Raw genomic sequence first — 60,948 nt, forward strand, 5'->3', positions numbered from 1 at the left:
CTGTTGTTATGCAGGAGGGCAGGGATGGACCCGATCTTTTTGGGTTGCTGTTAGAAGACACAGAGAACAGCTGGGGGCGACACGTAGCCTATATCTTCCTCTCCTCGGTTCTATAAGCGCCAGACGCTCGCAGTGCTGCCATCCTACCGATATGATGAAATTCCCAGCTCTAACCCCCTATTGGCCTCTCCTCCGTTTCCTCGTCCCGCTTGCTATCACCAATATAGCCATTGACCTAGGAGAACAGGCAAGTAAATCTACCTTTCTATTAGACTAATAGAAGAATACACATTAGACTAGAAGAATAAACAATAGCATATGCTGTCTAAATTAATTGTATAGCCTAAATTAATATAGGGTGCACTGACGCGCCTTGAAACAAGATATTGCGCACCGTTTTGATTTCAATATTTAAGTCACTTCTCGTCTTTTCATAATTACCTACTCTAGAGTTCTATCAATTCTACTCCAAGACCTAACAACATCTCGTGCGCGCTCAAAGTATGACGCTGTTCAGCAAGACCCTATTGGGGTAACGGTGGGTATAGACTACCACAAACAACGCACCACCTGCGCGTCAATCAGCTTGCCAGTAGCAGTTGTGTCAGCGCGCGTTCAGTAATTGATAATGCTAAACTGAGAGGATGACAGTTTTCAGCCACATGTCACACTGCCTTTTAACTTACGACACTCATTAGTTGATAGCCAACACCCTAATGACAGACCACTATAATTGCCACAGGCTACTGGCAATAAACAGATCTTGAGTCTTACTGTATTAGAACAAGTTTGTTAGGAATTTCCAGTTTCCTCAGTTTTGGGACGTTGCCATTAAACCTCATGTAGGCTATGTATGCAAGTTGTTATTATTATGTAAACTGAATGTTTTCATCAGAGAACCACTTCATTTTAATTAACCTGCAATGTAAGCATGTGGTATTTTTGCCCTTTTACCTGTTTTCATCCTCTAGCCCCCCTCCCAACACCCTCCTCAAGTGGCTGCTGTCACTACTCAGGCCGCCATTATAAATAAGAATCTGTTCTTAATTGACTTGCCCTTTGAAATAAAGGTTAAATGTAAGCAGGGGTGTAGTGGTAAATACAGAGTTTGGGTAAACTCTGTCCAGTGCAGAGTGTACCCACCACATTTCCCCTCATTGATTAACACAGTTCATCAGAAAATAGGTGAGTAAACTCTCAGCCTTATTTTCAAGAGGTGGGTGAACTGAGTTTCCTTGGGTTTACTCTCCACTATACACCTGAATGTAAGTTAGCGAAATGAATAACAGGCTATTGCATGTGTAAATCCTTTGACTTTCAAACATTAAAAGACAAAAAGACAAAAACAATACAATTTTCAGAAGAGTTGAGGAACAGTGGATTCATATAGGCCTATTGAGAGCAAAGGTATGAGGTCATTTGCTGTAACACACTAAAAAGACAAACTGTTGAGATTGAATCTAATCTTTCTCTCTTAACTTTCAGCAGCACTCTTTAATTTCAGCAATTTCTACAGTTGCAACAGCAGTCCTGTCATCTGTTTGTATATTGCATCACCTGTTTGTATATTGCAACCGGCAGGTTTAGCAGTTTCCAATTTAGTATGTTCAGTCAACAATAGATATCCTTGAACATCATATACCGTAGGTTTTTTTTGTGTGAAAATGTACATAATCCTTTAGAGAGAGACACTTAATTTGTATGTGGGGGTCGGGGGGCTCAGCTTTCTGCCCAGTGCCCAACTACTCATGCTTGGTTGAGACACGGTGGAAATAGATTTATGGTTACACAATAGTCCACGGTAGTGGGGGGGCTATTTTGTTTTGGGGATGATTTATGTTGCAGCAACAGAAAGGTGAGCAGAACAGGGAAGCCTCTGTAGGATTGAGGGGGTCTCAGTTGTGAGACTCTATTGGAGCTATTCAATAGCACCTCAACTCTAGTTTTAGTCCAGTCTGGTTTACTTCAGAAGACTGAATACTTTATGGTCGTGTGTACCTTATGGAAAATTTGGTTTATTTTGTTCTGAATTGAGTGACAGTTCTATTTGTAACAAAATGACATGTTCTCAGTCGCCTTATCAAGTTTAAATACACACTGAAAAAAGATGACTTCACTTATTGACTGATTGTGAGCAGAATTGTGGCTAGATTAGCAGACTTGGCTTGAAAACAAGAAGAACATTTTGCGACAAGAGTCAGCGATAGAAAAAAGCTAAAAACAGTTGTATGGGCATTTTTACTTTGGGTGCTACTAGACATCCTGTATGATAATAATGACACTCAATGTCGCTGTTGTGAGTGAAATTAAGAAAACCTACAGCACCAGTGATGAGGTAAATTTAATAAGATGCCTGGGTCATTTTAAGCCCCTGTGGTAACTGGAGCTGGTGGAGAACCTACTCACTTTGTAATTAATTCTAGTCTGAAGATAAGGGTCTTGTTCTGGGATACCTGCTATGAAAAGCATGAATTGTAGAGACAGGTAAGTTTAGAACCTTTAAAACAAAACTCTCTTTGTCTTGGCTAGATTGCTACCCATGAAAACTGCAGCAATGTGGAGCAATGCATCACAACCTCTGATATAACACCCGATCTCTCTCTTTAATACGCTCCTTTGCACACCTGTGTTAGGCTGAGAGCTGATATTAACTTTGACAATTGATAGCACTGCATTTATAATTCAGAGTAATACTATGTACAAATGCAGCTATTTGCATCCATTGCTGTCATGAAAGTTTAGTACCAGTCGATGAATGGTGTGTAATGTTTTGCACCCGGAAAAAGTCAAATATTTCTGTCAAATTTATGTCAAATTCACAGTTCAGCATTGTTTTTTGTTTTCTGTGGGTAAAGGTAAACTGCATCAACTGCATTGGTAAGCCATCAGCAAGCAAGCATAAGAATAGAAAACCTGTTAAGTTTCTCATCCCACCCTACTCCTTCCTCTTTCTTATGTACAGGCTCTGAACAGGGGTATCACAGCGGTCAAGGACGATGCAGTAGAAATGCTGGCCAGCTATGGGCTGGCCTACTCCCTGATGAAGTTCTTCACAGGTCCCATGAGCGACTTTAAGAACGTGGGCCTGGTATTTGTCAACAGCAAACGCGACCGCTCCAAAGCGGTCCTATGTATGGTTGCAGCTGGGACGATAGCCATCATCTTTCACATTCTTATTGGTGAGCTTATCTTTTTTTCTTCTCTCACATCAATCTATTTTGTTGTTTTCTCATTTCTTTGTTTGAACTGAGGAGAAGGTATTTCATGGGCGACTCTGCTATCTGAGACTATACGCGATAAGACGATTAAAATATACTGCTCACTATTGAATCATTCATCAGTTAGTCTGACTCACCAGATGTAGGTTTTGGGGATAAGCCTTGTCATCAGTTTATTACTGCCCAATTAGTGGCAGCAGAAGATTTTCCTGACCCAATCAGATTCAATCCAGACTATGTGAAACAACAACAACCAAGCAACCACTCCACCCATGACAAGTGTGATTGTTATAAAGAAATAAAGCGTTTTTTTCCCTGCCTATCCCCAAATCATAATGAGTCCAGCCAGACCTTTCTCCAGTGCTGGCTGTAGAAAGGCTGTGTAAACTAAGTGTGGAGATAGGTCTGGCTATGCGAGACTACTCATCATTGGACACCTACAGTACCAACAGTGGATAGGGAAAGTAATTCTGCTGGCTACAAGTTCTGCTGGCTACTTAGACTGAATGCATGGCTTTCCAGAACCAGAACCAGCAGCATAAAAGAACTGAACATCACTGACTGGGAACTTCAATCTGTTCTGGGGGTGCAAACATCTTTTCAAAGCAGATGGTCTCCACCCAAACAGGCCCGGTGTAAAACTGTTAACAGACAGTTTTCTCTTTGCCCATCACCACCCATCTGCCCCCCACCCTGATGCACTCCAGTCTGGCACACTGCAGACCAAACCCTCACAGGTCAGACCGCACACAGCCCTGGGATCTATCCAGGCCTCGCAATGCCTATTTCGCACAGGGCCTCGCATGTCTCCTAGACGGCCCTGGATCTACCTCATTCCTCCAGGCTATCGTCTCTACTCTGTCCTAGACCCAAGGCATCCTCCCCCTCCATGTCACTGAATCGAGGCCACCGTCCCCCCTCCACTTTTCCAGATGATCGTCCCCCCTATCCCTCTTCCCTACCTCCCCCCATTTTGAGTTTACTTTTAAAATGGAGCAACTGGTAAATACTGGCACTAAACTCACCCACCGAATATCATGCCATGACACAAGCCCCACCGTCACAACGTTACCCCCCTCTTCATTCCCCCAGGCCCCGCCCCCGTAACGAGGCCACACCCCCTTCCCAGGACTCGCCACTACACCTCCACCCGACTCCGACCATCCTCCTCATCCTCCACTGCTATTCACTGTGCCAAGCGCAGTGTGTTTCTCTCTGACCTTCACCACCCACCACCCCAGTGCTGATATCAAAACCGGCAATGATAACCGAGATCCTGAGGACTACAGCTGTAGATATGGTACCCAGAAATGTCATTATCAGCTGGATCCAAGGAGAAATATGCTGGCTTGCTTTCTGAAGTAAGAAAGCCTACACTAGTGTCTGTCACCTTCTCCATTCCTGTTATTCCTGTCTAGTAGTAGAATCAACAAAGTGAATTCCACTCACACTGCAAATTTGATAATTATTACTGTCAACCACAATCGGCCTTGGGGCCTGTCTCTAACACTAACACTGTAAAACTAGCCCTGCTTAATTTTAGATCTCTGGCTAACAGATGTTTTATTACTCATAAACTTGATTTTTAACTTTTTTAACTGACACATGGTTAGGAAACAATGCAACCATTCTTAGGAGACAGCTTCTTCTAACTTTAACTTTATGGATATTTGTAGATCTGGGAAAATATGGTGGAGGGGTCGCTGTTTCATTCAATAATGTATTTCAGGGCGAAAAAAATCATATGGTGATTTTCCATCTTTTGAACATCTTTCTGCTGTATTGAAATGTTCCCTGACCTCTCTCAATGAGACGATCTCCTGGAAAATGTGACTACTGTATTAGCTATATATGATGAATGAAACATATTACAGAGCACATATGCATAGCATAATTACTACATTATATATGTTGTAGTGTGGGTTGCACAGTTGTATCCATGTTATGGGTCCTAGAATGCAAAACATTGCATGCCTACTTGTTGGGCTGCCTGATTACACTACTGTGGCAAAATCTTTCCTCAAGTGATTTCTTCCACAAATAACAATAAATAGGTTGTGTGGTGATGGTGTCTGAAATGTTCTGACCTTATATTGTGTTCCATTCCCATAAGCCTACACAGAGCTGGGCTACTACATCATCAACAAGCTCCATCATGTGGATGACTCTGTGGGAAACAAGACCAGGAAGGCTTTCTTCTACCTGGCCGCGTTCCCCCTGCTTGACGCCATGGTGAGTGGCCGCTATCAGCTTCCAGATATCCGCAGCTGGTGGGCAATCTTTTTTAGCCTTTTGAGGGAGAGGTGGTTCTCCGTTTGATGCATCATCTTTTCAATTACGAGGTGCCTGTTGAAATTAAAGTTGCAGTGTTCAGTTGCAGTTGCAGATTTCCGTGAGATTGTAAATATTGAAATATTGCTGTTTTGCTTTGAAAAATTGAGAGGGATAAGTGATTGAGCCCCTCTGTGAAAATTGTGCCTTTTAGACTGCTGTTTCGCTGTGCTACAGCGATTATAAGAATTAAGATCTTTGTGTCAGGTCGACACCAGAGCATTAAAAAAAGCTTGGCGGCATGGCCACAACTGGTTCAAAGCGCGTGCGCATGCTAAGATCCAATCAGCAACACAGCCATTCTTCTGTGGCTTCGTAGTGCTCACACCCGCAAACTGTGAAAGCAGACTAAATTTAACCTGGCAGATTGAATTTTCTCTTCATTTTTGCTTGTGCAGAAGTTACATACTGCAGCTTTAACAATTTTGTCGTATCTGTATGATATTAGTATCACTTTCCTGCTTCAGAGTAGCCACCTGTCTTTGAACGGGGTGGAGGCTAAGGGCCCATGTCCACTAGGCTTCTTTTTCTGGCAGTAAAGCGCTGGCCGAGTGCTGGGAATTGTATATGATACACTTAAATATCCTATTATGGACTACAGGGATAGCTAACACATCATAAATAAACTAAACACAACTAGCAAACCTGCTTTAAAAACTAATTTAAACTTAACTGAAATTGAAAACAAAAAGTTAAAATTAGGCTATATAAAAAAAATAATGAAAAAAGCTAAACTATTATAACCTTGATGCAAACACATTTACAGCAACTCAAACTTTTTTGTAAATCAGTCATTTACTGTATACCCATTTGAATTAGGACTGCTTTTCCATATATATTTTTAATCAAAATGTATAAATTGACATGTGTATTTATTTGGCCTCTAGTTCATACTTGTCATGATGAATTTGACATTAAGTACTGACTAGTAAAAGATAAAACAGTTCGTTTTGATTTTATTAAACTATGTATCTAACTTGTGACTTAACTGATCAATTCATACATCTGTGAGTATCGGTACAAGTCTGAGTCTGTGATTATGACAACTTTCAGGCCTGGACACATGCCGGCATTCTTCTGAAGCACAAATACAGCCTTCTAGTTGGCTGTGCCTCCATATCTGATGTCATTACACAGGTAATTAATTAATGAATTAACTCATCAGTGGGGCAATGAGAGCAAAATAAGAATGAGTCAAACTATTGGAAAAGAGACAAAGTAAGTATCTAGTACTACATTACAAAGCATGCTTAGATTTTATCCTTGTGGACCCATCAGAGCAAAATTGACCGTACTGTTGTCTCTGCCTGTTCATTAATGTAAACAACTCCAGCACTTCATGACATCACAGTTTATGATTTTCACTCCATAATGGAGATTGTAGAAATTATACTTCCATGTAATGACATATGAATTGGAACTCTTATTATAATATGTTTGTAGTACTGTTGTTCACTCTCCCTCCCTCTAGATTGTGTTCGTAGCCATCTTGCTCCACAGTAATTTGGAGTGTCTGGAGCCTTTGTTGATCCCCATCCTTTCCCTCTACATGGGCGCCGTGGTGCGCGTCACCATCGTAGGCCTGGGCTACTACCGTAACATACATCCCAACATCCCAGAGTCCAGTGGGCCTGAAGTGGGGGTAGGTCATCAAAAGGTCACATTGTGGCGAGGTGATGATTTGTCCTGTGCATTCAATTACAGTGGGTGAGCAACCCCACAGATGATATTTACTGCTGATTTTAAGGCAATATAATTGTTCGATAGTTAGGCCAGGGATATACAAACGATAAGACCATAGTGCTCACTAGTGATAAAAAGCTGTCTTTTATTATCAGTCAGTGATGCAGTTAATAAATGCCAGAACGTGGTTGGCTTTACCACCCAGAGACAGAAATTATGCTCACTCACGACCCTTCCATGGTCTCCCACACACCCACTCTGTCACGCAGGGGGACGCCACCATCAAGAAGATGCTGTGTTTCTGGTGGCCCCTGGCCCTGATCCTGGCCATGCAGAGGATCAGCAGGCCCATAGTCAACCTTTTTGTGTCCCGTGACCTGAAGAGCAGCTCTGCAGCAACAGAGGCAAGTGACCACCCCCCCCCCCCCTACGCAGTGTACACAGTCAACATGTTATAATAACATTTGCTAAATCAGATATGAATGATACAGCATGCATGTGTGCAGCCAGCATAGAGACAGAGCCACATAGAGACACACACACTAACATGTACAAGGGCTGGGTATTGGCAAGGACCTCACGATATGATTTGTATCACGATAAATGGGTCACAATACGATACATATCACGATACATTGCGATACGATACAATACATATAGTGATACATTGCGATAATTTAGTGACATTTTTAAAATACAGCTGAAAATACAACTCCATCCCCCGCTCCCTAGAGGTACTGACATTTTAAATTCATGAATTATTCATGAACATGAATAATGTATCTGACTTAATTCTATCCTTAATTCTCTGTATATACTGTATATCTATATCTATTCCCTGCCTTGTTCTATACATTTTCCTTGCACCCAAATAAAGGTTTTAAAAAATTGTCAGTCTCACGTCTGCTAGTCAGTCAGTATTCCATAACCACCCATAACCTTTTCATCAATTAAATAAACAAAGAATGTTTGAGGGTACATCGAAGTATATAGTCATATCTATCTACAAAGCTAATATTAATCTAGTGCATATTAAGCATTGAATGTATTACAAGGATGGGTAAGAGCATGTAACCAGGTAGGCAACATCTAAACAACTATTTGTATACTCTACTGATAGTCATGTCTCTCTATGAAGTATTTAGCCCATGTCTATTGCTCTGTAAATGTTCTTAGCCAAATAGACAAACATTTTCCAGGAGCTTGCTCGATTTTAATTACTACATTATATATGTAGTATCTTCCACGGGTGAAACTGTTTTTTTGCTTCCCTCTGGAATATGTAGGGTTGAGACCTATGCCCACTGCCTCTGTGTATGAAATTCGCTATAAATATAAAGCTTGATTTGATTTGAACAGCAATTAGCAAGGTATGCTATTTTAATTGCCTCTCATCACTCATATCATAACTGACAATATTGTGAGTGATTGAAAATGTTACCTATATTCCAGAGGCAAAGTCCATGTCAACAGCTGTCAACATATTGTATGGGTAAATAAATATGTTCATCATACACAGAGTAGACTAGTTGTATTTCCGATAAAACTAGGCCAATCACAAAGTCTGCCTGCCATGTTCCCATGAGTGCACAGTCACAAGTCTGTGAATGATAGTTATTTCCATTTAAAGCTTTGTGACCCATAACTAACAGGAGTTAATCTCGTTTACCACTTCATCTTATTTGTCTCTATCAGTTAATCACTCTCTTTTTGTAATTTAATGTGCAGAAATAGAGGACTCTGAAAAAAGTTTGTTGCTTTTTTAAAAATGTTATATATATATATTATTTAAATACAATAGATTTGTGTGTGTATGTGTGTGAGAGAGAGAGAGAGAGAGAGAGAGAAAGAGAAAGAAAGAATGTGTGTATGTACAGTATGTGCATTTGCACTGAAAGTGCTCTAATCTAAATCTAGTCTTTTAAACATTGATATAGCTACAACTCCTCACTTTTGGCTGCATAGTATGGTCCCTGTCATAAGTTGTCAAGAAGTAGTCAAATGGTTGATAGTAATCCTCAGTATGTGGGTCCTTGTTTTTGGCAGGCAGTAGCAGTTCTGACTGCAACCTACCCGGTGGGTCACATGCCTTACGGCTGGCTAACAGAGCTGCGTGCCATGTACCCTGCCTTTGACAAGGTAAGACCAGGTCCATTGCTCTGCACATACACACACCAAGACTCAAACAGGCATTGACTACTCGACATAACATTGACTACTTACAAAAGGAGTGCTACTGTGAATCCCCCCCCCACACACACACACACCCTCAAATATATTGGATTGTTGCTGCATCGGGTGGCCGGATTCACAATCAAAACCCAGACTAGCGGACAAAAAAACACAGCAGAATCGTAATGTAATTTAACATGGGTACCGATGTCAGTTTGAATGGCCATAGAAGATTAAAAGAAATGTATTACTTTTCTTTTAGCAATTTCTTTCCTTTTGATATTTTCTATATTGGTGGGGATTCTATTTGAGACTACATCCAGCACTAAATCTCACAGTACAATTATGAATTTCCATTCAGTACTCTACACTCTACCTACAATCACACTTAGACATAGGATGATAATAATGCATCTCATTTCTATAGCACTTTTCATAAACCCAGAGTGCATGTTTACCCCTGTAACAAATGTTCTCTGGCCATCCAGAACAACCCCAGTACCAAACTTGCCAACAGTGGTACAACAGTCACCAAGTCCCACATCAAGAAGTTCACCTTCATCTGCTTTGCACTTTCTATAACGGTACATGCAATGACATATGTAACTTTTGTAGCTGAAGTAAATTTTGCAGCCTAGATGTTTATGTTGACCTGTATACAGCAGTGGGTTTATGGTCAATCCTCCAACATGTTGACAATTTCAATGCCAAAACTGTAGACGTTCGCAATGACATTTAACTTATAATCAAGACGATGTTCTGTCTGGTGTTGCGACATGAAAATCATTAAACTTTGACCCGGGAAGCCATATAGTCGACTCGAAAATACTCAAACCCTAATCTTAATTCCAAAATGTGATTATTTTTCTGGTTGTTCATTGCTACATCCAAGCTTTGCTGAACTGGTAAACAGAGTTTAACTGTGTTTATTTTTGGTTGTCCAGCTTTGTTTCCTAGTGTTCTGGTCCCCACACATCCCAGAGAGTATCTTAGTAGACGTCATTGGTGTGGACCATGCTTTTGCTGAACTCTGTGTAACTCCGCTTCTGATCTTCTCCTTCTTTCCACTGCCAGGTAAGACTTGTAGGTAAGACAGTGTTTTCACGTATAGTTATCTTTAAAAGAACTGTACTCTTTAAGTGAACCAAAAAGTGAACCAACAGAAAGGGAACCAAGTTCACAATGTCTCTTATGTTGAAAGAGGGCTCTGATCTTTTTCTGGTCCACATCAGTTCTAATGGAGTCTCAGTCCACTTTCCATTCATACTATTGTTCTTTTCTATAACCTGGCCTCTCCTGGTGTGATGTTTTGAAATGTGTAGCCAAGGCTACACCTCAACTGCAGGATGCCTATTGCATTACATCAGCTCATACCTGCTGATAATATGTTGGCTATTTTTGAAAATCAAAACAGCATTCCAGAGACTTTAACTTTAGTGGTCCCTTACAAGGACATTATAGTACATCACATACCAATAAACTGAACATGCATTCTATATCGGTACACACAATACCCACAAAATGAAGATACAGCAGAATTGAGTCAATCAGATGTACTTGTGCAGTGTCAAACTACTGTACATACCCAGTGCTTTTTCTTTTCTATCACAATGACACCAGTGATCATCCGGGCTCACCTGACAGGCTGGCTGATGACATTGAAGAAGACCTTTGTCCTCGTGCCCAGCTCAGTTCTACGCATTATTGTCCTCATCACCAGCCTCATTGTATTACCTTACATGGGGTAAGTCCACCTTCAACATATGTCCTCACAATGGGGTAAATAAATCAATGTTTGCGGACTACCTTATGAGATTAACTTTAATAATCCATACTTGATAGCGTGTAATGGGGTAAATGCAGATTATATTGCATACTTCCTTACATTGGTTAATTGCACATTTTATCGCATACTCCCCTACATGGTGAAAGTACAAATTTATGATGTATACAGTCCCTTATATGGGGTGAGGGAGTGGATCTTTTATTTTTCACTAGTGTCCACAGTATCCACTTCACATAAATGAAATCTGTTTCTTGACCATTGAGTTTAGCAGTAATTGCAGAATTCACTTTCTAATGTACACGTTTTAGTCACACATCAGAGCCATGGTGCCGAACCTCGCACATTCTTACCATACCTTTGATAAGCAAGGGGGGTGTCGAAAAGACCTGCTTTCCTGCTCTCATAAAGCCTATGAGGTACACTCTTTTCCTACACCAATCTGTGACTTTGCATTGTTGATGAGGTTATCTCATGGCATTTATCAGGAGACATCATTAACGTGATCCAGGTGGTATTTTATAGATACACACACACACACATACACTCACATCCTACTCTGTGTATCGGTTGGCTGACCATGTGAGGTGTGTTGTTCAGGGTGCATGGAGCCAGTCTGGGTGTGGGGTCCCTCCTTGCTGGGTTTCTTGGAGAGTCAACAATGGTGGCAATAGCTGCCTGCTATGTCTATCGAAAACAGGTAAGGTACACTGCATATTGCTTAACCAGCAAGACAGTTACATAAAACCACTCTATTGTATTATTTATTAGAAATTCAACTACAATACATATCAGTTACAAAGGATAAGGGTGTTTTTAAAGCTTGTTTTTGAAAACATAAACCATATTCCCTCTATTATCCGCACATGCACGATTTCAAATTATGTTCAGAAGTGATCATTGACCCCAATTCCAGAAACCCGTGGTTGCACTACCAGGAAGATTTCCACAAGGGCATGAGCAGTAATTACCACTATGGAGAAAAAGAGAATATCTGTTTTCACACACTGTTTTCCATGCTCCAGAGTGATTTAATGGTACAACGTTTCGACCTCAGAGGTCTTTGTCAGGTACAATAACCAGAACATGTGATGGGGTGGGGATATTATATACATTAAGGAGGAAATATGGTCCCGTATGGGACTGCTGTCAATTATACAATTAAGAAATTAGCATAAGCAATTAAGATTCACATAACTTATAACAGGACTATAAAAATACCATATGGAAACATTATTATGAAAGGTGAGGACATAGAGTGAGCCCATACTGTGCATAAATAAAATTAATAGACTATCACATAATGCATTTTAAGATGATATGTAATTTGTCTATTAATTCTATTCATTTAAACATACGATATGGGCTCACCCAGTGTTGTTAAGAAATTAGCATAGAGCAAGAAATTGCTTGCTCATTTCTGATCTTATTGTAATTTCTTGCTAATTTCTTAATTGTATAATTGACAGCGGTCCATTTTTGGATCTGCCTGTTTACTCCCTTGTGTGTGTATATATATATATATATATATATATATATATATATATCCCACCCCCTCACATGTTCTGGTTTTTGTACCTGACAAAGACCTCTTAAGTCAATACGTACCATTAAATCACTGTGGGAGCATGGAAAACAGTGTGCAGATATTCTCTTTTTCTTCATAGTGGTAATTACTGCTGAAGCCCTTGTGGAAATCTTCCTGGTAGTGCAACCACGGGTTTCTGTGTGTGGGAAATCTCTCTTCTACTCCATAACCAAGGGTTTCTAAACTCACATTATTATGCATGTTAAGATATGTAATTTGGATAATTAATTATATTCATGTATAATATGGGCTCACTCTGTTGTTACAGTGAATTATGTACTCACCTTTCATAATAATGTTTCCATATGGTGTTGTTATAGTCCTGAATAAATATAAATTATGTGAGTCTCTATTGCTTATGCTAATTTCTTAGTTGTATAATTGACAACAGCCCCATATGGATCTGCCCGTTTCCTCCTTAATATATGTAATATTCCCACCCCCTCACATGAAGTACCTGACAAAGACCTCTTTACATCATGTTACATGTACACAGGAAGATGCAAAACAATTCATTTACAGAAATGTGTACAAGATAAGATGTTGACATAGAATTACCAGAGGTACCAATGTGGTTACAAGTTTCATATACAGGTGTAAGGATTTATTGAGGATATCTGTTGAATACAAGTGGTGTGATCACTGCTACATAGTTGTCTTGTTATCTGCCTGATGACAGTTCATTTTGCAAGGAGGGATGTGACGGTGGTGGGACTTTGTTTGTGATTAAAATGTTAGGCACACACCAAATTGGGCCTCTCTTTAGAATGGGATGCCTGATTGAATGGAGGTATATACAGTATGTTGTTCATAGTATGCGTAAATACAGAAAATATGCCTATTTCTGTTTCTGTACCAATTATCTCTTTCTATAGTCGCATTGAACTTATGTTGTTTAAATGATTATGTACCTGCAGAAGAAAAGGAAATACTCGGAGGATGAAGAGGCAGTGGACGGAGAAGACTCTGCTCCCTTGACTGAGGTGCAGACTCAGAGCCAAATGGATAACACTGTGGACATGAGAGAAGAGGAGGATGAGTGAGCCAAGGACTGGACTGTTGACAGATGTGCTGGGGAGTAGTGCAAGGGTTCCCCCCTTGTTTTCTGGGGGGAAGATTAGAGAGTACCCTTGGAGAAGGGAGAGGCATTTTAGTACAGTACGTGCAGCTGAAAACAGCATCACCTTCAATGAGATATAAATATATAGCCTACAGTAAACTAAACATATATTAATCAGATTTCTATAATATATGAACATAATATAATATATTGTGCTGAGGAATGCTCTGGTGCTAGATAAATATGGTATTGTAAGTTCTATTACTTTTACCATTTTGAATTATAATTATAAATATGAAAATCGTGCCCAGGATATGCATACAAGTATTTGCATCTTCCAGCTTTCAACTAGCTGCTATCAGCCAGTTAATCAAGAGGAAGATGCTAACTTGAACCAAAGCAATGTTACAAATTTTAATCTATTTCTTTTGTGTTTGACACATTTTTCTGTGCTGCCGTCCTTTACTGTAATGAACACACACAAACCACTGAGAAAGGAAAGACACCTTTTCAATGTACTGTACAACTTTATTTGCTTGAGAAGCATATCTTGCATTTTCTTTGAATGTACAATAAAACATTTTACAGGATTGAAAGAGACTGAGGTCACTATGGCATGACCTCTGAACTTTATTTCTATTTGCTGTATAGCTTTGGACCTGTTTTATCACCTAGGTTCCTAGAATAAATGTTTTTGCATTTATTGTTGGTATAAATGGGTATACATCGGAAATCACTCTTTTCAGATGTGTTAATTTGAGAAATTAAAAGGGTGTTTTTAAGTAGATGAGTGTGAGTTATGCTTTGGTTCCATTTGAGATTACTTATGTTTTATTACACAATGTTGTTGATGTATGAACACATGTTTAATTTATGGGTGATGTTGAACATATATCATGTCTGTTGGAATATTATTATTTAATTTAGACATTTTTCTTTTTCTTAGAAAAAGAAAATACATCTTAGGATGTATTTGTTTGATTTATAGTGTGATGATATCCAGTTGTTGATTCCAAACTGCGATGTACTTAGAATTTTCCCATTGACTATAATGCACAATTTAAAAGAAAGTGCCTAAAGCTTCTGTATGTTTTCTATAGATTGTAGTGGGTAGATTGTCCTGCCCATGGTGCTTTTTGTATTGAGTCCCCTAAGACCCCCTGATTACTTTTATTATTGTCTATTACAACAAATTGACATTTTAATTCTACAGTTATTAAAGGGTGACCGAGTAGTTAGTTGTTTATGAAAGTGTTTTTACTGTCTCTACTAAATACAGAAATTGATTTGAGAAATGAGAATGTTATAATTATTTACATCATTTAATTCCAACTGGACTAAAACTGAATTAACTCGGTGTTGAAAATATTAGTTTAGATTAGAACATTCATAATATCTCATGTGTAGCCTACTATTAATGCTTACCATTGACACAGTTGATATGGGAGTGGCTAAGGTTTTTGGTGGGGACAGCACCGAACTGCTGGACCCCACCTTACACTTAAAGACACCCTTCCCCCTTCAAAACATGCAAGTTAGCTACATTATGGTCTTGAAGTTCGCTAGCTAACTAGGCATAACGTTAAATGCCGTCCATAAAACGGCTCGTGTCAACTAGCATAACATGGAAACAAAGAGCTTTTAATAAGATTGTCCCTACTACAGATGCTCACGCCGTCGTCCCCAACTTGGCGTGGGGATAAAACAAACAGTCATGCATCTGGCACCGGACGCATCCTCTCAGATGGATTGAGGAGGGCGCACGCCAGGCAGGCAGGGGATTCCGATTTCCGAGTCTGACCTGCCGATTCCTAATTTGGCCTATTAGTCTACGATTCCCAAGTTCTTTCTAAGAAGTAGGCTAGGCAGCATATAAAACGTGTAATCTTTCTTTGATGGAAATTAGAAATGAATGTGTATGTTATAACTTACTTATTCAAAACTGCTACGCAAGTGAGCTGGTAGATGTCCTTGAGGTGAGGGTGTGGCCCCTCTAAGGTAGGCTACGTAGATTCATAAACAGGACCCCTGTAGAGAGAGTGGACAGCTTCAAATAGGCCTACCTTGGTGTCTATGGAATCTGATGATCACCAAGGACCTAACATGGTCAACACACATTAACACTGTGGTGAGGAAAGCACGTCAGAGACTGTAGCCTACCACCTCAGACAACTGAGGAAATACAGTGCATCCCACCAGATTCGACGGAGCTTCTACTCATGCAAGATTTCGCTATGCATAGACCTAAAAACACCTGCTTCATGCCCAAGGCCAATTAGCCTAATGAATAGAAAAATTAAAGTCAAATATATGTGTGCTGTGTCCACCCTTGTTGGATGTGTTTTGTCCTAAATTGTAGGCCTAGTTATCTGCAAAAACTTAACTCAGGTTTGGTGCTTGTCCTTTTGGGGCTCACAGTCACTTTGTCTTCTAAGAAGATAGTTACAACTGTGTTGAGCCCAACTGACTGTCTCTAGATGAAGGCTTCACACTGTCTGTGCCAACACAGGTGTGACTACGTGAAAGACAATGCACTACATGCATCAGTAACCATGACCAGTCGAATGTTTGGGACAGTTCTCAAACGAAACTCTATTCCTATGAAGTAGCCTAATTTCATGCTGACTGTCTGAAAATATTAGGCCTACACACTCTACAGGAAACCACGTAGCCTCCGCAGTGGAAGTTCCGCTTCGTTACACTCTTTGAGCCAGCTATCTTGCGCGGAGAGAGCCTCTTTCACAGCCGCCACTTCCCCCCTTCGATCTTCGAGGAGTGCCGTGCACAACTCAGGGGTGGATGCCTTCACATGCGCTACCCATTTTCACCTGCGGAGGACAGCAACACACCGTGCCGCACCGAACCGCAAAGGATGAAGGATTAGAGCTCTCCACTAGCCACTAGTCCCTGGACCAAAACAGATTGATTCCATGTTGGATAAATTGGCGATATTGCCGCAAAGACAGCTTGTTCCAACCTCACAACAACAGCGAGCTTGTGGTCGTGTGGCCAACATAGTCGGGTGGAAGTCGGTAATAACGTGCAACTGACAACGACTACCGAAGAAGAACAAATCTCGCGGAATTTGCATTTGGTTTGGCGGTGTGTGCCTTGTGGGTTCAAAGGAGCGCTTCATGGCGGTGGCAGTTTCTGCGGTAAATTAAAAGCTTTTCTCAAACTCACATCTAGATGCTGCAGTAATGTTACAACATTGTTATATTGTAGCGCCCTGGGCCAGCTTGCTAGATTAGCTAGAATGCACCCAGTGATTGTAACGTTGGCTAGCTAGCATAGCTATCGCCAACCGGTCCCTTTCTTTAACACTAGTGCTAGCTATTAGCTAGCTTGTTCGCTAAATAGGCTGCAGTGTACTGTTTAGCACAAGCTAGCTAGTACTAACGTTAACATATGATAACCAAACCAAACTAGATAACTTAGCGAACGACCGAAATAGGACCACTTTTTAGTTTAAACCAAATCATGTTTATTAACGTATTTACTACTATATAGCTAGTTAGCAGGCAATTTCATTTGGATTGTCATTATTGGTGGGCGGATTCAAAGGTTTTGACCTAGGCAAAACGTAGCTACCGTACAGCTAGCTTGTGGCTATCGTTAGCTAGCTACCTAGCAATCATGTGATGGGACCATTAGATAACTGGCCAGTTTACCTAGTGCTTACGTTTATTAAGGTTTTGAGCTAGCTAGCTAACGTTAGTTGTCCTGGTTAACACCGGCGAAATAGCTGGTTAAAGCCGGTGATTTGGAATCGACTACATTGTTAGCTTGTAGCCATACTACAATGACGTAAGTTATCTAAGATTTGCAATACTTGTAATTAGGGCTGAACGATTTGGGGAAAAAAACTAATTACGATTTTTCCGACTGAAATTGCGATTCGATTTGCGATATTTTTTTTAAAACATCAATATTCACTGTGTAATGGATTTAAACACCTACCACATGAGATTGCATGAGAAAATCAACTGTTCTATATTCTAATGCAAGGATGAAAATATGAATAGCTTCCAACTTTTACAGCATTTTATTGATAAATAACAGCAGCATCCATCCATCAACATACACGTCTTTCACAGTGTCCGTGGGCATGAAACATACATGAGCTATTAGGACTAGGACATTTTCAAGAGGCAAGTCAATCACTTATAGCTCAGGAGCAGCATCCGAGTTGCACATTCTGCCATCAAGTTAAATAAAGTAATAATAATAATAATAATAAATAAAACTTTACAATAAGAAAATAACAGGATCTTTCAGTAAATAATATCTGGCATTACAAAAGAGGTAGGTCGTTCACAGGAACAGCAACCACAATGTCAAACAGAATGCCAAAAATGTGCAGCCTCTATAGAATAAAGTGCATAACAATTATTCAAAACAGAAGCATAGTAGCCCCGGACCAATCCCCCCTCCATCCATCCATCTCTCTCTCCATTCCTTTGTCCCTCCCTCCCTCTGCCCCCCCATCTCTCTCTCCCTTCCTCCATCCCTCCCTCAATCTCTCCCTTCATCCCTCCCTCCCCCACTCTCCCTTCATCCATCCCTCCCTCAATCTCTCCCTTCATCCCTCCCTCCCTCAATCTCTCCCTTCATCCATCCCTCCCTCTATCCCCTTCATCCCTCCCTCCCTCCCTCAATCTCGCCCTTCATCCATCCCTCCCTCTCTCCCTCACTCTCCCTTCATCCCTCCCTCACTCTCCCTTCATCCCTCCCTCAATCTCTCCCTTCATCCATCCCTCCCTCCCTGTCCCTCTTCTCAACATGAATTGTGATCTTCACAGATTTTTTGGCAGATTTAGTTCTTCCTGTGCCCTGCTCAGAGCAGTCTTCTTCTTCCAACTGTGTGAGAAATGGCCAACTAACTGTTTACACAGTCCTGTTGTCCGACTTACTTTTCTAGCCACAGAATCAGCTTTCAGAGCATTTTCTGAAAAATAAATAAATCATGGATCAATTCAACACCAAAAAATGTATTGGGTAAGGCATTGCATTTAGACTGAAATATATAAATTATATTATATAATATAATTATGAATTATAAATTAAATTATATAAAAATAAATTATAACAATGACAGGGAGAGAGTTCAATGGGGAGATGGGTAGGAGATAATGGGTTAAGAGACATTGGGGAGAGAGAGAGAATGTATGATAGGAGAGGAGGAGAGAAACCTATGAGAGGAGTAGAAGAGAGTAGGATAAGAGCAGTAGGCCTACACTTACCAATGGCGAGATGCAACCTGTGCCCAAAGCACTGGAGTCTGGTCCATTGATTCAATTCCACAGCTTTGATCATGTTGGCCATTATCTGTCGTGATGCACATCAGGCCCTCTTCTTTTAGACCCCAGCTGGCCAAACACTCTCTTAGCCCATGAGCAATGTTCTCTCCTGTGTGGTCAGCAGGAAAGTATGCCGTTTCCAGGACACGACTCTTTAACTCAAAGTTAACATTTATGAAGTGTATGGTAAGGCTTAGATATGGCTCGGACGTTCTGCTTGACCACATCAGTTGTGGCGTAGTACTCGACTTGTACAAGCTCCATCTCCACTTTATTCCTCGTTTCCGCATACAGTTCTGGGAGGGCGACTTGACTGAAATATGTGCGGGAGGGAAGCACGTATCTTTTATCCAGCGTTTGGACAAGGTTTCGAAACCCGTCTTTTGTCACGGTGTTAACAGGCACCATGTCTTTAGCGAGGTACTTTGTCACGGCGTTGGTTACCTCACGGTGCCTTCGTGATCCTTTTTCATACGGGGTAACGCTTGCAAATGAGTGTGAAATGGAGGATTGTTTGCTAGACTGGGCTACATTGCTAACGTTACTTTCACTCGCTTTTTTGGCCATGCAGGCATCGTATATCTCCTTATGGTGCTTACTCAAGTGTTGATACAGGTTGGTGGTGTTTCCCCGGGATGTAGCAACTGTTCCGCGCCAGGTCTTACAAAGCACTGTTCTCTGTTGTACATCTGTCCCCTGAAACCCGAAATACTGCCATATTACGGATGTACTGCTTTTCTTAGCTATTAAATGCTCTATTTCTTCTGGCTCAGCCGATGCCATTTTCCGGGTCACGAAGACGTTGGCTACTGAGCTACCGGTGTAGGCTAGCCATGTGTTCAGTTCACTCATAGTTTCACTCATGTTGTTGGTGGGCGGACCCTACAGCAGTTGCCATTGGCCACTTTTGATTGTTGAGCAAGCATCGTATTAATGATTGGTGAGCATAACTGTCATCCAAGGGGAAACGCTGGTCCAGACCCAGACACGCTTCATAACGCAGCCTAAAATAATCGCAGCCTTTGCGATTTGCTAATCGCGTTGTTTCAAATCGCAATTTCGATTTGAAATCGATTAATCGTTCAGCCCTACTTGTAATTCCAACCCTACTGCATAGGACTATATAGCATAGCTCCTACTACACTGAATACCGTAGGCTTTTAGTAACGTTACATCAGGCAAGCACATAGTATAAGGTGTCCGTCTGCTGGTCTGTCAGTACGTCCACCATGATTATTTATATATATATATAGGTCATTGACGGTTAAGACTTCTGAATAGGCCAATTTTAAAATACTAAAAATAAGGATATATTTGGCCATTGTTCAAACATTTGGAATGTAGTGCACACATGCATTTATGCAAAAAACCCAAATTAAGAGATTTGTGTTTTTAAAGTTGAATTAAAAGGACACTGCTTAGAAAAAAGTAATTTGGGGCGACCGTAATTTCTCAATTAATATATTTCCTTAACATTACTAATATTTTAACAAGTAGCCTATCAGTAATTAAGTCTACTACTACTTCTACTACTTAAGTCTATATAATATGAAAGAGAGAGACATGTTATTATTCTATGGCATAAAATGCCTCAGCTTGGGGAACACTAATGGTATGACAGACAGTGGCTGCAGCAGGTCTGCAAAGGGAGCTACGGAGCCGGGTAGTCTGACATGATGTCATTCTTGAAGCAAATTATACAGCTACAAATTAAACGTATAATATGTAGTATGTGGATTATTTCCCCCATCTAGTGTCTAAAGATAAGAACTGCAAAAACACAACGTATTGGTTGCCAAAATGCCAGAGAATGCCCTGTTTCAGTCTTACTCTGATAAGATCTTCACTCCGAGAGGGACATAACGTTACACTAATCAGTAATCACAATAAAGTATTTCAGAGTGCCATGTAATAAGTTACGTTAGATGCTGTAGTGTGGAGATAACGTTCTGGCTATGCAGATTCCAAGAAAGATAACGATAGCTAGTTGGCTATCTTACCGGTCTAGTAGAAAAGTAGCCATGTCACCATGCAATCCCACGAAACTCCATAAACTCCGTCCAACGAGCAAAGGCTGGCCCGATATTTATCCAACTTTTGCTCCTTCTTCGGTCACTGAGCTTTTGAGATTCGTATCGCACGGTTCGCCGGGGCTCAGGCGGAGAAGCAGAACGACAAAACTCGACCATTTTACCAAACGTTTAGCTGAAGAGTGAGCGGAAGTGGACGGAAAAGCTGCCGTTTTATAGTCGCACACACTTGATGCTAACCAACATCTATAATGCTGCTAATTCATGGAAGTATAACGTTTGCTGGCTACTGCTAATCTCACAGTGGTGAAGCTAGAATAGTACCTGGCAACCCAGCGCGCAGTACCAACACTAATACTATTGGCTGGTATGATATCAACAGTGTCATTGTCGGGCCGTCAAAATTTCATAATGTAATAATTTCAGACAAAATATCATTTTTTATCGAAAAGCAATACTTTTACTCTGCAGCCTTCACAAAGCCCTATGGATGTATTATTTTTGAAAAAATGTTTATTTTAATCCACATAACATATTATACCTTTAATGTTAACAGCTTTTTTAACAAATTCACACAACTCTGCAGCTTATCAATTGAGTACTAGTTTTGGGGTAGTTCTACTACTTTTGAGTACTAGTTGTGGGAAAGTACTACTACTAAATGCGCTTTGACCCAGAAATCCCCCTGTACCCTTTCTCCGGGGGAAAATCCCCTAGAACTTCGTATTCCCTAGAACTCTCCATGTAGATTACGTTCAGACAGCGGGGTAGCCTCCTGCACACAGCAGAGACAAGGGACTCGCCTGCTTATTATAGCCTGCTATATCAAGGCAGTTGCGAGAGAGAAATGATCGGATTTCTGTCAATGGGAAAACATTTATTTTCCAGCAGATGTCTCAGTTACAAGATTGAACTAGGAAAGCAGTTTTGTGTTTACATGGTATATATCACTAAGGCAAAAGAGCTCTGCGCACATCCAACCTTAGTAGGTCAGGTGCTGGAACTTAGAGTACATACGTGAGAAGAGAGGAAAGATCCGCACACTGATTTCCCCCGGTCCACTTTATTGAAAATATACACAACGTTTCAACCCTTAGGTCTTCATCAGGCAACTTCAAGGACTGGGAGAAATCAGTGTGCAGATCTTTCCTCTCTTCTCATGGCTGAGATTTGTCTTCATATTGCAAACACGGCATCATTTTAAGTACAAGTCATAGGTCGGGTTGCACACAGAATTTAGGATTTTTTTGGGGATTGCAAGATTCAACTGAAAAATGGCTGAAAATGTCAACACAGATTTCATACAGTCAAAGCTATAACTGAACTGACTTACCTGTGTCCAAAAATAATATAAATATACCGCAGAGATGGAGTCATCAAGACCGAAACTAGACCAAGACCCAACCCCTGGAGACCAAGATCCACCCTCTTAAGGCCCAGGCGCAAACCAAGAGGCAGAAAAATAACCCAGTAATCAATACGAATCAGTGCAACTGACATCAAGACATTGACTCTTAAGACCCAGATCAAGATCATGTGGTCTGTGTTTAAATCAGACCTATGATTAGCTTTTAACATGGGGCAGAGATGCAAAACAGACTTGCGCCAATGGGCATGTGCCAATATAATGAATTAGTTTTGAAATGCAACTTATTTACTACTAACTTGTTATATTCAATTGTAATGTCAATCACAAATGTACCCTTTTGTCAGTTTCTAGAATTGGTTTACCAAAGGTTTATCCTATTTGACAGGGATGATGCTCACTAATGAACATGTCTTTAATAATATTAGTCTCCTTTCCATCTTTCTTAAACCATTTTATTGTGTGCCTGCAGGGAGGTGAGGCTCTGATGATGGAAAATGGACAGGGCACTGCCTCTAAACTTGGCCTGCCGCCTCTTACCCTTGAGCAACAGGAGGCACTACAGAAAGTAAGGCTCCCTGAAATGGTGAAATGGCTACTGTTATGTGGCTCTTTGAACATAGTGAATGCTGAGGTTGAAGTTTATAAAATGGTTTCATGGACATTTTAAGACCAAAATAAGTTTCAAACACTGAAGATCAATAAAATATTGAGGACATCTTGGTCCTCTATGGATAACTTACTGTTTTTCCCTCACTAGGCAAAAAAGTATGCCATGGAGCAGAGCATTAAGAGTGTACTGGTGAAACAGACCCTGGCACATCAGCAGCAACAGCAGCAGCTCACCAACCTTCAGGTACAGAACAGTCCCAACACTAATACAGCAGCCTAACACTAGAATCACCAGGAACATACATTTAGCTTGTACTACTTACCTCAGGTCTTGTAGACTAGGCGTGTTACGATTCACAGATTCACTAACGCTCATCTTGATGCATGCACAGTTGTCATTCTCTGCGTTGACGGCAACTAGCCTCTACCATTTCACTAACTGTATGACAAACCTGCATTGACAGAGAATAACCTAGCACATCAATGGTGGATTGCTCACACAAAGATTGGCAAAATTACCTATTGGATGAGCATTTTTGCTGTGGCGGACCGCCACTCTTGCTTTATGTAGCCTACCTTATACCAAAAAAGGCCCTGATCAAACCTGATGGTAGATGGACTTGCTGTTTTTTTTTGCTACAAACATTATATTGTGGATTCTCTTTTACTTTAGATGGCTTCACTGACAATGGGGTTTGGAGATCCCCTCTCACCTTTACAGTCGGTAAGTTGTTTTCATTCTACTTTTTGGTATGGAAGGATATTAGGGGTATCACAATTCTCAAATCTACAATTTGAGTTTCCAATCTTAAGGTCATGATTCAATACAATTTACGATTTTATATATATATATATATATATATATATATATATATTTAAAAAAAAGTTGTACTGATGTTCATGTCATTGATGGCTATCTAGGCTATGTTGATTTGTGAAGAAATATTGATCGTTCCCCGCTCCAGGTCTGAAACGTTAGCTTTCAGTCACCTTCAGCTTCACTGGCCATCTCTAAGGCAAGCTGTAGTCAACTCTAACATTGGCTAGGCTAGCTAATGTTTAGCTATCTAAACCTTTTATACCATTATATCAGTGTATTGTGCAGAAACACAGCTAACGCTATCTAACAAGGACTCTATACCTAGCCTAGTTGCAGGGAGTGCATTCAGTAACAAAGCAAAACAGCTAGGTAACGTTAGTTATAATATACAGCATAGTCTATAACTAGCTACTAAAGTTAGCTGGCTGTGTTTTGCTTCAACACGACTCGGCAACGTGGCTACTTCTATGCCATACCTTACATATGATAATGTTCCGCTCTCTCGGTAGTCCTTGGATGAACCCTCCCTCCCTCAGCATTTCCAGTCATCTTGTTCCTCCATGCATGCACCACTATCTACTTTCCAGTGTGTAAACGGTTCAATCCAAGCGCCTTGTGTCTGATTGAAAACAACTTGCTTGGCTATCATTCAAATGAACCTATATCTACCTTTCCCAACTAGCTTGGCTCAAACACAAACATAGCTACCTTATGGGAGATGGGCAAGTAGACTTACGTTACTCTTGTTTACTTTTCACCTGCATCGCTTGATTTGGCTGGTGTGCGGGACGCAGGGGCGGGGAGGAAAAAAATACAGGGAGAATCGCAATCCTGCTTTTGATTTCGATGACCGAAATTGAACGACCATTTTGATAAATTCTCGATTTAGAATCGAAATTGTGACACCCCTAAAGGATATGATGAAATATTACTAGTGATTTTCTCTTGGAGTTGGTAAAACCAATGCATATCAGGGACCAAGCTTTTGGAATTTGAGAGTGGAGGTGTGATTCTCTGCTTCCAGGTGGCAGCCCAGAGACAACGGGCTTTAGCCATCATGTGCCGAGTATATGTGGGCTCCATCTACTACGAGCTGGGAGAGGACACAGTCAGGCAGGCGTTTGCTCCATTCGGGCCCATCAAAAGCATTGACATGTCATGGGACTCTGTAACTATGAAACACAAGGTCAGACTGTTTAACAGTGGTGCTTGTCATGTCTGTTGTGTTAAATATTTTCCACTTGTTGCTAAATATGCTGTCACAAATGACATGACTAAATTATTGATTGTATCTTGCTCAAATCAAGTTTTTTGTAGTGTTCTAGAACTAAGGTGCATTGAATGACTCAATGCCGACTGAAGCCAACCTTGCATGCAACCAAACACCAACACTTCTAAAAAGAATGTACTGATTGATTGTACATCCAGATAAAACACTTCTTCTTCCTGCTCACTGTCAAGTTTTCCACAGGGCTTTGCGTTTGTGGAGTATGAGGTGCCGGAGGCAGCTCAGCTTTCCCTTGAGCAGATGAACTCTGTCATGCTAGGAGGGAGAAACATCAAGGTGAGCTCCGGTGTTTGGCATTTAGCAAGCTAGTTAGTTTTAGTTACAATTTAAGTATTTTTGGAAGAGTAAGAGGCAGCTATTTAGCTAGCTAACTTAACTATGTTCCACTTTTGATGATGCTAGTCTGCTGTCACAGCTGACCGGTATTGGAGGACAGCTACAGTAGCCTGTTTGTTTCATTTCATTTCAAATCTTTATTTATACTCGTGAAGCACTGAGGTTTCGCTCATTTACAGTGATGATGATGTTGGTTGCTGCAGAGTGATTGTATTTTGTGAATTCCTCGTAAGTATGTGATTGCAGTTTGTGAATATCTCACAAGGGTTCATATTCAAGAATTCAATTTACTAGCGAAAATCATTTGTAATATCAGATCAGCAACTGATCAGCAAGCTATAATATTTCCTCAAATATAATAACAGCAGGTGTCTTTGACAACAAAAGATGAAAATGGTCACGTTTTTTGTTGTCAAAGACACCTGCTGTTATTCAAAGCATTAGTGACAGATTTAAGGAGCATTTGCTGGTTTTGTTCAGTAGCTTTTTGTATAGTAGAGGGCTTGAGCCTAAATCCACTACATCACTCGAATACTTTGTTGGGCAATACATGCTGACATGCTATGCTGTCTTTGCCAAGGAATCGTTAAAGGTGGAAATCTTGAAAAGAATAGATCTAGTCCAGGTCTTGGTGGTGCCGTACAGCTTCCAGCTCTTGATAATTGTCTTGACTGTGCTCCAACAGATTAATAAAGGCTTTTGAAATCTTTTTATACCCATCCCCAGATCTGTGCTTTTCTACAACTTTATCCCGAAGCTCTTTTGAAATCAACATCACTACAATTTAACACAGGTAGAGGCCAATTAAGTTGGTGTGTGGTTTTGAAGCCAATTATTTACCCCAAGCTAATTTACTATTGCTACTGTAGGGATATGGTGGGGGGGGGAGTTGACCGTTATCCAGCTAAGATATTGTAGTTCTATATTTGAATACATTTTCGCAAATTTTTTGTTTTATTTTCACTTGGAAGATGTAGGTTCCAATGTGTACCGTAACTAAATGTGTAACACCTTTTTATTTAATCCATTCTAAATCCAGACTGTAAAGCAACAAAATGTGATAATTTTCAAGAGGGCTTTAGACTTTCTATAGGCCCTGCATATATTTAATACAAAGGACTATGTTTAAAGTAAAATATTATGAGTTGTGGAAAAAGCTCAAAAATATCCAAATGAGCACCAATTTTCTTAAGAAAAATGTATAGTTTTGTTGGTAATTGTCTTTTAACAGTCAAGACTGATGTTTCAATCACGACAAATGTAGGATTTGTTGTCTGTTGGAATTTGTGACTGTTGCTGTGTCTAAAGCTCACTCAAATCTGAAAACTCCAGTGGCCTCTTGACAAAATCAAACATGTTTGTGATACCACCAGTGTTGTTATTGGGTCCAAAATTGCGTTTACAATGTCACAGTCACTTTCAAAACTTCCTGTGAATTTTCTGAACTCCACATAGGTGGGAAGACCGAGTAACATTGGACAGGCCCAGCCTATCATTGACCAACTGGCAGAAGAGGCCCGCGCCTTCAATCGTATTTATGTGGCATCCGTTCACCCTGATCTCTCTGATGAGGATATCAAGAGTGTTTTCGAGGCCTTTGGCAGGATCAAGTCGTGCACACTGGCAAGAGACCCCACCACAGGGAAACATAAGAGCTACGGTTTCATTGGTGAGGAAAACCGTCCCCTGGCCCAATAAATTCATATGCATTTATATTTTATCTTTGTCACATACCTTGCAGTAGTTACATGAGACTTAGTAACAGTTCATATGAAGGAACTATACTTGATACATTATAATGCTTTCTCCATTTGAGTAGCAATAGAGTTATCTGAAAAATCATTGTCCTAAGATCTAGATTTAATTATTGGATAATTCTAATGACAATTCTGCACATTGCCTTGAATGATCTTTTCACAATTTTCTACACTTGCATTTTCTGTTGCTATGTGTTTCAGATGACTTGCATAATTGGTATGGTAGAAGAGACACAACACTTGAGTGCAAACAGGATCTTAGATTTAAAATGTGAGCATTTCCACCAAAACAATAACTCATTAGACAAACCGTTCTATGACTTAAATTAAAAGCATAGGTTTTTACTAAACCAAACATATTTCCTCATGGGCTCATTAGGTTTCCAAAACTGTTCCTAATGTCAAGAAGGCATAATGGATAACTAAATTACTATCTACGCTCTTGGAATGCTTGCCCTTTCAACAATTCTGATTGGTTTTCCAGGTCATCACAGCATGCCATCACATGTACATCTTTTTGGCTGTTGAGTACTACTAAATTCAAGTACTATTACCAAAGACACTTTTTTTGCATTACTGCTTTCCAATTTGTGTAAACGTATGACTTCAGAATGATCTGTTGCAGTCATACCTGTATATCAGATGGCATTTCCACTTCATATATATATATTTTTTTAATTTAACAGTTTGGAGGTAATTTACTTTTTTCAAAATAATTTTAGTGGGATTATATTTTCCCAAATCTTAGTTTAGGTGTAGCTGACGTTTTTGAGAATGTTTTTAAGAGATTGTGAATACATGAAACACATTTAACACATTCACACGAGTGCCCAACACATTCAGAACAAAGTGTTCAGAACAGTGTTTTCATGACAATATTAGCTAATACTCATGTTTAACAGTTTATAATATGTATATATGTTACGGTCAATGTGAGAAAACGGGGAATGTGAGCTTTTCCCGGTTATTGCGCACATTCCCCGACCTCGCGGGGAATGTAGGAGAAACGTGCGTTTCTCACATCTCCCGGGTAATGTGCACATTCCCCGACCTTGCGGGAGATGTGAGAAATTGGTTAGTATTTCTCACATCTCCCGCAAGGTCGGGGATTGTGCACATTAACCGGGAAATGCTTACAATTCCCGACCTTGCGGTAAATCTAGCAAAGTCCAACCGTATGCAAAACCTCTGCACCTGATTTATTTTCTATACGATTCTTTCAAATATTTTTTACACAAAGTGCAAATGAAGGTTTAAATGACTTGTTTTGGTTTAACCTTTCTAGGCTACCGATATTTTCATAGGCCTACCTCTCTCTCAGTGCATGATCAGCCTAGATGCACTGTCTCGAAGCTAGATCAAATGAATGATTCGTAATTTGTTTTTCGATAGCCTAACTTTAATACAAGTAATATTCATACTGGTTTAAAGAAACAATCTTATAGTTCTGGTATTTCCTGGTATTTTGGTTGTAACTTTTGCAACTCAGACATGAAAATTGAATGTGGAGACTGGCACAACCATTCGAAAATTCAAATTTTAACTCATCCCTAGTCCTTTCACGCTGAAATGATTATTATAAGTTGTAATATTATGATAAAATAATATTGTAAATTAGGGTATTTTTCTCAGAACTAGTTCATACAGACTGTCAACCACAGTGCCAGGCTGCATGTAAACACGGCCGCTGTCAAAGGACTGATCCTACTATAAAAATCCCCAACAATTCTTTTAAAGGAAGGGTAGGCGATCTTGGAGAAACCAGGAACAGTAAGCTAGATTTTGAAAAATGCAATGACAAAATCCTTGCCCCTCCCTTCAGACCTCCCTCCAAAGCCACTCCTCCAAACTGGGGGAAAACAAAGGATACTCATGCTGCATTCCTTGTGTATCAGAAACCTTGGAATTCCTGAGGTCGACATCAAATATGTCACCTGAACTCAAAATTTCTGCCATTTTACTTGGGATAAAAAATGTACCCTGACTTCATCAGTAACAGCTGCTGACATCAATCAAGATGTCTACTCCACACACAAACAACAATAAGTGAAAGCTGTAATAAGACTTTTTATTAGCACTTCTGTCTTATTTGTGTGCATTAAATCAGCCATACACACAGTAGCTGTCCAATGTCTATTAGTGGACAATGTTGCTATGAAATTCGTATGCGCAAAATAAAATAGTTCGTTGTTAACTGGTTTGCTAACAATGGCTAACTTGGCTAGAACTACAGAGATGGGGTGAAGTAGGTTTTTCGCGTTTTGTTTCTGGAATGCATGCATTTGGGATATGACGTTGTCCCGCCAAATCTGGAGCTCCGGTACAAAAGGAACGCAGCATCATTAGGTAGGTTGACAGGCAGGTAGGCTCATCCAATCATTGCAAGGTGGCACCTCAAAATGATTGACAGACCTATTAGAGTGTGACTTCCACAGATTGGAGTTTTAGTTTTAATAACATTTTATTTATTGATTGCTTTTGGGATGTATACAAAAAATATAGCCTAACAAAAATGCTTCTGAGCCAAATCGCCTACCCCACCATACTGGATCAATCTGAAAAAGACACAACCATATAATTCGCCTTTGCAATGGCTTTGACCTCTTTTCTACTGAAAGTGTGCTTACTGCTGGCAGTTCACTCTCATTCCGTATTCTCTCCTTATTAGACAGAACTGGAGGAGCAAGAGAGCGGTGTAGAGAAGAGGGATCACAGTATAGAAAGTGGCGAACGCTCACAGATTCAGTCCTCCGCTGAGAGGAGGCAAGCGTGATTGGCAAGTGGGGAACGTTAATGCTACTCCGCACATCCACATGTAATTGAGCATTTTGTGAAAATGCTTTCATGAATACAATGTCCTGCAGTAGTCGGACCACTTCAAGTAACATTGTGTTACAATCCATACTTGTCACGTTCTTGTCACCATGTTGTGATGTATCAACTGGAACTGGAGCACTCTGAACTGGAGCAATGAAATATTGGCAAGTGCATTAGGAAAGAAGATGCATAGTTGTGTTATTATATAAACAAAAGTTATTGTAGACTATTACATGTTAACAGTCGTAAAAATTGTATGATTTTGGTTTATTAATTAAAACTTGCCTTGAATTTAGAAGGAAAACATGCCTGCATTTAATATGGAAGCGTAAAAGCAGTCATATGATCCCAGTAGCATTGCTAACCAATTGTTAATGCTAACAATCTAACATTATTAAATATGCAAAAATTGACATTGTAGTTGTCTAAATTGGTCTACATGACGAGCAAAACATATTGGTAGTTCACTTTCCTCAGCAGAGTGCACATCAAGAGCCACTGCATATTTTAGCTTAATAAAACCAGTTTGCAGACTTTTATGTTGATGCTGATGTTTAATCACTTACTTTTTCCATCTGCCAAACTTTTAAGAGTATGACAAGGCCCAGTCGTCCCAAGATGCAGTGTCCTCCATGAATCTCTTTGACTTGGGTGGTCAGTACCTGCGTGTGGGCAAAGCTGTCACTCCTCCCATGCCTCTGCTGATCCCCATGGCCCCTGGAGGACTGCCCGCCGCTGCTGCGGTTGCTGCTGCTGCTGCCACTGCCAAAATCACTGCCCAGGTAAAGACTTCAGGACACCCCCACATGTAGCCGACCGCATATTTCGCAGTTGATTTTAATAAATTTAATCATTTTGAAACATTTTGACCTCATGTATAATAATTAAATTGATTACTTGTATCCGTTGCTATTGCAAAGGGTATATTTCACCGCATATCTTTCCTCTAGCAGTTGTGAGAATTTTTTATGCTTAAATGTGTCCAAAATCATGATATGTATCAGCCGTGGCCGGTGTGCAGGCTATCGTAGACAACAATGGGAGTGAAATAATTAGAATGTGTCTGTCGACAATGTTGTGGCGCAGCTGTTTGCAGTGTGCGGCTGGCCTAAATCCATTATCAGAAATGTACAAAGGGTCTGCTTTTGCTAATGATAATGAAAAATGTATGTGCTTTTCTGAGGGCTGTGTTGTTTTTGTTAAGGGGTAGGCGTAGTTTAGGGGTAGTTTTTTGACATAGAGCCTCATTTACGATTTACCCATAATGTTGTTGATTTTTGGACATCATTTCCAGCTGATATCATTTTGTCTCATTTGGGCATTCACGTCATGCTAGTGCAGTCAAACCAAAATGGCTGGCATTCAAAGAAAACTCACTTAAACACTCCACAGTGCACCCAAATCAAATATGAGGACAGTTTGTCGGGGGCTCATTTTAGTTTATATACCATCATTTTTCCAACCGGACCTTTATGGCTCTCTGTGAATAGGGAGGCGGACCGATTTTCATGAAACTCGGTGGAAAGGTGTAGCATGGATCAACCTAGAACCCATTACATTTTGGAACGGATCCAAGTTATGGGGTGGGTCCACGAGCCACCCAAACACAGCCGGCCATTCACCGCCATTCATTTTTTGGACCAGGATTATGCAAAAACTACCTGACTGATTTTCCTGACACTCAGTGGAGGGGTGTAGCATGGGTCAACTAACAACCGATTGAATTCTGGAGTGCATCCAAATCACGGGGCGGGTCCACGAGCCGCCCAAACATGGCCAGGCCAACCATTCACCTCCATTCTTTTTTTGGACTAGGATTACGCAAAAACTACCAGACTGTTTTTCATGAAGCGCAGTGGAGGGGTGTAGCATGGGCCAATTTAGAACCCATTCAATTTTGGCGTGCACAGAGCCACAAAATGCATTCAGGGGCGGAGGTATGCTCTCTGAGCACCATTTCTAGTTTTATTATATATATTGCTCATTGTTCACTCTCCAGTCTTTTTTTATCAAGACACTTTCAGTAACATTTGGTTTGGTCGCAGGATTGAATAAAAATATTTTCTGAGACAAAGTTGGGCAAAGGGCTCCCAAGTGTTTCTACTACTTTAATTGTGTCAGTTCTTCTGACATTAGTTGGTAAAGACATTTGTGCAAAAGGAGCCTAGTTCAAATCCCAAAATGCATTACTGTCACAGCCCCACAAACCTCTACAGAAACTAAATGAAGATATTTTGTAATGGGTGAGCTTTTTGATCCACATTTCTGTTCTGGTTGTGATTGAAGGGACAGTTTTGAGACGGATGAATTAAAGCTACATGAGAACTCGGCACTTTGGTGGCCCCTCTGGTCGTGATAAAATCGGCACTGCGTTTTAAGAACCACACTTATCACAATCCCCCACTCACTCGCTGTAATAATGGGAAAAAAATATGATAACAAACGCGCCTGGAGCAGACTGGATTGGAAGATTGTAGTTACTTCAATGGACTTTCTGCAAGGATAGCTTCAATGCAGGTCTTTATTTTATGTGCATGTAGATAAATTACATTGAGCAAAGTGTATGTTGTTGTCTTGATATTGATATACATGCAAAACACGTCACTTCCGTTTCCACCTCAAGATTTTCTGCCAGTGTACTAGCCAATACACCGAAATTATAAAATTATAAATTCACTGGGTCTCATGCAGTCTCATGTCACGAAAATTATTTTGGGGGTCAAAAACTAATAGCAAGTAAAGGTTAATATTGAACTGTAAAAAAGTTCTCATTGATCTTTAAACATACACAACTGAAGTGACATACGTATAAATACGTACACTGAAGGGCACCAATGATATTTGTTAGAGAACATCTTTGTTTTAGTCCAGTTAAGTGGCTGGGTCAGTCCTAAAGATATGTTCCCTTACCTGTGCTAACTTTGGTCTTTCAGGAGTCGGTGGGAGTGTCTGTATTGGGAGCGCTGGCTGGGCCGGCCCTCCTCACCCAGCAGCTTGGAGGTTTACCCCAGGCTGTTATGGCGGCCCAGGCCCCAGGGGTCATTACAGGTACGCTCATACAAACACACATTTTGTTAAATAATAATGCATACCCATGCGTAACAGGTGTAAGACACCAATAATGCCAGTGGAAGTGGTAGCATAGTCATACACCATTTTAATTGCTAAAGAACGATGTTCCAACCACTGAGGACCTTCATACTCGAGCTTCCAAGCACTGTTAAGATATTCGGACTGAGAAATAGGAAGTTGGTTTGTAGAGCCATGCCTAGTGAAGAACCTATAAGTACCTGTGAAGTTACGAAAATAAAAAGGGAAGCACATTAAGTCCATTTAACTTGGCTAAATGGGATACAATTAGTCTGTAGACATCAGATCATAAAAATGTGGTAATCTCACTTGTATTCCTATTAAATTCACCTTATAGCTTGTACCGTACACGGAAATATACACCATGTTCATGTATATTACAGTCATGTTGATATAAAATATGCTAGTAAAATGAAACATGTTTCAGTGTACAGTAGTACGGCAAACTACCACCACCATTGTTAGCTGTGACAATAGCTCGCTGTCTTTTGGTTGATCAGTCGGTTGGTGGGTCGGTTCACAAAAATGTGGTTTGGCTGCACATGCTGCATTTGCTCTCTCTAGATCGTCCTCAGACGAGCCCTCCGGCGGCGTTTACGTTCATTTCGATCCTCCATGCATCTGGGTAGCTTGCCAGTACTTTACACCCAAACTCGCACTTGTTTATTTCTTTGGCTACAACTAATAACAAGTAAAAAAAAAAATATATATATATATATCTACTGGTAAAAAGATGCCATAAATACCCACTGTTAACTGAAATATCGTCCACATTCTCCAAGGTGATGCATTTCACGTGACATGTACCTAGTGAGCTTCAAACTAGGATACTACTAATGCAGGTTTTTTTTTGCTACTATCTTTTTGTTAGCAAAGTAGTACCTAATGGTTTCTGATACCATTGATTAGAGATCTCAGAGGACGTGTCATTGATACGTGTCAGTGAAGATTGATAACTTACTGAACACCTACTGAAACAGAAGGACCAGGGCTAGAAGCTGCTACCCTACTTAGGATGAATGCACCTATGCTGCTTTGAACAAACAGATAAAATGAAGTACCAGCACTCATGTGTAATCCAAATTTTAGGACAATTTAATATAATATCATTGCATGGGCCGTCTGACAAGAAACCTTTCAGCCTATATGGCCTTCCTCAGCATCGTCAAGGCCATATAGGCTGAAACCTTTGTTGTCTGTCTGCCCATACCATGAGCTTATATTAAATTGTCCTGAGGTTTGGATTACATGTTTGTGCTGTACTTCATTTTATCTGAACGTTTACTTGACTGTTCACCCGACAAGACTGTTTAATTGAGTTGTGCTCACACCCACTTTGATCTGCTTTGAACACACACCTCTCCCGATATCACCTCTCCTCTTGCAATATCTCCTCTTTCCTTTCAGTATTGTCTCCTCCCAATATCACCTCTCTCAATATCACCTCTCCTCTCTCAAAATCTCCTCTCCTCTGCCAGTATCACCTCACCACTCCAAATATCACCTCTCCTGTCACGGTATCACCTGACCAATCCAATATCACCTCTCCTTTCTCAAAATCACCTCTCCTCTCCCAGTATCACCTCTCCTCTCTCAATATCACCTCTCCTCTCTCAATATCACCTCTCCTCTCTCAATATTACCTCTCCTCGCTCAGTATCCCCTCTCCTCTCCCAGTATCACCTCACCACTTCCAGTATCACCTCTCACCACATTTCTCTCTATAGTCTGTTGACTCTTAGAACTTGAACCTCAATTCATTCACATTTAAGTCGGCTTCACCTTCCTCTATGCTCTTTACTTATATTTTCTACCTCAAACATGCAATCAAAAAATATCTAGATGAATGTATAGGAGTCTAGAGAAATGGAAAATAAGATAGAATAGTTAAAATGATTTTCTTTTGAATGGTAAAACCGTTCCTTTAAGTGCTACTGTACCACCAAACCCTCTGTTAAGTCCCTCCTAGTTGCTGGTGAGGGAACTGTGGGTGTTTATTGGCAGGCATTCATGTAAGTGCTATCCAGAAGGAACCATTGAATTAGTATTAATATGGAAGAGTCAGTATGTCAAGGTAAGTACACAATTGGTTATGTAAGAAACTGAGTATATTCTTTGTGTGTAGAATGAACACTCTGACAACAATTGGTTCAATATAACACTGTATTTCAGTGCTTTTAAGATTATCAATATTGTCTGTATTTGGAAGACTTATAAAATATAGTCCAAATTTGATCAAAGGTGCTACAATTCCACCCGCAAATAAATACATGATGTATTTTTGGTGGTAAAGAAAAATTTGATAATTTTCAAGAAATGATCTTACCCAGCCACCCTCATGAAATATACTTGAAGAAAGTATTTTAGCCTCAAGGATTTTGCCTGGGTAAATTAAGGTTAAATGAAAACTATCCTTTTTAATTGTCAACTATTTTTTTATGTTTAAGATGCAAGCTACCCTCAGTGGAGTCAAATTAGAAGTGCTTTACTTCTAATTTTTCTGTTATTTCTGCTCACTTTGAGCGAATTTTTTTTTTTTAAATAAACTAGTTTATACACTACAGTAGTTGAGCTTCTCATACTGAATGACGAAAAGGTTACAAACAGTGTAACAATTATTTGGGCATATGATAATAAAACTTCAGTTGAACCATACCTCTGACATGACATTGATTCTGACATATTTTAAGCAGGTGCATGAGTACCAAAATAGTTTCTCCCTTTTTTGGTTGGTAGACCTCAGGGAAGCTAGAATTAAGATGATTTATGAGTGGAACCAAAGTAAACATTTTATAGAATTTCAAGGCCTTAATTTTTAAAACATGGGAAATCAAAATATAATTGCAACTTAAATTATATCCACAACTGTATGTGAAGATAAGGTATTACAAAATCTATGGTATATAGATTTTTTTAACACCAAAATCTCTCAAAATAATTTCCATGTTGATCTGATTGACTCTTGCGACTCAGAAGTTAGAGAGAACCAGAAGTTAAAAATGTATTGAGAACAAATATTGCGTGAAACTAATTTAATCTGTTGACATGACTCCAGATGTCTTCTGGATGGAAAGATGAAGTATGAGTTACTAAAAACTTATTTCCTTGCAATGTTGAACCAAGTGTTTTAAAATCCTTTGTTTTATTTGAAATTGCCTCTGAGTCTGTATGTGAGCCAGGTTGCTGTTATCTCCTATTGTGTATTAGTTGTACATAGCCTGTTGACGGACCGCTCAACTAATAAGATTTCTCTTTTATTGTCTCTTCTCTCCTTGTCTCTCTCTCTCTCTCTCTCTTCTTCCCCTCCCTCTCTTGACTCCACAATCGCACCGACAGTGGCCACTTAATCCCTCCCCTTTGCTGCACACTGACCAACCATGTGTGAAGAGGACTGTTTCTAGCCCCTCCCCTCATAAACATAGCCCCTCATTCCTATTGGCCAGTGAGTCTCAGATCCTGTGTGTTTTGTGGAGTTGGAATTTTGGTTTGCAATTTATCAATTCAGAAGATAAAAGATTTGAGTGATTAGGGGTGGTAGTAGGGGACAGGGACAGGTGGATCCTATTTTAATTTTTTTTCTCTTCAGTGAGAATTAATGAGTGCATCCGAAGCCATTTAGTCATCACTCAGAACTCCCAGCACTTCGGTAAATCAGTGTCGTGACACTTTGTTTGCCAAGCATCAGTGTAAGTACTAGTATATGATTTGAAGTTGAACCCTCCCATGAAAGTCACTGTGGAAGAGAACTTGTATTTAGCGTCAGTACATGGTGTAAGGTGGTTATGCATTGTTAGAGCTTATTTTTACCCACCCCCAAACATGGTTTGGTTTTTGTTCTTCAGCAAGGAAAGTATTTCGCCAACCTTTACAGAACACTCATCACTCATACAATCCTAATTGTTAACTGTTCCATAGTTCCCTTGTACATCAGAGGAGAGTTATTTGAAACATTGTTAGGACAGGAGCCCATACTCCAGCCAGTTACTTTGGGAAAAGCTCCTGGCCTTAGAGCCTTCTTCCCCATGCTGTCACTGGCCTGGAGCTAGGAGAGGCTCCTCTGTGGCTGTCCTACCACGGAGGGGTTTGACCATTTTGCCCTGCCTCCCTCTGTTTCTGTTGCAGGGGTGACTCCAGTGCGGCCCACTCTGCCCGTGCTACCTCAGGTGGGTCTGGTAACTCCCATACTGGCCTCACCCCCAGTCCTGCCAACTGCTGTGGTGACGCAGGAGGTCAAGAAGGAGGACGATGAGGCACAGCAGGATGGGACAGGCCAGGAGCCACTGAGCGAACAGGAGTATATGAGTATTTCTGGCAGCAGTGCTAGACACATGGTCATGCAGAAGCTACTCCGCAAACAGGAGGTAGGATTTTGAAGTGTTATGCTGCAAACCTTTTAAGATTTTGCATATTAAAAATGTTGGCTTCATAGTTATTCTAAGAGGCTTTATCAACAGAATTAAGGTTTTTAGAGAAGTAGAACCACTGCACTGGTTTCTTAACTGTAAATTTGTTTCACCATTTTACATTAACATTTCTGTGGCATTAATTTCTTCAAAACCTTCCCTCCACCTCTCTGGTCTCAGTCCACAGTGATGGTGCTTCGTAACATGGTAGGTCCAGAGGACATTGACGACGACCTGGAAGGTGAGGTGACTGAGGAGTGCGGCAAGTTCGGTGCAGTCAGTCGGGTCATTATCTACCAGGAGAAACAGGGTGAGGAGGACGATGCTGAAGTTATCGTTAAGATCTTTGTGGAGTTCTCCATGGCCACCGAGATGGACAAGGCCATCCAGGCATTAAACAACCGCTGGTTTGGTGGCCGCCAGGTCATAGCTGAGATCTATGACCAGGAGCGCTTTGACAACAGCGACCTCTCTGCATAGACTGTCTGGAAAGCCCTAAAAACTACTGCAGACTGGTCATTCACTCCCTCACACACACACACACACACACGCATACATACACACACAAGCGCACACACACACAGACAACTACTATTTGTATTGCTGGCCTACTTTTAACCTGTAATATTTTTTTTTATTGATGTTACTATTAATATTATTAATGCTCCTGTTAAGGGATTCAGACTTGGCAAGGAACAGCTCATGGACTTTTTATTTTTTATTTTATTACTGTGGCCTACTGTGAAGGACTGGATATTTTGTTTTTGTACATATTTCAGTTTCATTCTCATTGTAGTTTTGATTCTGTTACACCCTTTTTCATTGTTAAGTCAATTTTACTAGGGACCCCTTGTTACATGTAGCACTTAGTATTGGTTTCCCTAAACAAACTCTGCAAAGTAAAGTGTTTAAAGTTTGATATTAAAAACGGCCATTAAAAAAGAGGAAAACATATACTTATGTTTGTTGTTATGATGCCCCTCCTCCGACAGCCCTAGACACTCATCACATGATCTCAGCAATAACAAGAAATTGTCCTCATGCAAATGTGCAGTGGTGTCATATACGACTACAAAGATGGCTGGAAAATAGAAAGATAAATGTTTTACATGCTAACATTCTCAGTCTTGCAACACAGATTCATCCTTTAAAGTGTGTATATAGTTTACAGTATCTGAGTTAATCACTTCATGAAGCGTATACATTTTGGCCTACTGATCTTGTCTAGTTTTGTGAACGAAAGGTGTAGGGCAAAGAGGGCATATATAAAGGTTACTGTAATTACTGTATTTGTTTTTGTACCGTAAATAAATAAAACTAAACGCTTCTACGGTGTCCTTTCTCGGCCATTTCACCCTTACGCTTTCGCAGATAGTGGTGCTACCCTTCCTATCCTTAATACATCCATGTTCCTATCTCAATGACGATGGGTGACATGATATATGAGGAACTGGAGGATTTGATGCATTTTTCGGTTCATGACTTACCAGGGCGAGGCTATTCGGTTATGGAAGAAATAAGAAGACAAGGGAAACTATGCGATGTCACCCTTAAGGTATACACAGCCGTGACACAATTACCACACTAGTGCTAGCTGGCTAGCTAACGTTAGCTGACCAACGCTGGGCATAGCTAGCTACCTGGCTAACGTTAGCTAGGCTACGTGTTTAGCACTAGCTAACCATCAGACAAACCAAGCGTCCAGACTGACAGTTTTTTGTTTCACAGAATTGGAGCCACTATCGCTGTGTTCATGTTAATTTAAGAATGTTAACTAAATATTAGACTGCAATCGTTATGCTTTTCACTGTATTCTTGAGGAGGCTGTTGCCTAGCTGACGTGACTCAAAACATGCACTTCAGTGTGGCACTCATTTAACGTTACACAATCTACATTCGACTATTTTGCGCACTGTCTTCACACTAAAACTGTCTTGGAGTGCAGCAGTTTGCATAATTGGTTTCTATCTAACTAGATACCATAGTATTGGCCAGAAACGAGCATGCAAAGTGACCAGCGATAGCCAGCACCGCTATCGATAGTGGCTAGCTGGTCGATGGCATGGAGGCACCACAGATTGGCTGTCGATGGTCAGCTAGCTAACGTCAGTGCTAGCTAGAGGAACTTGTTCTAGATAACTGACAAGTGTGGCTTATTACTTTAGAGGTCAGACCTATTATTTCCTAGTGCTATAGCTAGCTATTATAGTAGGGGGTTCAACGCTATAGCTACGTTAGAGTTACTGGCTTGATGGATAGCTAGCACCGATATTGCTAGCTAAACGTTACCGATGTAGGTAACTTTGCTAGCTAACGTTAGCTAGCTGACATACCCCTAGCTAAGTTATAGCGTACATGTTGCATGTTTTGAGGAGGAACACTGGTGGTCTGATTTTTTATTTGTGCAAAGTCCATCGATATTAAGCTAACGTTAGCTATCAATTCACTTCTGAGTGGAAGCACACAGTCACATTAGCGTTAAACTTAGCTAGCTATACAAGACTAGCTATTATATATCTACAGTAGATTTGCGTTAAACTGTCTTCGTTATGATTTGATAATGAGTTACGCTGATATTGCTCTCATTATTTATTGGGCAGTGATCATCGATACTTCCTCCAAACCCAACCCTAAACAATTGGACACTGTCGCATGTCCTTTAGAGTGAATGAATTGGCCCAACAATTGTTAGTTATCTAATTTTAGTTGTTGTGTATTATTGTGATGTATATTATTTAACTAACTTATTGTGATCAAGTGATTGGTTTTTTTCCAAGCCTGTGCAGCAGTTTAGAATAAGGTCCTTATCGGTAGGCCATTCACCTCCAGTACCCCTTATCCTCTCAAAGGTACACTCGTCCTTCCTAATCAGCATTATGATAAGCTGCTGCTTAGTCACTTTCACACCTCACTACACCCTTACCGTAACTATGTCACAAGCCTATCACAGGGGGTATTATCATATACATGTATTTCTGTCATCTTTCTCTCTCATTCTGGTCCTCTGGCTCAAACCTGGGCGTAGGTTGCATGCAAAGGGCTGTCATCTTTCACATGACCTGTATGCCCCTACTGCCAATGTCGCAGTGGTTATGCCATGCAACATAACAAGCACCTGTAGCATCCATTACAAATTTACAGTTAAAACAAGCAGCTGTAGCATGAGCCTGTGTGTACCATGGCATTGTTGAATACTGGATTCTGATTGGCTCGGAAGATGTGCATTATTTTTGCATAAATGCCACAAATTAGATCTAGGTTCATGGTTCCAAACCATACTCAAATTAGACTTCACCTTAGCTCGATCAAGGTTGGTTAGCTTGTGCCCACAAGCCTTAATGCAAGTTTTGTCTTGTATTTAATAGACTTTCATTACACGGCTCTCTGAAATACTTTCTGATAATGATTGGACAATGGACACTAGGTTAATTATTTCTCAATAAGGGACTGTTTGACATTTTTGGGAGCGGGTCACTGGACGACTTTAGAGTGCTCAGAAATAAATAAATAAAAATGCATGACGATCCCTCTGACAGAAATATATATTTATTTGACCTTCCCTGAGATATTGAAAAAAAAGTTCATTTTAATATAGTATTACTCAAAATAAGAAAATGAGTGTTCTGTTTTCAAGTCAGCACAGGTCCAATTGGCCCCTAGTTTTGCTTATTATACAGATTATGTTATAGGCTACATGTTAAAGTAATGTCAGTAGCGAACGACCAGCAAAAGCGAAATGCACTGCACTGAAAACAGACCGCATGACAGTATCTGTTTGTTCTTCATGTGAGTTGCTTGCTAAATTTTCCCCCATCATCACCAGCAGAGTGCCAGAGAAATTATAGCCTACACCGGGTCATACAAAACAGTTTGCTGAATTCCTAAAAGCTGAAAAAACAATTTCATTTTGATCGATTCAAATTTTTATGACCCTCCCCTCCCTGGACTCATTAAAAAACAGTAAACCTCCTTTGGACTACAATCGAAAAAGGCATTTTTTCTCCTAAAGTGTGTGCAGATGATACTTTCACTTTGTTTAATGTCCAATACCAGAGGAACTCGAACTCACAAACTGAATTTGCTTCTTCCACTGCTTGTATGTGTATTGCAGATTGGAGACCACAAGTTCAGCGCCCACAGGATTGTGCTTGCAGCTTCCATCCCATACTTCCATGCTATGTTCACCAATGATATGGTAGAGTGCAAGCAGGATGAGATTGTCATGCAGGGAATGGACCCTAGGTAAGGCCCCTGTCTGCTCACTTTTTATGTGTGTATACTAGAGCAAAGCATTTAATGGGCAGTGAATGAGTTTGAGATTGCAAATGATACAGCACTAATAGTATAACGGTGTTACTTAGGTGTTAGGCTACTTGTTATAAGTGGTCTTATTATCATCAACAATTATTTGCTTGACCAAAATTAACAAAAACAGCTTCCTGTTCTCTGCCAACCTTACTGTATATGGAAACGCATATTGCCAAGAGTATAGATTGTATAAACAAATAATCGCTAGTCAAGAATAATAAGCAGAAGCAGATTCTGTAATGCCATATGGTTTTGTAAATTCCATCCTTCAGTTGAGGGAAAATATATTATATATACACTTTATTTTGTGATACTGTTTGTGATTGAACTACCACTAGGTCTATACAGCACAGTCTGTATAATACTCATTGCTATTTCTTATTCAATATGATAACATCAGTTTTTTCAAGTAAACTTGTTATCTAGGCTACATTATCTTTACAACAGCAATTTGTGCCGTAATTCACCTGGTCCAAATTGATATGAATGTACATTTAATTGGATTTCTTCACAACTTGTGTTTTGCTTTGCCCTCTGCAGTGCCCTTGAAGCCTTAATAAACTTTGCGTATAACGGCCACGTGGCCATCGACCAGCAGAACGTCCAAGTGCTCCTGATCGGAGCCAGCTTCCTGCAGCTCCAGAATGTCAAGGATGCCTGCTGCTCCTTCCTACAGGAGAGGTGAGTTGTCATCACACATTATTTTAAATGTTATTTGTTTCCCATAACTTTGCTTAAGAGGACCAAACGAACTGAACTTTGGGGTCAAGTGTACAAGTGAACTTTGGGGTCAAGTCCACAATTAGGCCACTTTCATACCTGAATGTTCTGATTCAGGGAATAATACGTATGTTACAATGTTGCACTTGGACCTTAGCTCGAATTGTGTTCACACAGCAATATGGACAGAGCAAACAATGTCCAGGTCTGCTCTGGTTTTGGATACGGCCTCAACACTATGCGCTTATAGATAGTTTTGTGATTGGTCCAAATTTTGCGGGAAGTTTGGATTTCTGGAAATCCTTTCATCACTGACACCGGGGATCGACCCGTAATTGAAAATGGCGCATCAGCGGTGTGCGTGTAAATTGCATTAATTGGTCTTCTCTGGTTCATATACCAGTGTTCGGTATATGGACAACATATCCAGTTTGAGCAGACGTCACGACTACGGCTAGAGAACAATGTGCAATTGCATATGATCTGGAGGAGATGCACTGCTCAACAAAACGTTGACAGCCTTTCATGCGCTCGCTAAACAGTTAGTAGACTTTGTTGACAGTGAAGGGTACAACAATGAATTGTAGCGGTTTGTGGGTAACATGCGTTCTCACTGGCAACGAATCGCCCCGTTGGGCGATTGCAAGCAGGCTGAGACAACCCTCTCTAGGTGGACTCAGCCTGGTTGATTTGTTCCGGAACCGCGAGTGATTGCTGTGTTCACATGCCCAAACAACCTGATCTACAGGGGAAATGCTCCCGGTATCGGAACAACAAGCTAGGTCTGAATGCACTCTTAGGGTGTGTTCACACCTACACATTTGATCCGTTTGGAATCTGACTATCGGACCAAAAAAGTTTGCTCCGCTTCGTTTGGAGAGGTGTGAACGCGTATTCGAACTCGGTCCCCGGATCAAACAACCGAACCATGGTCCGCCTAAAAAGCAAGGACTCGGACTACCCGCTTCGAAAGGGACCATGCTTCGGTTCGCTTTTGGTGTGAATGCGCATCGGACTATCCGTAGGACCAAAACAAAGAGTTTTTCGTCGCCACCCATCAGGGCCCGTATTTTGCGTCGGTACCAACTCCATCGACTCCTTTGCATTGAAAAAAGCAGCGCACCTTCATTGTTTACACGCGTCCAGATTCGGTCATGCTCATATTGGGTCGCCGTGGTTGGTGTTGTTTGGTGCCAGAGCACCAAATAATCACAAGTAGCAATGCGCAAATGCAGTATGGCAAATGCAATGCGCTGTTGCGGTTCCATTGTAACAGTGATTGCTCTAATTACATGCAGTTAATGATGGATTTTCCCTCTTAATTTTTCTAGCCAATAGATCAGCAACCTGTACAACCGCTTGACATTTGTTTACATGTGTTGGTTCGATTACACAAATGACCGTGTGAACGCGAACCAGACCAAAAAAACAATGTTGCAACTTCACTCATTTGGTCTGGTCCTTGGTTCAGACTTTCTGGTGTGATCGCGACTTTAGTCTTTCTTGTTGTTCCACAAGATTTGGCACTTATCTACACATAATTTCCTTCATACCTCTACTATTTTGCAGACTTCACCCTAAGAACTGTCTTGGAGTGCGGCAATTTGCAGAAACCATGATGTGCACCACACTCTATGATGCCGCCAACAGTTTTGTTCACCAGCACTTTGTGGAGGTGTCCATGTCCGAGGAGTTTCTTTGTCTCCGGCCAGAGGAAGTGTTGGAGTTGGTGGGCTGTGATGAGCTCAATATCAAAGCAGAGGAGCAGGTTAGTAACGTGGCCATGCATAAATGCTATTGTATCTTCAGGACAGATGCTCTCTGTATATGTTTAGTAAACAGTCTCTCAGCTGGGCTTCTCTCCCCTCCCTGAAGGTGTTTGAAGCCGTTCTCGCGTGGGTGCGGCATGAGCGTGTGGAGAGGGAGCCCCTGCTGCCCGAACTGCTGTCCAAGACCCGGCTGGCCCTTTGTCGACCCCAGTTCTTGGCTGACCGGGTTCAGCAAGACGAGCTGGTGCGCTCATGCCACAAATGCAGGTGACTGTCCTTAGGTGCTGATGCTTGTTGAGTTTCATATTGCCTCTTTAACTCTAATCATGGACAAAAACAGTTTATCTCATCATAGAATTTTAACTGGATAATTATTGTAGCCCTTAATTCATGTGAGTTTTTTGAGAGAAGTGGAATCCCGGATCTGTATCTTAACAATACAACAATAACTTTATAAACTTTGTTGTTTAGATACTGAACTTTATTAGCAAAGTGATCTGGGAAAGAAAAATGTTTTTCCCTCTGACCTTGTGTTGACTAGCGTCAGCATTGACAGCATGAGGCACCTGCCAGGGAAAAAGTTGTCATTCTGTCAATATTAGAAAGTGAAATAAAAATAGAAATGTTTCTATTCCTAACAGCAGGCATAAGTATGTGTGTAGCTCAGAATAAAACACTAGAGCATGTCAATGATCAAGTTCAAATCTTAACACAATGTAATGTGTGTATTTACACATGATGCACTTTCCTGAAAGCATTTTATCTACAATAGCCTACCTCAAAATGTCACTTAAGGTTTTCTATCATTCCATGCATGTTTTACGGTAAATGTTGATTTGAAAAAGAAATAATCTTAATCTGGGAACGAAAACAACTTCATTGGGCCCTCCAAAATGCTAAATTTCACACATTGAACAATTCTTTTGATTGCATCTTCCCTACAACAGGGATCTTGTTGATGAAGCAAAGGATTTCCACCTCATGCCAGAGCGTCGACCTCATCTTCCTGCATTTAAGACACGGCAAAGGTGCTGCACCTCCATTGCTGGCCTCATTTATGCAGTTGGCGGACTCAACAGTGCAGGTGCCACCCCCTACTTTTCTACATATTGTCTGCTGGGTGCACACGACTGGGAAGTGTAGTTCCAGCTGTAGCATGTACAATTGTATATTACAGAACTTAGTTATATTGATATAATGCTTACCATGCACTGATTCTTGTTCCCAGGTGATTCATTGAATGTAGTTGAAGTGTTTGATCCCATTGGGAATTGCTGGGAACGATGTCAGCCAATGAGAACAGCCCGAAGTCGAGTAGGTGTAGCAGTTGTCAATGGCTTGCTTTATGCCATTGGAGGATATGATGGGCAATCAAGGCTAAGCACTGTGGAGGTCTACAACCCAGAAGCAGACACCTGGACACGTGTTGCTAGTATGAACAGTCAACGGAGGTAAGAAAATACCCCACAAACACATTATTATTTCCGTACCTTTAAAAAGTATTTCGATTGTAGTGAATCAATATCTAAGGGGTGAATTTAACTTGAGCTAGTGTCAGCTGCCGCAGACCCATTGAGAGTCTGTGAACAGCACTACAAAAGTTAATTTGTCTTAGCAGCAGCACGGGTCCCCCCCCCCCCCCCCCCCAATAAATTGGTTTATTTCAATGTCTGTCTTCCATCCAGCCTGACCCACAAAACACGACCCACACTACTGGCATCATGTGAGAGAGAAAAAAAGAACACAAATGATATAACCAGATTGGCACTGTCTTTGGGTAGTGAGTCTGGGCCTGCCAAAATTAGATTTGAGGAGATTCCATACCACTAGCCAGAATACATTCTCGATCCTATGCATGTGTGAGATTGATAAGCACTTCTCTAACAATCACATGTAATTAATAGAACAGCATTAACTAGTGGAATAGAAGGTGATGAGCCTGACAGCACCGAGGAGCAGGTCCTCAAACTGTCTCTGAGCTCAGCATAGGATCCTGCTGGCTACATTAATGGTTCTAGCCTGCTTACTCTTGTGTTATGAAAGTTAATGGACCTACTCAAACCTTGCAAGTTAATCATGAGGCAATTTTATTTCAACATTATAGTTCCATAGGAACTATTCAATTACAAGTGGAACAAGGTTTGGGGTAGGGGTAATGTCCAGGGGTACGTTTTTTTTATTTTGCTCTTTTCTCAAATGAGTGCTTTGAGGTGTTCTGTGGGTCGTTTCACGTGTACGCTGAATAGAAGATAGGCCATGGATGGACATTAGCCGTGAGTTCCTCACAGCACTGCTGATAAGTCAACAAAGAGCACTTTTGTAGATCAGCCCCACTGATGGGGAGAGTGTCTTGGGCGGTGGAGACGACCCACACGAAAGGACACTTCAGTTTGGTTCAGGGTTCTAAAAATGCTTACTTTCTCACTCTCAATCCCCCTCCCATTGTTTTAATTGCAGTGCCATGGGAACAGTTGTTGTGGATGGCCATATATACGTCTGCGGAGGCTATGATGGCAAGTCCTCTCTCAACTCGGTGGAGTGCTACTCTCCAGAAACAGACAGGTAACGGGATATTTTATTTTTTGTGATCAATGATGGTTTGACCATGACTGTATAATATAGGGGTGTTCCAGTTAATACCACACCTTTTCTAACTAATCAACTTACAGAAATTATTCAGTCATTCAGAGAACTGAATATCTACCACTACATCACAGTCGTTCTTGCTTGATTTTCTATGGCAAAATATATTCTATTTGTGTGCAGTGCTATCTAGTATTTTATTAGCTGTATCAATGCTATAACCATGTTGAGGAAACAAGATAAGGAAATTTCCAGCGTTCCAGTGTCCAGCGTTTGTGATGATTTCCCAAAAAGAAGTAAGCATTACTTAATAAAGAACGAAGCATACTTAAAAGCTTTCTTTTCAACTTCCATCGTACCTTGTTGTGTACAAGGCGTGGATGAGCATACACACTGATGCAAGACAAGGAAGGGGCAGAGCTGGAGGGAGTGATATGCCACGTGTGGGTGTAGCTGGATAGAAGATGAACCAATGCCTGTTGTGGTGTTAGTTTCTCACGCTGTTCCAAAGAGCTCAATGTAGGTCAAGTTTCCTGGGCTGTTTTCCCAGACTGTCCCGTGGGAGCAGAAATGCCTGGAATTATCCGATTCATATTGAATCGAAAGAAAGCACTGATGTGACATTATTGTATTGTACTTTTTTCAAGTGTTGAACTGTATACCAACACAAGAATAGATCCCACCAGCTATATCATGCTATTAATCTGGCCTTTTTCCATATGTGCAGGTGGACGGTAGTGACAGAGATGAGTTCCAGCCGCAGTGCAGCAGGGGTGACCGTTTTCGACGGAAGGATATTTGTGTCCGGCGGCCATGATGGTTTACAAATCTTCAACACGGTTAGAATGACATGTTTCGACATAGACATGACAGTCAATATCAGGGATGTAGTGGCTGGAAAAATATCACATCCAACATCAGGAATGTACTGGTTACTGATCAAAAATGATCTTATGATTTTAATGTTCATTTTGCATCACCCTTTACACAGAATATTACATTGCATGTAATATAAAACCCCTCCCTCCCCTAAAATGTAATTAGCCCAAATCCACTCTAGATGAATCAGTTTGGGCTTTAATATGGGGCTGTAATTCAGTGAGTAAATAATGTTGCATGAGAACTATGGAAGGTGCTTCATGCCCGTCAAAGGCCTAGCTGACTGTAATTGTGTACTCCTCACTACGTCCCAGCAACTGGGATTGATCACGTTTTGTTTGATTAATGTAAGTACAGTTAAAGTACAGTTATTAAAGAACAGTATAGTTACCAATCCACCCATCTTGCAGGTGGAGTACTTCAACCACCACACGTCTCTGTGGCACCCCGTGGTCGGGATGATGAACAAGCGCTGCCGTCACGGCGCCGCGGCCCTGGGCAGCCATCTGTACGTGGCGGGAGGTTACGACGGGTCCGGCTTCCTCAGCGGAGCTGAGATGTACAGCTCTGTGACGGACCAATGGAGCCACTTGGTACCGATGAACACGCGGCGTAGTAGAGTCTCGTTGGTGGCCAACTGTGGCAGACTTTATGCGGTCGGCGGCTACGACGGACAGTCGAATCTGAGCTCTTTAGAGATGTATGACACTGAATCTAACAGTTGGACTTTTATGGTACCCATGGTTTGTCACGAGGGTGGCGTCGGGGTGGGCTGTATACCCCTTCAGCCTGCCTAACCCTGCAATCCAACACGTTGAACCTGTGGGACTTTTTAGATTTTTTAATGGGTTAAAGGAACTTGGAACAACCCATGAACAAGGATGAGACAACTCTTCGTTGTGTTCTGTTCCAATCATGCTTTGATTTCTCTTAGCCTGTTTCCGCCAATGCCGCTAAATGGTATTGGTGAATAAGTGCATAGATTAGGGGTGAAGAGGTCTGGGCTATGATCGTGTCTCATGATAATCAGCCTGGTGGAGGGGGCTGCAGGTTTCTCTTTGGGAGAGTAGCTTTGGGGGAAATTGGTAGCTCCTCTGCACTAAGCTGAAGAGAGAAGAACTAAACTGAAGAGAGAAGTGGAGATAGATTGGAAGTGTAGGCTTGTAAATCAAATACAGTGTTTACTTTATACAGGCATATACTGTATTAAAAGTGGGAAAATATTGCTCCATTAACAAAGGAAATGTTTGTTGATAACATTATGATGGCATGAATGAAAAGTTATTGAAAGGTAAGTTGTTGGATTGGAATTGCTCTTTGAGTTGGGAGAATTCATTCATGATTCATTCATGATTTAATGGTACAACACATCAAATGTAGGGACCAAAATGCAAGCATTGATTTGAGGTGAAAGCATCTGTCCAAGTAAGCCTAGCCACTTGTACCTGTATTAGGTATTGTTAGCCATGTATAACTCCTTTATTCAGTACTCCAAAAAATAATCAAAAACATTATATTGCACTTTCATTCACATTTGACATGTAGCATTTTATACACCCCATGATAACCCATGAAAAAGTACCCACCAATGTAACGCTCTGAATTTCTTGAGCCCAATTATGCTGTTCAAAATAGTGTTATTGGCCATGATTACTGATGTGTTTCTATAAATGAGATTACAATGGGAAGCTTTGGCCCTGGGATGCTGTAGACGTGCAATGCTTGTGTTTGCCCAGGAGATTGCACCAGTCTACTCACCACAGTACCAATAGGTAACAGTCTACCATTTAAAGCTTACATACTGTAGCTTGAAAAGTATAAGTCAGCCAAAGTAGAACTATAGCAGATTTTGTGCAAGAAAAAGTATGCACATTTGCATGCCTGTACTTGAAAGTGAGTAATCTTACTTTTTGGAGCTTATTTATACTGGATCTTATTTATTCTTTAAACTATAAAGAAGAAAAAAGTGAACAGGCTTAGTATATGGCTAACAATACTTAGATTGTGCACTAACAACACTGACATACCTAACACATCTGTAATGAAGCATTAACAGAATGAGTTTCACTGTATGCTCATGATGTGATTATGACTATAAAATTGTGGTGGCCCGGGCTGGTTGAGCTGAGATCATACAGATCGCTCCATAAAATCACTTGCTTTGAAATAGGCAATACATTCTTATTTCTTACAAACCTTTTACTCCTGTCATATGCCATAGGATGTGATTTTTAACTTACTACTTATATACTGTAATGTACAGTAGCATCTGCTATAGCATCAGCAGCAACTTGCAACTGCAGTTTTCCTGCATTAAGTGTAAGTAACAGTTTTATTGATGTAATCCCTGGTTAACAATGAACTGATTTAGGATTCACTTGAGAGGGCTTTTCCACTAGTCAAAGTTTATCAACAGAACATTTCTCAACATTGGTCATTTACTGTAGTCTCAAGGTTTAGATACCTTTTAGTATCGCCCATCTGTAGAGATGCTAGTGCTCTGAACTGAGCCACAGGAGGCCACGATGGATGACACTTTGCAGACACTTGGAGGAGGGGGCATTTATCTGTGCAGTAGTGTGTGCGTGTGCACATTACAATACATTATCAAGACACCTCTGCAAAAAGAATGCTCCAACGTATGTCTCATGCATTACTATGGCACCAAGACTGCAATTAGCAGCCCCTTAGATTAATTTTATTTTAACTCCATCGAGAGTGCCATTCCATGCTTTGTAGCAGTAATATGGGAGTACTTGTATATGTTGCTTACCTCGTTTCAGATGGCTTTATATACTGTTTGTATTTTCTGGGGTGTTTTCTTCAGAGTGGGAGAAATGGTAGCTACTGGTGTTTCATGTCACATAAATGTTGGGTGAGCAGCTAGGCTGCGTCTGTCTGCTTGCACTGTAGGAGGTGTGGGCAAACTTTTTGCCTAATTAAATGAAATACAAATAGTGCATGTAACAAGTACAGTATAAAGGAATCGCCATTACATTAAGGACTATTTGCATCTACTACTGAAAAATAATAATTTGTTACTATACCTATGTCTGAAGTGTCAAGTTGTTTTAAAGATTTGTTCAGAATGAAGGATTCTTGATATATATTTCACATTTGTTTAAATGTTTGCCCTACCTCTAGTCACAGAAATGCTAGAATATCTTTGTCAACAGACCTAACATTTGCCTAGTCAAAGTATGGAGCAACTTCCATCAGCCTTTTGGCATTGTCAGCATAATGCCACTCAAAGATCGCTTGTGATTAATTACCGCTTGTGAACATCAGCTTACAAGGTGCTTGACACTTACTTTTTTTAAAGGTGTAAATTAATGTCTGTTGATGAGGCCATGATTTTGTCCAAAGAGTTTAAGCTCAGAGCAGTTCATGTGTGACATTCTAAGGCTTGTCTTTTTTTTCAGGACACTAGGCAGAATATAGACAATTGTGATCAATTGTGTTACTTGTATTTTAATTCAAGTTGAGCTTTAATTGTATTATATTTGAAAATGTGCAAATGTTAAGGATTCATTAAAAAATCCATAATAATAAATAATTATGAGAAGCTGAGAGATCAGCTTAAAAATGATGTTGGGACAGTGCCAAGTCAATAAATAATTAGTATCAAATGTGGAATATATCAGAAGGGCCTTTTTCCAAACTGATTTAAGAAGAATCATTCATATGACATTTTGCAATCTAGATTGAACAGTGCTATGGAGTGTTGTTTATTTACTTTCCGCATTTTTCATGATTGACACAATTTTAATTTGGCATTGACTGAATTTATTTTAGTGCTTTTGTTTTAGTAATAAATTTAGATTAAAAATAGAATACTCTGAATTGGCTTTCTATGAGCCCTGATCTAAATCCTATTGAACATCTGTGGAAGGATCTGAAACATGCAGTTTGGAGAAGACACCCTTCAAACCTGAGACAGCTGGAGCAGTTTGCTCACGAGGAGTGGGCCAAAATACCTGTTGACAGGTGCAGAAGTCTCATTGAGAATTACAGAAATCGCTTGATTGCAGTGATTGCCTCAAAAGGTTGTGCAACAAAATATTAAGTTAAGGGTACCATCATTTTTGTCCAGGCCAGTTTCATTAGTTTGCTTTTTAAAATGATTCTGTTGAACCACAATTCAAAAGCAATTGCTGATTTTCATTAGTTAATTTTCAGTAAATTTGTATTTATTATTACTTTTGTCAGTTTCAAGTTATTTCCATGACCATTGTGGGTTTTTCTTTCTTTAACGGAATGGTACCAACAATTTTGTCCACGTCTGTAGAATAATAGATGTAGTGATCTGCTGGACTTTGTTGTCCTGTGGTTCTGGTCCTTAAATCATTTAGTTGTGCTTTATATGCACATCACATCAATCATTAATATCAATGTAATGGTCTCCTGAACAATCTCAAGATGCGAATCCCAAATGAAGGGATCTACTCAGGGATGTTGCCATGTGGGAATGGCTAAGAAAAGTGTATGAGAAGTGTTTTATAATTGGGGTATTGAGTGACACATGGAATGTGGCTTACCTATCCATCAATCCCATTCAGGGTGACAAATTGCACAAGATACTGGTACCTTTGCAGACAATATATTTTATTCAATATAGTCATAAGAACGGGGTATAAAGTGGAAGTCAATAACCTCTATTACCATAGCATCGGTTGCAGTTGTACAGATGTTCATGACATGACTCTAAAATATAAATGCGGTCATGTTCCCAAGGTTCACCTCTACTCATTGCAGGATGTACTGGAACCTGTGGAAAATAAAATATATTTCTTCAGGACTTGATACGACTAAAATACGTTCCAATTGTTGTGACCCATCCATTTGCTTTCTCAATCGATATATCAAAGCTAATTTAGGGGGAGAAATGAAATAAAGCTTGTAACTTTGATACAGTAGTTTTAATTTTTGACAGATTTTTTTTTATTTTTTATAATCTATTTGTCAGCATGCTTTGAGGAACAACATGATTGCACATTTAAAAACTCTGGAAATTGACACCAAATGCCAGGCTAAAAACCTAGGTGTCATACTTGACTCAGATCTTAATTTCGAAAACCACATCAAGAATATTACAAAGACATCTTTTTACCACCTAAGGAACATTGCCAAGGTGCAACCCTTTCTCTCTCAGGCTGACACCGAAAGACTAATGCATGCTTTCATCACAAGCAGGCTGGACTACTGCAATGCTCTACTATCAGGCCTACCAAAGAAAGCAATCTCTAAAATACAAATGATACAGAATGCCGCAGCACGAGTCCTCACTAAGACTATGTATTCATTAACAAGGTCATTAGGGATACAGAATAAAACGCCTGACTCAAACTTGACAAAATGCTCTGTTGTTTGGTGTAACAAATGGACAGTACTCTGATGTGATTGTCGGGAATATTAATAAAATGTTATTACTTTCATTATTATAAATATGATAAATAGTAATATTTTACCTGCAGGAGCTGGGGGACCTTGAGAGTCTGCAGCGGGGGCAGTTTGATTTCCCTCAGGCTCTAATGGGACAGACCACCTGTTGAGACAATGCCTGAGAATGAGAATATGCATTTCACTCATGAGCATCAGCTCATTCAAACGTATTCAAGTATCATTTCATGGTATTGAATCAGTAGCAAAAGCTTTGTAAGAGCTTGCATACATCGCACACATCTTCATACAACTCGAACAGCAGTTATGCTAATTGGTGCAGTTACACATTGTTGACATAATGGTTGAGACACTGTATAGGCTACTGTATGTCCTGAATGATACATGCACATACATTCATGTAGATATGGTAAATTAATGTATGAATATAAATGGGGTAACTGGAGGAGTCCATTCAATGTTAAAGTATCGTCTGTCATGTGACTCACATGGAGGGGTGGTAGCGACTCTCCTCCCCATCCAGGATGCCATGGTACGTTCCAATGTCCTGCTCAAGACGCATCTTGTTACCAAGCAACGTCTCGTAGTCACGGCGCTGTTGCTCGATGTCGCCGCGGACGTCACCCAGCTCAGTCTCCAGCTTACCAATGACAGAGCCCAGGTTCTGGAGCTCGATGTCGTGCCAGTGCTTAGCGTCGGTCAGGGAGTTTTCCAGACCTCGTTTCTGTGTGAGTAAGAACAAGAAGATGGACAAGAAATAGGCAGTAGTCTTCTAACAAATACCAATAATATCCTGTCAGGGTTGTCTTGGTTTAGGGCCACTTCTGGGTTTCATACAGTAAGATGTCCCTCCTTCCTCCCGATCTTGGAGAAAATGACTGGATTGGTGACAGCTGTGTGGAGGACTAAAGGCTTATACTTATATAGGCCTAATCATGTTAGATTTTAACTCTAAGAGTGGAGAAAAAAATAACTTTTAAGGATTCAAACAGAACCCATGCCTGCTAGCGGAGAGTCAGCACACTGAGGGTTACAATAATATTGTCTTGCTGTGTCTCTTTATCACATCAACATGCAGTGTGGAATGTGTGCAATGGAGGTAGTGTGATACGTACAAGCGCTCTGATAGACTCGGTCTCAGCCTGTAGACTCTGGATCTTACAGCCAGCGTCGTTACACTCGGTCTTCAGAGTCTCCAGCTCCTCCTCTTCCCGACTCAGCTTACTGTTCACACTCTCTGCTTGCTGAACACAAACACACACATCAACTTGCTATATTTATATTTAAGTGTACAATGTTTCCCCTACCATCGGAAATTTTCAGAAAATGGCCTTTCATCAGGGAAAAATGGCAGTCCAAGCAACTAAACAGTTACTAAGCATGTGCTTAACATTTTAAGATATACAGTACATTTCAGCAATGTCACATGCATCTTTATGTTGATCAGTGTTGGGAGTAACTGATTACAAAATAACAGATTACTGTAATCAGATTACTTTTTCCAGGAATTTATAATGTAAGGGATTACATTAGAATTTTGATTAGTTACTGACCTAATAAAAATGGGATTACTTTTGAGTTACTTACACACACACTTCCTTTCTTTCATTTGGTTGATATGCACATGTGCTCTCTGCAGTTGCGGCTGAGCTGACTGTTTATGTCACCAGGGTTAAAATGTGTTAAGAGTGCTGGTATAGGATCAGATTTTCTTTTGTCTACTATGATCTACGATGCAAAACTGATCCTAGATCAGCGCTTCTATGATTTGGGTAAGAAATGATCTGGTTTTAGAAAGTAACTCAAAAGTAAAGTAATTAGTAATCTGATTGCTAGTAAGGTCATCTAATTACAATTCAGAGAACGTAATCAGTAATTTTTGTTGATTACTTTTGTTAAGTGACTTGCCCAACACTGATGTTGATCCCTCTGCTACCATTCAAACCTTGTTCTCTGTGTAGGCATCGGTCTCAGCACGGTTCTTCTCGATTACTCTCTCCCAGTGAGAGCGGATGTAGGCCAGTATTTGGTCCAGACTGGTTTCGATGGGAGCATCAAGTTCATCCAACTCACGACCAGCCATCTGGTTGTAGAGGATTCTAACATCCTGTATGGACAGCAAACATGCAGTTTTGTTTAGGATATCAACTTAAAATCATCCTTTGTTGTGTGAATTCTGTTCCTATATCAGATACTGCTTTCAAAACTAGCAAGGCAATATCCCAACCAAATGCAAAAGGTGATGTGAATTTAATCTTGGTTGAACCCTAAACTATGAGTTATCTACACCTGTCTTAACATATGATGGTAAATCAAAAACTGTATAATGTGTGATAATATCACATACAAAAAATCTATATGCAAAAGCACCTCCTGGTCATTGGTATTGCAGAAACTCCTAGAATGTCCAGTTTATTCTGCCCATATGTATTTGAATGAGGCACATGGGAAAAGCCTCGTCAGTGAGCTTGTCTGCGGTCATCTTTACAATTTAGACGTAAAGGTCAATTTACACGATCACATCACACTACAATGCATTCACTTTCTCTCCATTCATGGAGGCAATTACTGCTCTAATAAAATTAGATTTGATCAAATCAGTGATCATTTCAAGGGGGATTAATTTCATGAATCTTGGATATTGTTTCCAAATATGTTCACACTTCCCACAACTGTTACTATGGACTGTATTCTCTTATTCGATGTACTGTATACGAGAATCAAGAAAACAAGGAATTGTCCAAGAATTGTCTGTGAAAGTCATACAGTATGTGTCCTGAAGGAAGGTTCTTATTGATTTGTCCATAGCCTAGTTTTGTTTTAAGTTATTGCAATTCAACTCAAACAATAATATCGATATTCAAATATTCAAATCTACTTTATACTGTCTTCTTTGCTCTAGGACTGACCTCTTCGTGGTTGCTTTCCAGGTCTCTGAGCTCAAGTCTCATGTTCTCAATTTGGCTGTCCAGGTCGGCTTTGGTGAGCTGTGCATCATCAATCACTTTATACAGAGAACTGATCTCCTCCTCCACAGCCTTCCTGAAAGGCTGCTCATTCTCATACCTACAGTGAATGAGAGGGAAATGGTGGGGTGAATGACAGAGAGGGGGGAGGGAGGATGGAGGGAGAGATGGGAAAAGGTGTGCAGAGAAGTAAGATGTGAGGGACAGTGTGGAGGATAGGTAGAGAAGGTGCAGTTGAATAGAGAAGTTGGATGAGAAGAGAGAAGGTGGGAGGGATTTTTTTTTAACAATCATTTTACAAATGAAAGCAACCTGATCCGATTATCGATTTCAAAACCTGGTATATGGCTGGCACCGTGTATTCATAGTTTTCACGCGACATCTCAGCATTAGTAATGCCCACCTGGCACGCAAAACAAAGTCTTCTTCCATGGCCCACCGTCGTCAACTCGACAACTTTTACCAGTTATACAAAATTCCAAATAGTTGCTGTTCCGTTGGGAAAATGGTTATATTATTGTCACAAGATTCTGTTATCTGTACTAAACAACATAACTGTCATAAACATTGGAGTTCTTGGTGGCACTTTGCAATTTGTTGTGACCCAAATCTAATCCCATAATATTAAACTTAGGCAGTGGAGTAGGGGACAATTGCAGCACGAGTGAAATAGATGGAATGGTTTTAGCTTTAGGAATGTGTTTGGTGGCATTTATGCAGAATACTGTCTGGTAGTGTCTGGAAGGATCAACATATCACTGGACTATTGGACTAGAAGAAAGAAAAAAAGTGAACCATGTCTGTACAAGAAAAGGTACAGTAGTAGAGCAGTGATTTGTTAGAGTGACCATCACAGACAGACGCACCTGACATGAGAGATGGTTTCTCACCTGTCCTTGAAGTCCTCAGCATTGGCTTGTACATTCTCTGTCTGTAGCATGAGTCTGGCATTGTCAAGGATGGCTTCACTGACCTGTGGGAGAAATTTAAATGAGTAATCTCATCGTCCAGGGGACCGTAGATACTAGGAAGTGAACCTTCAGATCCTTATTCATTTTGTCTCAGTAAATCTTAAAAACATATACAACAATATTATGGGTGTAAGAGTGATGCACAAAAAGGCAGACTCTCTGTATCTGGGGTATCTGGATATCAATTCAATGATGTCAACAGGTTAATACAAGTAATACAATACACATGCAGGTACAACAATCGTATCGTATGACACATAAAGTGCAACAGTTCAAGGTGCTAAATGTGCCTGAGGTGGTTTTTGTGCAAGTTCAGATGCTGGATAGTTTGGGGATAGGTGCTATTCCCAAAGCAAAATGTTTTGCATCAAATGCATCTGGGGTATCTGGACCTGTTTGCAATTTTCTTGGACACGGTCGACTTGACAGCATTCATATTTGGCACTGGGTATCTGCTGAGGTCCTGGGCAGACGGTGACAGGGCCCAGACTTTTGATTAATTTGGCAAATTCTATCATAAAATACTGCTCCGAAGCCACCCCTCCTCCTTTCAGAATAGGCTGCTCCGGTCTACCCTGTACAATAGTAGTTACAAACCAAGCTATCATTCAGATGGGACGTAATTGGTAATCATAATCAGGATGCAAATTTTTGTTATGGTAAATTGGTAAATGGACTGCACTTATATAGCACTTTTCCACCTTAGCGGCACTCAAAGCACTTTACAATGGCCTCTCATTCACGGCGGCAACTGCCATGCAAGGTGCTAACCTGCTCATTGGGAGCAATTTTGGGGTTAGGTGTCTTGCTCAAGGACACTTCAACATGTGGACAGTCGGAGCTGGGATTCGAACCACTGACCCTTCGATCATTGAACGACCCTCTCTACCAACTGAACTACAGCCGCCCAGTTATGAACTCCATTCACTTATGCTAAAAACATTAACGATCAGATTAGTTACATGAAAATGTCTTCTGGTCGATCTAGCTAAAATCAGGAGGTCAGACCCGTTGCTAGGTCTCAGTGTTAAAGGGGGCATATAAACTGCATGAGGGGGAACAATTATTATTAAATATCTTTGATAATATCTGCTATTGTATTTGTGCAGCACTGACGCATACTAACTACCGGTATATTGAGTTCTCGCCTTCTCCCTCTGACAGAAGGCGGCGTTTCTGAGTGTTGAATTTTCTCAGCAAAATGTCCTTCCATTCGTCATTGAACTTATGAGTAAGATCCTTTTCAAAGGCAAGCAGAATACACTGAGCCTTGTGTTTGTGCAACATACTGTGCTGATGCTCAGAGAAAACGTTTCTAAGTGCTGAAAAGGAATTTTCACACATTGCGGTAGATGTCCTCAAAGTTAGGGCAAGGGTAAGCCTATAAGCTGTGAAAACAGTCAGCATGGCCTGGAGTGCACAGCTCAGCTACCAACTGAAATCTCACATGTGGTAACCGTTACATTGGCATAACTTCCTTTTTACAGCGGCCACCTCCAGCCAGATACAGGCTGTTGCTCACCTAACAGAATGCAATGGAGAGAGCTCATTGAAGCCTTAGCCTATGTCCCATAGGGGATGAAGAGTCACATAACAGAACCTCGTCAAACAAAAACACACCATTGATTCTCTAATTTAATATCTTAATTTATAAGGAATATAAAAATAAATAAATAAAAATTAAAGTTAGTATTTTTAATTTACTAGAAAAATATGATAGCCTAATTAATATAAACCTATTAATTAATTAAGCTATGGGCGCCAGTGGGGGGGGGGCACTTGCACTTTTGAGAGTGGACCAGGGCCCCTAAGGCCCGCCCAAAGCGACAGCCATACAGTAGGTGCAATGTACTTTTAAGCAGTTTAGAGTCAGTTAGTGTCGCTATTAACACACCACCATTCAGTTGGAACTTGGGCTCAGGAGGAAAATACATTTCCCCCATTAATTCTGTCTGGCGCCCGTTCTGATACCCATTTCTCAGGTTCTGGGGTGGGGGCGACGGGCATATAATGGACTAAATTATGGCCAAATACTGATTGTATGCTCCAACGGGTATTAGAACTAGTGAACCTATATTTATTCCTAATATTTAACTCATACAGGTGCTCTGTACTTTAGATAGTCTGTTGTTTTTGAACTGTTGACATTCCAATGGTTTTGAGAGCAGTAGATAACTGGGTTGATCCATTTCATCATCTTATTAAAATCACAAATAATCCTTAGACACAATTGATGTACTGTATATATAAGCACGTACTATCCGTTTGATACACCTTTGAATATCACTTTGAAAAGACAATGTTTGTTTGACTTGTTTAAGTGGTGGTACTTCCAGGGGTAAGAAATTGCGGCATCTAAAATCCAAAACTCAACATACTCAAACTTTTCAAATCCAGATAGTGCTCTCCAACCCCCAGACCCTTCTCTTTGAAGTGCCAAGGACTTCATTTGTTTTTGGTATTCATTTAGAACAATTACAAGCTAGGGGGAATGTAATGTACAGTACATGCTACAGTAGATCAGAGTGACTAGTGTGAAGATAATCAGTTCCTGGCCCCACCTCCTCAACCTTACCTGTCTGTAGATATCCTCCCAGTCCTGTCTTAGCGGGCCCCATGCGCCGGCACTAGAGGCCTTCCGATCCAGGCAGTGTCTGATCTGCTCCTCCAGCTGCTGGTTGAGCTGCTCCAGGGCGCGCACCTTGTCCCTGTACTCCATCAGGCAGCTGTTGAGCCCCTGGAAGCCCCCTTGCTGGGCTCTGTCGCCGGCCCGCGGCAGAACCGGCGCCACGCTGCTCCGCAGCCCCTGCAGGAACACGCTGCTGATACCGAGGGCACGCCGTGACACCCGCGTGCCCAGGCTGGAGGCGCCGCCCATGGGCGCCATTCCCACAAACACGCCCCTGGGTGCCGTGGTGCCGCCCGCTGCACCAACCCTGGTGCAGGCACTGCCCGAGCGCTCGGTGGCAGATGGCTGGCCCAGGAAGGAGGATCGCCGTCTGGGCAGAGGCATGTTGTTCCCTGTCCTTTAAAATCGAGTGTGAGAACGGTGCGTGTTAATGGTCAGCAGGCCAGGCTAGTTGCCCATGGACATAGCTATGGTTCAGAATATGGGTTGGGTGGCTTGTTGTGTCAAACAGCCAGAGCCCCTGTGTGCATGGCTCTTTATTGTGGGCTGGGCTTCTGGAAAGCAGAGGCTCTTTGTTCCCAGCAGTATTTGTGTTGTTATTGTGTGTGTGGTGTGGTTTCTGGGGGATTGGAGGCTCTTTGTTTGTGGATACTGGTTGCGTTTTGACTGCCTCAGCACTGAAGCCCTCTCAGGAAAACTCCAGCTAACTAGCTAATCCCATAGCACACTCTGGCACAAGACTTCGCCTCACTCAACTGACTACAGTGTGTGTCCAGGTATACATGTATTGTATGTGTGGAAATCGTCCTATCATCATTTTGGCCCTGGAGAGGCTTCCAACACCTCTTTTTCTGTGTGTGTGTGTGTGTGTGTGTGTGTGTGTGTGTGTGTGTGTGTGTGTGTGTGTGTTTGTTAGTGATTATCCTGGCTGTTACATTACTCGAAAAAGGTTCACAACCAAGATTTGGTCATAAAGACCAAAGAGAACAGTGGACAAAATATTGTAAATGGCGCAGTAACACTTCTATTATTGTAGGCATTGGGCCTATAGTTTTATTTTGACCAGGGT

General features: G+C 40.7%; 4 protein-coding genes across 4 annotated transcripts; 3 read left to right on the forward strand and 1 right to left on the reverse strand.

Annotated features, from left to right (window-relative positions):
- Window positions 1-151: 151 nt before the first annotated feature.
- Window positions 152-13,818, forward strand: ankhb (ANKH inorganic pyrophosphate transport regulator b; the record flags this gene model as incomplete). Its single annotated transcript, XM_084447241.1, has 12 exons — window positions 152-247; window positions 2,963-3,179; window positions 5,332-5,450; window positions 6,603-6,686; window positions 7,021-7,191; window positions 7,502-7,640; window positions 9,283-9,371; window positions 9,893-9,988; window positions 10,349-10,478; window positions 11,025-11,148; window positions 11,788-11,887; window positions 13,693-13,818. 12 exons carry the CDS (start codon window positions 152-154, stop codon window positions 13,816-13,818), a joined length of 1,491 nt encoding a protein of 496 aa, XP_084303367.1.
- A 3,123-nt stretch (window positions 13,819-16,941) lies between these two features.
- Window positions 16,942-38,954, forward strand: puf60a (poly-U binding splicing factor a). Its single transcript, XM_084446700.1, has 11 exons — window positions 16,942-16,990; window positions 23,004-23,099; window positions 23,292-23,387; window positions 23,817-23,867; window positions 24,988-25,149; window positions 25,435-25,527; window positions 27,043-27,256; window positions 30,753-30,943; window positions 33,095-33,209; window positions 37,374-37,612; window positions 37,835-38,954. Exons 1-11 carry the CDS (start codon window positions 16,970-16,972, stop codon window positions 38,132-38,134), a joined length of 1,578 nt encoding a protein of 525 aa, XP_084302826.1. The 5' UTR covers window positions 16,942-16,969; the 3' UTR covers window positions 38,135-38,954.
- A 120-nt stretch (window positions 38,955-39,074) lies between these two features.
- klhl18 (kelch-like family member 18) lies at window positions 39,075-51,270 on the forward strand (the record flags this gene model as incomplete). The annotated part of the gene is made up of 10 exons (XM_084447335.1): window positions 39,075-39,209; window positions 41,766-41,896; window positions 42,503-42,643; window positions 44,252-44,450; window positions 44,558-44,718; window positions 45,399-45,535; window positions 45,680-45,902; window positions 46,909-47,013; window positions 47,762-47,873; window positions 48,324-51,270. 10 exons carry the CDS (start codon window positions 39,075-39,077, stop codon window positions 48,708-48,710), a joined length of 1,731 nt encoding a protein of 576 aa, XP_084303461.1. The 3' UTR covers window positions 48,711-51,270.
- Window positions 51,271-53,797: 2,527 nt separating this feature from the next.
- On the reverse strand, window positions 53,798-60,263 carry bfsp2 (beaded filament structural protein 2, phakinin; the record flags this gene model as incomplete). Its single annotated transcript, XM_084447489.1, has 6 exons — window positions 53,798-54,037; window positions 54,429-54,557; window positions 55,259-55,420; window positions 56,223-56,379; window positions 57,170-57,252; window positions 59,826-60,263. The coding sequence occupies 6 exons, from the start codon at window positions 60,261-60,263 to the stop codon at window positions 53,798-53,800; spliced, it is 1,209 nt and encodes a 402-aa protein (XP_084303615.1).
- Between the last annotated feature and the right edge of the window lie 685 nt (window positions 60,264-60,948).

Source organism: Borostomias antarcticus (genome assembly GCF_949987555.1).
Source record: "Borostomias antarcticus genome assembly, chromosome: 12".
NCBI classification, from domain to species: Eukaryota; Metazoa; Chordata; class Actinopteri; order Stomiiformes; family Stomiidae; genus Borostomias; species Borostomias antarcticus.

Bases quoted from the DNA above. Each gene is read 5' to 3' on its own strand.
- puf60a (XM_084446700.1), top strand. From the start codon at position 16,970: ATGGCGGTGGCAGTTTCTGCG. The intron at 23,388-23,816 runs GTACAGAACAGT...CTTTTACTTTAG, and splicing joins AGCAGCTCACCAACCTTCAG to ATGGCTTCACTGACAATGGG. The intron at 30,944-33,094 runs GTAAAGACTTCA...TTGGTCTTTCAG, and splicing joins CTGCCAAAATCACTGCCCAG to GAGTCGGTGGGAGTGTCTGT.